Here is a 70,987-nt window from a genome sequence, read left to right as displayed (position 1 = left end):
CTAAATTTTTTGAGATGAATGTTAGATGAATGTTCTTTATGTCTTCGAGGAAGTTGAACTTGGATAGAAGAGGTGGCTCATCACCTCACATAAGCACTAAGCGTACTTTTCTGCCTGACTCTAAAATACATTTACTTTCCACTAAACTGTAATCATCACCAAAATGAAGTCAGGTGGTGCCACCTGGACTTGATCTTGGATGATGATGTGAAGGCCAGATGAGCCATGGGACTAGAATTCAAACCCAGGCCCCCAAAATAAATCCTAGCCAAGAGCATTGGCCATAAAAGCCAGGCAAATAGAAGTTTAAATCTGAGCCATGGAACTCACTAATGGTGTGACTCTTGACTATTCAGAATCTCAGTATTCTAATTGGTAAATGGGCATAATAAATGCCCATCTCAAAAGGTTATTTGAGACAACAACAACAAAAAAAAAAAACCAGTAATTCTGATTTTGGTGGCTATTAGACTGCCAAGCCATTGTTCTGTTTCACCATGGCAGACTTCTCTTGTTCCTCACTAAAATCCATGTTCTGCATAACCCTGACAGATAATGGGCTAAGTCCGAATTTCTCAAAGTTTGCTCCCTGGAAGGAAGTGTCAGTGCAGCTTCCTATCATTACTTATTTGGGGCCCCATGTTAGACCTACTGAACCCAAATACCAAGCCTGCTGATACTTTCATATGGCAATTGCCTCATATGCAAGCCTGTGCCTTTTGGAATGTTGAGAGATCACGGTGCATTGAAACTGTGGACTTTAACCATACTATTTATGCCCGTCTTCTCTCTGTGTTGGCAAAGCAGCCATGTCCTTTTTCCGACAGACTAAATGAACAGGCAAGATGCTAAAAACCCTGGATGAAGGGAAGCTTGGTTGTTTAACAAGTCCAATTACAAATGCAGATCGTGTGAGGCAAGGAGAAGGTGACCGTGCTGTTGGGAGGGTTAACTGGGCTGTGGAGTTTACTTTGGGGGCCAGGGAAGGACTGTCTCAAAGGAGACATTTCAACGGCAACCTGAAGGGTGAGTGGGAGTAGTGAGATCATATGTGGGAAGATAAGGAGGAGGAAAGGTAAGGAATTCTTCTTATAGGAACTGGCATTTGCACTGTCTCAGAAGTCAGCTGGTGTGGCAGAAAATGTCTCTGTATGTGTAAATATAGATGAGCATAAGGCATGGGTCAAAATGTGAACAGGACTTATCTCTGGGTAATGAATTAGCTGTATTTCTAATTTCCTCGTTTGTGTGTGTCTTTTAAAAACAGATTGCTTGTGTAGTTATTTTGCAATAAATAAAATTTACCTTAGAAAAGTGGCCATGGCTAGAGATGTAGCTGAGTGGGTACTGCAGAAATCTGGCATGGTAATGCGAACACACACACACACACACACACACACACACACATACACACACACACACACACACACACACACACACACACACACGAGAGAGAGAGAGAGAGAGAGAGAGAGAGAGAGAGAGAGAGAGAGAGAGAGAGAGAGAGACAGAGAGAGACAGAGAGACAGAGACAGAGAGATTGACTCAAAAAGCCCTTCCTGGCCTAGCCTGTGTTGGAATGTATGCTGTAGGGGAGAGGTGATGTTTCCAGGCAAAGGAAGTGACTTGGACCACGGCTTGTGTGTTTAAATAACTGCTAGCTGCTAATGGCTTGCTATAGCAACTTCGAGGCAGTGGGGGTTGGGTGGGAGAGGAGACAGGAACCTAGGCAAGAGATCAAATCCCAGAGGCCATGTGTCAGCAGGAAGTTTCGTGTTCATTCCGTGGTCAATGTGGAGTAAATTGATCAGATCTGTGTTTTACAGATGTCCTGTGGTGAGAGTGTGAGGTATTTGAGACAGCTGTTCTCACCAAGGTGAGTGACACGGAGCAGGCTGGGGGGAAGCACTCCTTCCTTCCTTCCTTCCTTTCTTCCTTCCTTCTTTCCCTCCCTCCCTCTATCCTTTTTTCCTTTCTTTTCCTTAGAAAACAAAACCAAAAAACAATACATAACTAAAATAAAAAAAATATATATATATACATACATACATACATACATACATATATAATGTTTGAAATGAGAGAGAGAGAGAGAGAGAGAGAGAGAGAGAGAGAGAGAGAGAGAGAAATAGGCCAGAGGGCAGATTTTGGGAGCTGATCCTCTGCTTCCAGCAGGTGGGGCCTGGGGATCTAGCTTGGTGGGTTGTCAGGCTTGGTGGCAAACGTCTTTGTGACAGTCCCTTTGCCTGCCCAACCCTCTCACCAGCCCTTCTGCTTTTTTCTTTTTTGAAAGGCAGCAAATTCAAGAATGACCTGAGGTTTAATCTTAGTTGCTTTCTGATTAAATATGAAATTCAAATAATTAGCATGACCAGTCTGATGCCAAATCATGGGGCGAGAGGCATCTTTTATATTTCAACCTGTTCTAATGACTCACGGGCCTTCCCCTTTTCATCTTTGCTGGAGTCCTATGTGCATCTTCAGACGAAAGGAGCACCTGTCTACTTCCCACCTTAGGGCCAGATCGGAATGAAATAATCCCTGCCGCGTGATTGACAGCCTCAGACACAAACAGCTGAGGCAGAAGCTGTCAGCATTATTTGCCACCAACTTTTTATGCAAGTTTTAATTTTGTCGTTTCAACCAACTCTGAGGTCTCCATGACTACAATAGAGAACAGAAGGATAAGAATGCTTCTGTGTTGAAACACCCTAAATGGTATTGTTTATTATAAAATGTGGATATTTTAAAGGATGCCCACGGCTTTAAAAGGTGTAAATGCTATTCATATGGTGTTCTAAGCCACAGACATTTTTATGTTCAAGCTGTGGGTGATATGGGAACACACTGAGAAGATACATCAATAAGGACCCTCAAAGGAGACAAGATAGACGGAGTTGGCATCAAACACAAATGGAAAAGGATGTGTGTTTTCTTAGTTGCTAGAGCTCTCTGAGACCTGAGTCATGAGGTCAAGTGTGGTCAATGGATTGGTGTAAAAAAGCAACAGAAATCCTAACACCTTTTGGGGCTTTTATGAGAGTATGGCTAACCTTCCCAGCATCATTAGGACATGACACTCCATCCATATCCTTTCCCAAAGGGAGCAGATGTGTTTGAGGCTTTTGGAGTTAGAACTGAATTCCAGCCCTTCTACTTACTATCTGGACTCAGATGTCTTCAGTGGAATACCAAGTCCACTTGAAAGGTGGTATAGGGGGAAACCAGATGTTATTCATCAAGTTGCCAGAATTTAATAACCTCTTAAAAACGGCAGCCCTTACTGTTGTTCATGCTCTGCTGCCATAGAGACCTTGTGTGAGCCTCCACAAGAATTTTGATTTCTGAAGAACACCAAGAAGAAGTATTAGGGTAGGGCTGAGGTTTCTTGTGTTCAGGGAACTGAGATCTCAGCCCCTGGGCAGGGTCTGGATGGTTTGGAATTATGCCCAGTATCTGAGGCCATTGTATTTATACAGATGCCAACTTCTCAGGCTTCCAGCAGACGGGTAAGGAGACAACAGTTTACCACTGAGCTGGGCAGTCCCACAGCACATGGCGGGAGCAAAGCTGGCTGGCGCTGGCCCACGGACTAGGTGTCTCGATGTTTGTCTGTGGCGTGGGTCCCCAGCCATTTTTCAGCCCTCCTTTCCTCCCTCCTGGGTCCTGTCCTAGTCAGGTGCTCCGCTTCCACTCAGGTACCCAGTCTGTGTCCTATTTTGTTCTCTGCTAAGGAGAGCAAACCTCTGCAAGGTGAAGTGCTTGCTGGCAAAGAGCGGCCTGTGCCATTTGGAAGAGGACTCTCGGAATCGGGAAGAGTGACGTTTTAATGACAGAACAATAGACAACAGGTTGATGCTTGGGGTCAGAGGACTCTCCCTGTCACCTGTGATTAGAACACAACAGCTGCCCTGTCTACTAAGAAGGTCATTTCTTTCCAGAAATAGTTTTTAATTTATCTGGAGGCCGTGAGACATCAGAGGAGTGTTTAGTAAAGGGGCTATCCCCCCTTCCCGTTCCTCCTCCTCCCTCTCCTCATCTTCCATCTCTCTCTCTCTCTCTCTCTCTCTCTCTCTCTCTCTCTCTCTCTCTCTCTCTCTCTCGGAGGCAGGATCTCACGTAACCCAATGTAACTCCACTGGAGATGATGTAGAAAGGTTATGAGGAGGACGACAAAACACAATCAATAAAATGAAATTACAGCAATGGCAGCATCTTTCCACAGGCTTAGCTGATTGGTTATGACAGTGTAGAAACAGTAGGACTGCTCTGTAGCACTGAGAAAAAGAATCACTTTTGGATGCGTGTAGTGGCGCAGGCCTATAATCTCAGCACTCTGGAGTTTGTGGCAGGAGGACTGTCAATTTTGAGGTCAGCCTGTGCTGTATAGTGAGACCCTGTCTTAAACAATATAAAACATAAAACAAAGAACAACAACAACAATAATACCCCATGTCTTGAGCATCGTGGAAAGCCTGTGTCAGGATACATGGAAAGGACATGGGATGTTCTGCTAGTCCTTCATTCCTCCAGATCTTCTGATAACAACACTTTGATTTTCCTTTGGGACACATGCATCTTCCCATGTGTGCAATCCTGCGGGACTTTTCATTTCCAACCTTTTGGGGAAGGAGAGATCCCTGATTTAGGACCTGGGGTAGCCGAATCCTGACACCTCATACAGGAGAGATGAGATCATCAGTATTTATTATTCATACATAGTCACAGCCTTGCAGGGGAGGATGCTGCAGGCCACACAGGGCCATGAGGCAGCGTCGGGGATTGCTGTGGGACTAGGGAATTGCATGAGCATGAAGAGAACCTGGGGAAGCAGACTTTGTAGATGAAGAGGGTAAGGTGTGCCCATAACATGAGAGGGTGTGGTTGGATTATGTAAATCATGTCACAGGCCACCAGGGAGGTGCAACCTGTAGTCAGCAACAGGCAGAATTGTCCTAATTCCCTTGACGAGGAGGGCTGTTTGCTTGGAGGTGTGGTGAGAAGTCTAGGTTAGGTTCTTTAAGACCCTTGTTTTGTTCCTTAGTATTAAGCTTTATTTTATTTTGAAAGAGGGTTTCGCTATGTAGCTCTGGCTGTCCTGGAACTCTCTATGTAGACCAGGCTGGCCCCCAAACTCACAGAGATCCACCTGCCTCTGCCTCCCTGAGTGCTGGGATTAAATGTGTGCACCATGATGCATGCCTGGTGTTGGGCTTAGTTTAGTCTTTTTACATGTAAATCATAGTTCTGTGTCTCCCACTGCAAAGAGAACAAGCCAAGTATACTGCCTTTCTTTTCTTGTAAATAGGAAGAGTGGGGTTGAAGGAAACAAGGTGGACAAGGACGGTGGTGTGTTAATCCAGGCAGGGCTTCAGAAATTGTCTGTCCTGACCCCCAGTCTTCCCTTGTCCTTGCTCTTCTGAGCAGCCTGCCTGTCTTTAGAATATGGGAACTGTATCATTGGTGAGGTTGCCAGGAGCTGGTTCTGTTGCTTGTAGCAGAATACTAAGGGCTCTGCGTTTGTTTGATATGCTGGCTCTGAGAGATGGATGATTTTAAAATATTTTTTAAATTTATTCTTTAGGGACTTCATACACATACGCAATGCATTTTGATCATATCTATCCCCCAATTTACCCTCCCCTGTCACCCAGAACTCCTCCCCAACATATCATCTTCCCATCTTCATTATTTCCTCTCCTCCTTCACCTCTTCCTCCCTTCCCCCCTCCTCCTTAATGAGTTCCTTTGTAACTCATTAAGTCCAATTACTGTTACCAGCATGGGTATGGGGCCATTCACTGGAGTATGGATAACCCACTAGAGGCCACACCCCTGAAGACGATGAAATCTTCTTATTATCAACTGCTAATAGTTCCTTGGCTAGGGATTGGGCCTTGTGAGCCTCACCCCCATCCACACCAGAGTGCTGACTGGCTGGGTCTTGTACAGGTCTTCTGTGGGTAACCACAGCTATTTCCATTCTCCAGCTCCTATATTCTTTCTGTGCCCTCGTCCATGACATTCCATGAGTCTTGGTGGTGGTGGGTTAATAGGGATGTCCCATTTAGGGTGAGCACTCAACAGTCTCTTATTCTCGGTTCTTCGACCAGTTATGAGTTTCTGCCTTAACTGCTGCCCAGTACAGAACAGACGCCTGGTCAAAGTTGAGATCAGCACAAATCGATGGGTATAAATATTTAGAAGGCAGTTTGAGCATTTCTAAAAAACAATAGTAGGTTCCCTCTCAGGACATATGGGTACAACAGCCATGGCTTTTTGACCAGGTTTCCAGTACCAGCCATGAGTTTTCTCCTGTGGAGCTGGCCTCAAACCCAAGCATTCGGTCACCCTCATAACACTTCATTCCGCCATTGTATGGATGGGCATGTCTTGCCTGTCAGGTCAGGATTATGGCATACAGGGCTCACTGTTATATATTATAGCATACAGGGCAAGGCTGTTGATGACCTTTCACCCCCAGCAGCCTGCACTATGAAAACTCCTAGTACTATGAAAACCAGCCTACAGGAAGGAAGATTCCCAGTCATTTTCAGCTCGATTCCTCTATGCCCTAAACCACGGGTGCAGTATCTTCAGCAATAGAGTCTTACTGTGCAGCAATGGTGGGCAACCCAGGGCATTGGCAATATTCTGTGTTGTCTGGGAGGGCCTCTGTGGCCTCCCTGATGAATAACTTATATAACATGCTCGGTACTGAGTTTTTTTTTTTTTTTCTTTTATCTAATAACCCATGCATTCTCGGAGCAGCACTGTCCACCCACACACAGAACCTATATTCAGGTGCCTTCGTATATGTATTAACTTACAAGGTAGTGGGTTTTCATAAGGTTTTGCCACACATTCTTAGTTTCTGTTAACCCGGCCCCACCCTTCTCTCGCCCAGTGGTTTTTATTATTCCCACTTTACAGATGAAGGAAATGGAGGCAAAGAGGCACCAAGACTGTTCAAGTTCACAAAACACATAAGCAGAGATGGGGAAAGTTAAACAATTAGAATTAATTTTTTGAAATTTAATTAGCTCTGTCTAGAACTGTAAGCCCCAAATAAACTCTTTCTTCTATATGTTGTTTTGGTCATGGTGTTTTATCAAAGCAATGGAAAAGAAACTAAAACGAATGAATTCTTTTTCTCCGTCATCAGAACTCCTGAGCTAAGTCTGGCATTAAGCTGATATGAAAGCCAAGGCACAGAGAAGTTAGGCATTGTGCGTGGTCACATGGCTTGAACCAGTGCAGCTGGAATTAAGCCCATGTAACATGGGCTCTTAGCCAGCAGGCTAAGCAGCAGCAACCTTTGGAATGATGAGCCAGCCCATCAACAGGAAGCCATCTGCTTCCCTCTGTGGCTTCCTCTCAGCCTCATCATCCCTTACAATATGACCTGACACAAGCATTCCTTCCTACTTCCTCCAAGACAGCAATGGCTAGGACAAGGGTTCGATTGGGTCCGTGAAGCAGATTCTTGAAGGAGAGACAGACCCAGAGCTCAGCCACTGTTAATCCTGGTACAATGAAGTTGCCCTCTTGACAGAGGCAGACTTGAGCCCATCCACTCCTGAGATGAAATAATGGTTCTGACAAGGGGCTTGAGGCCACCGATTGACTGACAGTATAATACCCACGACCTTGGAGCGTGTCTTTCAGCTGCAGCAAGAAGGACAGGATAATTTTAGAACAGCTTCATCTCTCCTACTGCCAGGCTGGCTCCCAGATAGAGACCGATGATGTCCCCTGCACCGAAGCCCTTAGACTCTGCCAAGAGCCACAGATTCAAAGTGCAGAGAATGAGTTTGGGTCTCCTGGAGAGCAGGACTTGGGACAACCTCTAGCCCTAGTCCTTAAGTTCCTGATCTGCTGGGTCTGTAGAAGACACTTCCTCCTTCACCACCAGCATGAGGTGGTGACCTATGGACGTCTAAGGAGACATGCCTGCTGGGGGAGGGGTCTACCCAATGACACACCTTCAAAGGCAGCTCTCAGGAGACAGGGAAAGGAAGAGAAGGAAGTGCCCGTGTGAGGCGCCCGCCTGGGGAAAGGCACTACACGGTGCCTTCTCTACTTCTGCACACCTCCCCTCTTCCATCTTCGGTTCCAGAGGCTCTTCTGCTTCGTGGTTTCCTTCCTATGTCTATAGATGCACTTTTATTTAGGTGTGCAGATCAACATCCTTTTTAGAACGTTATCCATCTTCCTTTCACATTCTCAACTGTCTGGCCCTGACTTGCGAATGGGAAAACCCCAGGTCTCCGCTCGAATCCCCTTTTCTCTGGCTATCTGCCCACCAAAGCCCAGGCCTAAGTGATGACTGGCAGGAAAGGCTGAACCACCTGAGCGATGAAGTGCCCACATGCACACACCCTCCCCTCGTGCCCCCCCCTTCCCACTCAGGCTAGAGCCTCTTTCACAAATCCAGAGTCTACTAAAGATAATGGCCTTTCATTCTCTGATTATATCCTCCGCGTAGATGATGTACCTCACTCACAATAATCTTTAGAACTTAAGGAACGAGATCTCTTAGCTCCGGGTAAATTGTAAGTGACTCCGTAGGGTCATAGATGTCCAAAGGCAACACTTGGTGTTGCCAGTGAAGGACCCCTTATCATACCGATATTCCTCTTCCTAGCTGGCATTCAGCATTCTAAGAGGTTGCCTCTCCATTTACTGATTTAAAAAAAAAAAAAAAAAGATGCAGCCTGGCGGTGGTGGTGCACGCCTTTAATCCCAGCACTTGGGAGGCAGAGGCAGGTGGATAACTGACTTTGAGGGGACTACAAAGCAAGTGCCAGGACAGCCGGAGCTGTGACACAGAGAAACACTGTCTCGCAAAACAAATAAACAAACAAACAAGAAAAGAACAGCATAGAAAAAGGACGCCGGATGCAGAGTTGTTCATGACAGTGGAATGAAAGGAGCTGATGGCAGGTGGCTGGAACAGCAGCTGAGAGCTCACTCTTCAAACCACAAACAGGAAGCAGAGCGAACACTGGACGTGGGTGTGTCTTTTGACATCTGAAAGCCGGTTCCTAGGGACACACTTCCTCCAACAAGGCCACACCTCCTAATCTTCCCCAAATGACCACCACCTGGAGATCAAGTATTCAAATGCCCGAGACTTAGTGGGGGACATTGGAACCAACATAACATGGCATACAGAAAGTACTTAGTGTGTGTTGTTTATTATGATGACTAAATAGTTGTCTTGGGCACCGATGCCCTTGAACTTTTTCCTGATCACACCGTAGAGATCCTCTGGCCCCAGGATGGGCTTATCTGAATGCTTCTCTAGTGGTGAGAAGGCAAGTGGGGTGTCGAGGAGCAGAAGAGGCTAGGATGGCTTGACAGATGTTAATGCAACGTCTCCACTCTTTGGGCACACGCTACCCTGTCTTGCGCATGCGTTATATTCAAAGGCACATTCCCGTGGCCAACGCTCTTAGAAAGCTGGCTCGAGCCATGCTTGGCTCTAACAATTTTAGTGGGCAAGAGGCCACATTCCTCAGCTGGACCGGCTCCAAGCAGAGTGAAGTGAACGGCTGCCTTGGGCTCCCCAGCCCATTTCTGAGGCCTCCTTAAAGTATGGTCTTCTCAGGCACCATCTTTTCTTGTCCCTATCGCTGCCTTGGTTGAGAAAAAAGAGCTGAAATGAATTCATCCTCACGTGCAGTCTGCCTTGAGTGTTATCGCTTCAAGGGAATTTGGATTTTGACACAAATGAATTTTGATGTAAACGGACATTAATTGTAAGGGTCAGCCCATAGGAGAAGGCATTCCTGGGGGCTCTGGACATTCTGGAATACCTTACGTTGGTGGTTAATTACCTTTTGCACCCTGATCTCTTCTCTGCAGCTTCCCTAGCTTGAGTTAAGGGCAGCAGCTGAACGGGAGAGGCTGTTCTCAGGATGCAGGGGAACCGAATCTGGCACTAGGGGAGGCCCCAGCATCTGCCGCTCCACACTCGGCTTGCTGGCAAACCCATCATTTACAGGAGAGGCTGCTGACGCCCCCATGCAGGGTGGTGAGGGGAATTCTGGGCCTCTGAAACCTGCTGGAATAATTAGAAGGGTCTGACTGTTCTCCAATACATAACCTTCTTTCAAAAGGAACTTCACCTTACATATATTGTTTTATTTATGTTGCCATTTGCTTGTATATACTGTAAATATGTACTCTTATCTTAGTATTGATGATTTGATGAATATTATGGGATCACTCCCAAGGCTCTCTGTTGTATACTTACCTAACTCAATGTTAAAGCAGCGTTTGCTTTAAAAATAATTTTTAATGGTTGATTTTTATATGTCAACTTAACTGGGAATGCCCAGTTAGCTTGAGAATCACAATTTCTAGTAAGTCTGTGGATTAGTTACTTCTTGTCTTTGTGACCAAATACTTGACCAAAGGTAATGTGGCAGGGGTGGGGTGGGGGGGGGGGGGAGGGATTTATTTTGACTTATGGCTTGAGGGACAGCCCATGGGGTTGGGAAAGGATGTTAGCAGGAGCTGTGGCAGGGGGTACTTGCTCACATTTGTGTGGATTAGGAAGCAGGGAAAGGGCAGGAAACAAGGGTTCCCCAATGGGCCTCACTTCCTCCAGTTAGGCCCCACCCTTAAAGGACCAAATAGCCAAATGCAGAACTCTGTGGGGGACACTCCACGTTCAAAGCAGAGCATTCTGTCTGGATAGTCTGGATGAGATTAGCACGTGGGTTGATAGTTGATTAAAGAAATTGCCCTTGTTTGTGGAGATGGTATATATCTTCAGTCTCAGCACTCAGGAGGCAGAGGCAGGCAGATCTCTGACTTCTTCAAGGCCAGCCTGGTCTACACAGTGAGATCATGTCACAAACAAACAAGCAAACAAACAAAATGGAGGTAGAGATCCTAAGCTTTTATCCTAGTACCTTGTGGGTCTAAGTGAGTCAATACTTTTGAGCAAGAGCAGTTTCCTCTCCCCTCCCCTCCCCTCCTTCCTTCCCCTCCTCCCCTCCCCTCCCCTCCTCCCCTCCCCTCCTTCCTTCCCTCCTTCCCACCCTTATGCTTTCTTTTTGTTGATTTCTGTTTGTTTGTTTGACTTTGAGACAGGGTCTCATCTAGCCTAGGCCGGCCTTAAACACTGATCCTCTTACCTCTGCCTCCCAAAAGGTGGATTTCAGGTACGTGGCACCACACCCAGCAGCAAAAAAGATGCCACTACAGTTATTGGAAGAATGACTCTGAGTCCTACGTGTGTCCTGTGGACGTTTGGGTTACACAGCTCATAGTTAAAGCTCCAGTGAAATTTCAGTTCTATAAAGGTAACATCTTCGTGTGCTCTCCTCCTACGGTGGTTTGAATAAGAATGGCCCCATAGGCTCATATATTTGAACGCTCAGTCATCTGAGAGTGGCACTACTTGAGAAGGAATAGGGGGTGTGGCCTGGTTAGCATAGGTGTGGCCTTGTTGGAGGAAATGTGTCACTGGGGGTGGACCTTGAGGTTTCAAAACCCCAAGCCAGGCCCAGTGGCTCCCTCTCTTCCTGTCCCACGCCATGATGATAACGGACTAAACCTCTGAAACTGTAAGCCAGCCCCAATTCAATGCTCTCTTTTATAAGTTGCTGTGGTCATGGTGTCTGTTCATTAGCAATAGAATGCCGACTAAGACACCTCCAAAGATGGCAAGCTTTTTCTCAGTAATGATGACCTCACTCCTCTGCACATCTCCTGTGAACACAAGTACCGTGTCTTGCCGTTTGTTGATGTTCAATAAGTATTTGTTAAATAAATGATGCAATCTGTGGCTTAACTCCCACAAAGTTTTATTTCAAAGTGGCTTTTCTCAACACCCAGCCCACTCGATGGCAGTGGCAATGCCGCTCCCTGCCTTCTCCCTCAGTGGATGCTGAGGGAATGCAAACGAGAAGTTAATTAGAGAGGTGAGTGGACTTTGAAATGCAATCACATAAGCAAATGTAGGACAGAGGCAAATTTAAATGACTTGCAGAATCGTCTGAGGTTATTATCCATGACCCTACCCTGGCCCAGTTTTTTTTTCAGATAATCAAGTTATAATTGGTATTGGTTCTGTATTCCTCTTTAGCCCAGAAGAAGAGGGTGTGAGGTTGCTATGAGTGTGAACTAGGAGAAAACACAGCCATACAGACTCAAACATTGGTGTGAGCCCACACAAAATCAAGAGACACCGTTTTTTTCTGAGCTGAAGTCTATGCAAACAGACCCTTAGGCCCCGTGCCACACTAGAGGTAAGTTAGGATGAGACCACACTTGTGTCTGCTGCCTCCTCTCCGGTAGGGGTTGGGGGTGAAGTGTAGGTGGCAGCAGAATTTTAAGGACATTAGCAGTTTGTTATTCTCAGTAGTATAATCTTCTTTCGAGATAACACACGTTTCCCAGCTGTCCCAGGGAAGGTCTTGGTTTGTAGCTTTTGCTATTACACAGGTAACTTTCCCAAAATTTGAGTGGCAGGAGAATGTGTTTCTTTCCTTTCAGAGAGAATTGGAAGAGGCTAGGGGATCTTTGCACAGTTTGGGTTAGAACACAGGCTTGGGACTGAACTGTTACAAGTCGGGACCACTAAGAATGCTTCTGTCTTGGCCGTGTCACAGATACTAAAAGGATCAGAAGGACAGCTAGTGGGATGTTTGAGTGAACGGACAGATGAGCGCACAACCCAGGTTCTCCTGCCTCCTGTTGCTTTCCGACGTATTCCAGTGACCCACTGGCTGTGCTCTCAGTAAGGTGGCTCACTGGGCTATACACTTTAGTCACTGTGGACGGTGATGTAAGGGAAGGAGGTATGAACTCATCTGGTCAAAATCAAAGAGCCAAGCTTTTATCTCTTTCAACATGTTGAATTATCTCTTAGTGACCTATGCATTTGACTTGATTTGAAATGCCCAGCATGGTTATCATTGAGAGGTTAAATAACAAAGTTAAAGAATTGAATTGTGAGCTGGGGAGATGGCTCAGTGGGCAGAGTGCTTGTTTGAATTTGGCTTTCCAGCACCCATGTGAAGTCTGTACCGCGGTAGACATGCCTCTGTAACACCAGTGCTTGGAAGGGATCCTGAAGCTCATAGGCCAGTCAGCAGAGTCAAATCAAGAGCTCTAGGTATGGGAGACTCCCTGTGTCAAAAAATAAGGTGGGAGTGACTGTAGAAAACAAGAGACATTGACATCAGGCTTCTATACCCCCAGACATACATAGGAAGATTGGACATGTATATGGTACAAGGAGCTGATAACTTGAATTTGCATTTTTTTCTGCATCTGGCACCTTGTTGACTAATGGATCGTCTTAAAATGCTTTGCTGCGATGTCACAATTCTGCTCAAAGATAAACAATGCTTGTCTACGGCCCGTTAGTTCCAATGGCCCCCTGCTTTGTACCACCCTTGTGCTACTGGTTTCCCTTATTTGCCTTTGGGGCAGAGCTACAGCTGGGTGAAGAAGGCTTAAATATTGTGTTTCGACAAGGAAGATGACACACTGGACAATTTTTTTTATGATGGATTTGTTATGATGATGTACAGTGTATGTAATTCATTAAAATTGAGAAGCTTAAGCTGAGTCAGAAACTCAAGGTGAGCCTGGGATACATAGTAAGTTCCATGCTAGACAGGGCTATAGTGTGTGACCCTGTCTCAACAGAACAGACAAAAATACCGTGTATATAATGTGGCACATGGTAAATGCACACATAGAAACACATGTAAATGGAGGTGCCTGCCTACAAAGAATACTAGACTAGGATTTGGAAAACTTGACCCCGGATCTCACTATTCAGTATGAAGCCTTAAGTAATTATTTCTGGTGTATCAATTTTCTCCAAAGTCAGTAGTGCTCTGGTTGTTTCCATCAAATTAAACGACTGTGAGTCTTATTAAATGGAAAATCTAGAATTCGAGTAAGTCTCAAATACATTTCGCCAAGTAACAAACAGAGATTCCATCAGCTTGTGCTTGAGTGTTCAGCTCTGTGCACTTACTAAACCGAGAACGCAAAGAAAAGCTCCCGATATCCCCAAGACTCCCAGCATTTCAGCTCTTTCATGAAAGCTCCGAAGATTAGAGGATGGATGAGCCATTCTGCACCTTCGAAGGTGGGATCAGCCCAAGGCTGTACCCTGGGTGTTTCCTGGAACTCCTTCCCGGACCACACTTCCTTTCCTCGAGAGAAAATCCAAGAATGATGCTCTTGCTTGCTTTTAGTTGAAGGAATGCTTAGGCGCCCCGGACTGATGGTCTCATGGAGGCATACAGGAACAAAGTAACGCACGCGGCAGAGGAGGCGGTGCGGACGTTGGGGGGGGGGGTCAGGTTGGGGTGAGTGGTCACACCTGCTTCCTTCCATTTTCCAGGACAAATGGCTTCAGCTGCTTCCCGGCAACAGCAGTTTTCATAAAAGCTTTTGAAAAGGTGTCAGCCAATAGCAGGACGGGACCCGGCCTAACAGCTGGGGGCCCCTCCCCCCCCCCCCCTGGCTGGAGCAGAGAATTGGCAAGCAGCAGATGGAGACCTTTCTCCCCTCGGCGGGCTCCCAGGGCCCTGCTGCAGTGTCCCCAAGACTCAGGAGCTCAGAGCTCAGGCAGAGGCAGACCCTTCACACGTTTTCTCTTGGCCCAGGCTGCAGAAGAGTCTCTCCAACCCCCCCCCCCCCAACATCCCCACAGGCTGGCAGTCTCCTAGGTGGGGCGGGAGGCTCCAGATCTCACCCAGCGCCTAAGGGTTTTGCTCAATGTTAAATTTGCCTCGTCTTCTCATGTGACATTAATCAAACAGCTGAGCTGTGCCTGCCCTGCTGGAGTACAGCATTCATTAGAGTCCCTAAGGGACCCCTCTCTTTAGATCTGGGAACTTTTTGCGGCAGGAATAAAGATATCCGCTCTGCCAGGAAGGCCCCAGGCTTGTGGCACTCCGAGGGCCACTCTTGGGCTTTCCCTGAACGTTTCCCGGGATTCCGAAGCTCCATGGCCATCCCCAGGGCTCTGTGACTTTCTCTGGATTCCTATGAACCCTGCAGCAACCAAGTCTCTAGGGGAGCCGCAGCATTGGGATCTGCATGGAAGTTTCCGAGGACACAGCCATATGGCGCATGTCTAGACTGCTTTGTGAAGTGTTTTCAACTTTCCCTGTGGCAAGTGTCAGTCCCTGGGGGCTGGGAGTGAGGAGAGTCCCGGGCCCCCTGCCAAGGATGCTTGGCACCTCTATCTAATCTCTGCTCCCAGGAAGGAGCTGTTTCCAGAAACCCTTGCTTTCGTCTCTCGGCCCCCACCCGCTTCCCCACACACCAACCAAGCGCCCTTCTCGTCTTCAAATACAGACCGGTGCCAGGAAAAGAAAAGCCCTTTAGCTGTGCTTGTCGGGCCAATGTTTCTGGTCCCAGGTGGGAGGAACCATGTGAAGGAAGGGTCTGCCTAGGTGGCTGGCGCTGGGAAACCTCTGGCCCGGGGATGAAGATCTGAAAGTACAGCCGGAGAGGTGGCTTCTGACACAAAGGTGAATCAACTTTATAACTCCGCTTTCACCTTTTCAGAATTATGAAAAAAGAAACTAAAAGCTAAACTAACCTAATTTCTTCCAGGCAGTTTCATCTTTTCTGCCCCTACTCCCACCCCCTTTCACAGACAAACAGCAAACCTGAGCACTCGGTGATATTTATGTATGCAACTACACGTTCACTACAGAGATTTGTGTATGCATTGGTCTAAATTCATTTACAGTTCCCATTTTGTTCATTCAAAAACTGAGGCACAGCAGGATTGAGTCACTTGCCTAAAGAAACACAGGTTTGTTTTTGTTTTTGTGATACAATATCTCACCTGCAGCTCAGGCTGGCCTAAAACTATATAGCCCAAGGTGACCTTGGACTCACCTTCATCAGGGACCCCAGGAGTCAAGCTGCCATGACTGACCTTCACACCAGCGCTGTCAACCCCTCTGTGGGTTTTGCATGGCGCTAGTTTCCTCCCTTCTCTTCAATTGATTTTACATTTTTCTTCATCCTGCTCACTAATAAACCGTATGACAGAGTATCAGGGAAGAAAAGAGACAGAAACATTCAATCTGTTCACCTCTAACAACCTTCAGCCATTCACAGTGGTCATTTGGGTCATCCTTCCCCCGGGTGACATAGGAGCCTCAAATTGTGGACACCACCATTAAAGCTCAGCTGTGCTCCCTCCATCTCCCCCCCCCTCGTTCAGTTAAATCATTTTAATAAGCACAGAAATGGCTTCTGGCAACAAAGACGTGTAGCCCACTCCAGTTTTGACATTCTAGCAACTGAAGGTTGCAGATGTTTTTACCTCAGCGTTAAATTTTCGGGAGGGGTAGTCATCGACCTTACCTCATTACAGGTCCACACGGATTGCAAGACTTCCTGGCTGTGGGACTCTTAAGATGTGTGTGTGGGGGGGGGGGGGGGGAATGTTTTAGAATTGGGAAGACAGCATTTTATTTCCATCTTTTCACAAGGATGGAAGCGTGTTCCAGAAGCTTTGGAAGGACTCTCATTATGTGGTCTGTCCTCTCTGGGTATCCGAGTTGACTACGGTTGTCAGCAGGAGTTCAACCCTGTTCAGATCTCTATTTTAATAATAGCTGAAGGTTTATGTTTTTTTTTTTGTCCAAGAACGGAGAGAAATTGTTTTGTAAGGAAACTGGTTCCCGGATGGGTGTTCTGCATTTTCTTCTCAAGAGGAGAGGCTGGCTTCTTCGACTGCCCCCTACCAGGCTAGAAATTGCCTGGAGAGTCTTTTATTATTCTTTGAGAATACCATACTTGTGTACGATGGAATACGATCATATTCATGTCCCAGCTCCCCCCTGAAGCTCCCCTCAGATCCCCCTCAGCAGTCCCTTCTCCTAACTTCATATCTTTTTCTTCCTCCTCTGCCTTCTCCTCCTCTTCTTTCCCTTTTTTTCCCCCTCCTCTGGCCCTTCCTTTGTTTTTTGCTAATTCGCTGAATCCAGTTGGTGCTGCCCATAGGTACATGGGTGTGGGGCCAACCATTGGAGCATGGAAAACCTACCAGTGGCCACACCCTTGGAGGAAAACCAAACCAAACCGATTCTCTTTCCCCTCAGTATTCTCAGTAAGTAAGGGACAGAGCCTGGAGATCATCTCTACCATCGATGCGGCGGCTTTCACTGGCTTGATCTTGGGTAGGTTTTGTATGGTGTAAAGAGCTGGTGTGAGCTCATGAGTGTAACAGTCATGCCGTATTCATAAGACGGCATTCCACAGCATTCATCCCCACGCTCTGGCTCTTATATTCTTTCTGCCTCCTCTTCCATGATGTTCCCTGTGCAACAGGGGTGTGGGTGGGCTGGTCAAGGTGGTTGTCTAGGGGGTTGACAAATTGGTTCCCTGACACAAACAAATGCAGAGGATGGGAAAAAAAAAATACCGACTCTATACAAAGACACGTGCTGCAGAGAGGCTAAGGGAGTTATTCTAGGTCACGTAAACCCGTGAGCAATGCAAGCACATGTGTATGTCATGTGCACATGCTCCATGTGGACTTGTGCTCAGAGATGCTCAAGTACTGGCTGGGTTGGACACTCATAGATTTCTGCATCAACAGATCCATCTGAAGAGTTCAGAGGGTTTTGTTGTTGTTGTTATTCTTTTGACTATTAACTATTTCTATCCATTTGTCTACTGATCAAATTATCCTATTTGCTTTCTATCTGGAACTTTCTGGCTCCTTTGAGTCTTGGACTGGACTATTTTTGTTAGATTTCTCCTGTTTACCTTCTTTCTTACCTCCAGCTGGCAGGCTCTGCTTTCTTGTGGTCAGACACACTCTTCTGAAAGGAGAAGGCCTCCTCCATCCTTTCCTCTGCTCCATTCTTGGGCATTAATTGCATTTCCCATCAAAGCTAATACTGTGTGGGAGAGCTGAACCAACATCAGGTGTGGTTGGTTGATCAGAGGTAGACCCATTTTTACTAGATCTGCCTGGGAAGGGAAGAGAAGGAAAAGGAGTCTAACAAGTTATTTAAAGGCGAGCTCAGACACTCACTTTGTGTTGTCTGGAGAAAGATATGTAGACCTTACATTCTACCAAAAAGCAGAGGCCATCTGGTTTCTGATTTTGCTTCTTAGCTGTCTTCTGTATTTCTGCATGGTTAGTATTCATTACCCTTACCCAAATGCAGAAACGCCTGTGCTATAGTCACTGCTGCCCTAACAAGTCACCACACATGTACCAGTTGACTTAGGACAAATTTATTATCACCAGCTCCATTAGCTGGGGGCTTCACAGGAGTCCTGAGGGGCTAACATTAAGGTGCTGGTTGGGTTGGTTCCTTCCTGAGGCTCCAGGAGAGATCTGCTTTCCTGCTCTTCTGGCTCCTTGGTTGCAGTTAGTTCCCTGTGCTGGCAGACCTGACATCTTGGATCTTTGGGTGCTTTTCTGGCTCTAGCTATAACTGTATTCCTTGGTTCTTGGCTTCGTCCTGTATTTCAAAGCCAGAAAACCGGGGTCAGGTCTCTGTTATGGGTTGAATCTCTCCTACCCTTCATCTGTTTCGTCTCTTACCTCCCCTTCTGTCCCGTTCTTCCGCTTAAAAACAGATTTATTTTCGTGTGTGTGTGTGTGTGTGTGTGTGTGTGTGTGTGTGTGTGTGTGTGCCCTTGCTGGCAGGAGCCCGTGGAGACCCCTCTTTAGAAGGTGACAGATTCCCCTAGTGCTGGAGGAAAGGCTGTGATCTGCCTGACACAGGCGTTGGGAATCCAACTCCGGGTCCTCTGCAAGAGCAGGAAGGGATCTTCAGCGCTGAGCTGTCTCGCCAACTTCCTGTTCTTTCACTTTTAAAAACATATGTTCCAGGGCTGGTGAGATGGCTCCGTGGGTAAAGGTGAATGCCATCCAGCCTAAGAACTTGAGTTTGCTGCCAGGAACCCCCATAGTAGACAGAGGAAACTGACTTCTTCCTGCACGTTGTTCTCTGACCTTCCCCTACGCCCTGTGGCACGCGCACCTTCACCCCAAACAAATAAAAGTCTAATAAAAAGAACTATGTTACTGGAATGTGTCAGAATGCCACTGGCTCAGATAATCCAGGACTGGATTTCCATCTCTAGGCCTTTCACAGCTTCATCAAATCTGCTAAGTCCCTTTTGCCATGCTGGACATCACATTCCCAAGTCCCAGAGATTAGCCTGGGATATCACTGGGGCCATCTTTCTCCCCACCACATGCGCCTCAGCTTACCTACCTTCACAAACCCTTTTGTATCTTGCCTTGTTTCCTTTCTCCCCTCCCAATGTCCTCTGTCATTCTCATGCTTATTTCTTTCTTAAAAACAAAGTTTTATTTGGGGGGCACACACTTATGGGACTGGCACAGCAGGGGGCACTATAAAAAATGAGGGTGGAGTTGCTATAGTGTTTGCCCGGCACTCAGGAGGTTCTGGACTCTCTGTAGTGCTGCATAAACCCCATGTGTGGTGATATTTTATTTGTGCTGAAATGTGGTGATATTTTATTTGTATGTTAATAAATAAAGTTTGCCTGGAGATCAGAGGAAATAACAAGCCATTAGCACAAGTCAGGCAGTGGTAGCACACGCCCTCAATGGCAGGGAGGGTCTCTGTGTGTTCAAGGATACACTAGGGAAGAGCCAAGCGTGGTGACACATGCCTTATTTCAGTACCAATCATAGAGACTTGGAGGTCTGTACAGACAGGCAGTGACAAGGAAGTGAGCTAGCTGGGCTAAGAGCCAATGAGAGGGCAGAACAGCAAGGCAATAAAGGCACGGGTAGACAGGAAATAACTCACCTTTTGGCAGCTGCAGAGCTGGAGAGGTAAGGTTGGTGACTATCACTATTTCCCTAATCTCTAAGGCTTTCACCCCAATATTAGACCCAATATGGTTTTTTATTATTTAATAAGACCATTTGGAAATTAGTCTACACCCATGTGGTGGCCTCTAATTCCAGCACTTGGAAGGTGGAGACAGGAGAATTAGAAGTTCCAGGTCATCCTTAGTTATAAAGTGAATTAGAGCCTGGAATATTATGGCACCTGTCCTCAAATAGCTTACAATTGGATGAGAGAACTTAATTAAAGGGAAAAAATGAAGTGTTAGAAGGTGTTTCTCATATATCAAGTATCTGTAATGTCCCCCTTTACATCTCGTCTCTTCTTATACTCAAAATGGAATACATGTGGTAACTGGAAACGGAAAAGGCTACATCTTCAGGCTACCTCACTTAGGAAACACTTGGGAGTCTGTGTGAGTACATCACAGACTGCAGCATGAACTGCTGCTTCTTTCGTTCCCCGTTACCCAGAAAAGGGGAAATTTCTTGACCAGGATATTCATCCGGCCTCAAACTTTGACTCCTTTCCTTTTCTTTTTTAAGACAGAGTGTCTCTGTGTAAAGCTCTGGCTGTCCTGGAACTCACTCTAGCTCAGGCTGGCCTTGAGCTCACAGAGATCCTCCTGCCTCTGCTTCCTGAGTGCTGGGATTAAAGGCGTGCGCCACCACCACCACCACCACTCCCCCCCTCCTTGATTCCTTTCTTTCTTGTTTATTTAGTCTCTGTCAGTGACAGTTTCTTCTCCCTCACTCCAAACACTCCACCTTCATATTGCTTGCCCTTAAAACCAAAACCCTTCTTACTCCTCAGTCTCAGTTCTTGATTCAATTTATTCCAACATTTGTGGAGTTCTTGTCCATTCCAGGTACTTATCTGGTGCTGGGGATACACAGATGAAAGAGTTCTGTTCTTTAAAGCAAAATCCGTTTCTGTGGCTTTGACCAGCTGGTCGTATTCTGCTATTTGTCCCTTTTCCTTTCTTTCTTTCTTTCTTTCTTTCTTTCTTTCTTTCTTTCTTTCTTTCTTTCTTTCTTCCTTTCTTTCTTTCTTTTTAAAGATTGATTTATTTATTATGTATACAGAAGAGGGTGCCAGATCTCTTTACAGATGGTTGTGAGCCACCATATGGGTGCTGGGAATTGAACTCAGGTCCTCTGGAAGAATAGCCAGTGCTCTTAACCTCTGAGCCATCTCTCCTGCCCCCTTCCCTTCATTTCTTTAAGCTGAACCTCCTCAATTGATTCATTGCACAGATCCTACCATGGCTGAGTTGTTTCTTCTCTTAGACTTAGGGCACCTGGCAGAATCCAGTGCCCCTACAGAAATGACATTCCGGCCAGTCACTCCCAGCATCAGGAGGCAGAGGCAGGTGGATCTCTATGAGTTCAGAGGCCAGGGACAACCAAGGCTACGTAATAGAGAGGCTCCATCTCAAAACAACAAACAAACAAACAAACAAACAAACAAACAAACAAGAAAATGACATTCTGCTTGTGTGACAGGGTGAACAACCATAGTGTAATAATACCCATGAGTCTGATGTCCTCATGTGCAGTTCCAGACCTGCATAATTCCCAGCATCCCTGGGAATCTGTTTGAGAATGCACTATTTTTAATGTAAGTAACAAAAAAAAAGTATTAAGAATTTCTGGGATGGTGGTCATTTCCTCCCATCTTGAGGAAAGGAAAAAACACTGCCTGAACCCTGCTAGATCAACAGAGAGAGGAGAAAAGTCATCCCTTCCAAAAAGGGTTTAGTCTCCTCAATCCAAGAAGGTTCAAGAGGGCAGGCACAGGGAGCAGAGAGACCATCCCATAATATTGGGGCCCAGGTGAGAGGTGATGGACCTTCTAGCTGGATCCTCAAAAACACTCTCTGTGGGTGGGGTTCTTAATGATTATGCTCATTTCTTACTCTTAATGAGGCTGTTACTTCCCCTGGGTAGAGGCAGCCCTGGAGATGCAAATTCTCGACTCCATTCCACCCCCACTGAATTGGAAACCTGAGGTGTTGGGTTTCTCAGTTAGTACTTTAGCAAACACTCCAGAGGATTTGTTTCATCTTGAGCTTGAGATCTCTTGCTCTAAGCCAAGGTTCAGGTGCCTACCGACAGCCTCAAGTCGAGGTCAGTCATGTGCGTCTCTCTCCTCACCCACACTGATCTCTTCAGCGTTTGACTCTCGTTCAGTGTTCATCTTTTCTGACTTCTGGACTGCTTCGTTCATCCCACTTTCTATCTATCAGACAGGTTTTCTTCCTTCAATCTTTGTTTGGTTCTTATTCCCTTTAAATGTGGTAACTTCTTCAGGATCTTCCCCGAGTCCCTCTCTCTCTCCTCTCCATCGTTGAGGGATCCATTTATTGCCACCAGCTCTTGGTTTCAAGTAGAAAGCTCCCACCTTTCTGTCTCCTCTTTATCTTCTACCCTGATAGAGCTCAACCAATCTACCCGCAACCAAGCACAGTGCAGGTTTTTACCAGCTTAAGGCTGCACTTCTGTTTGGGTCTCTCAGCATTTGTAACTAGTTCTCAAATGATGGATTATAGTTAGTTATTCTTACCTCCTCCCTATGCTCAGCTATTCTGAATTCAGCACACACACCCCAACTCCGGCCAAATCAAGTCCTGTTAATTCAGCCTTCACAAATCTCCATAGTTGGTCTCTTCCCCTCAAGTCCATTGTCTTGGGTTCTCGTCCCCTCTTACCCTTGAATTTGTGGTAACTTGTGACTGGCTTCATCTTCCTCCAATTCCTTCCACCTCAGTATCTTCACAAAACATAGATCTAAGGATCAAAGTGACTCTCGATTTCTCAGAGAGATGGTTCACGGCTAACAACTCAGACACACCTCCAGGCTCTGTACTTCACCTAGGCCATTCCTTAGTCTTGGGTTCTCCGTCTCAGTCATTCTTACTGGTCAAAGTGTGCCTGCAGCCGTTAGTGTACAGGAAGGAGGTACCTCCTCTCAGAGAGCCTCCTTGACTTCCCAGTTGGGAGTCCTCTTCCCTCCTTCCTCCCTTTTCCTTAGTGATTTGAGTACTCCATTCATTCATGTCCCTTCCTCCAATTATCTGGCATGACAAGGCTATCCATTTCCTCAGCAGCCCCCGGAAGCACACAGTAGGCTCTTAACAGCGGTCATTATATTGACCTGACTGTGTTGAAATGGAGCAACATTTTAGGCTGCAGAAACATGATGATACGAGCATCTGTGGAGACAGGAGCCTGACAGGTTAGCGGGATGGTTCATCTCTAGGGTCAGTGCTGGTCACATCCTTTGGAGAGAGGCTTGACTGAGGAGTATTAGCTTGGGGAAGGAAGGATGGTTCCCTAGACATCCAAATCAGTCACTTTTTGCATCCCGCCCCCTCCTCCTGAGAAAGCCCTTGTTTGAGGTCTCTTTTCCCTGCCTGAGCTGTGTTGTTGGAGTTTTCCCCAACTGCAGCTTCCTTTGGTCTCCTTTCCCTTCGACAGTTTGTTTATTTTTCTGTCACTCTCTCTCTCTGGCTGTGGTTGTCAACAGAGCTAGTGACTGTCAGCCTGGGGCTTGTGCAGTAAACCCATTGCATGAACACTCTAGAATCCTGTGAAGCGCCCTCCCCGCTGCTCAAAAGCAGCTCTGGGCACTGGCCCAAGCTAGCCAGAAGGCTGTGCTCCTGGCCATCAGAATGGACCGTTACAGACGGAAGTATCGTGTGGCACATTGGCTCTACTCTGCTGAACCTCTCTCTTGATCCTGTTCTTGACAGCACAAGCCTCTGGTAACCAACCCATTGTGTGTGTGGCAGGGGGAGCGGTCTGGCTTGCCTCTGCACAGGGTGACAAAGGCCACTGAACATTTCCTGCCTCTTACCCATCCATGTCTAATATTTTCCTCATCTTCAAGAAAGTTGGAGTAGTGCTTGACATAAATTGCCTGCCCGTTCTAAATCCCAAGTCTAAATGGCTTTTCTAGTTTTGGGAGAGGACAGGGACAACCTTGAAGCGAAGTCAGGAATGTGGGGCCTGTGTTTCCCCCTCCCCCATGTCCCGAAGAAGCATACTCCCGTTTGGATGTGATTCTCAGCGGAAGCTGACCACCTTTCTCTCCCACCTCGGTGACCTCAGCCACACCCTTACGCTTTCTGCTCCTGGCTGAACTTCGCCGAGCCACCAGCCCCTCGAGGTAGCTGCCTGTGTTCAAGCCATCCGCAGAGTGCCACAGAGGCATTGCCATCCTGCTGGAGCCTGCGGTCCTCCCCCATCTGCGTGGCTGCGCATCATCTGTCAGAGTGCCCCCTCTCCCCTCCCTCTGCCTCCCCACCCCCTCCCCTGCGCTCGCTCGCTGGCTCGGCTCCGCTTGCTCTTTCCCTTTTCATGAGATGCAAAGCCTGGCGCAGAGCAGAGCGCTCCCCAGCAGCATGTTGCAGGGGCTCTTCTAGGGGCCCGAGGTGAGGCGGCCACGCTCCATCACCCTCACCCATGTACCAGGAGAGGGCTGACTCTGTCACTCAGGGCTTCACCGAGCCATGCCCAGCTGGGGCGGACACCAGCCGCATCTTCCCAGCTGCGCTGCCCACCGCCAGCCAGGTAAGAGTGTGTGGCTGTTTCTCCAGGAGCCTGATGGATCCCTGGACAGGCCAGCTGAGTCTTACTAGGAGAAGCAGGACAGACAACAGAGAGGAGAAAGACATTTCCCGCCTGTCATGGTCTCCACTTACCCTCTTTCAGAGCTCCTCGGAGCAGGGCAAGCCTGCCACTCTGGTCCAGAGCAAGGATGCAGGAATAGCCTCTTCTTCCTAGTTAGTAGAGGATGAGCTCTTTCTTTTTCTTTTCTTTCTTCTTTTGGTTTTCTTACGGTCTCTACCTCAACTCCTTAGGACCCCTGAAGTCTGCTTTCTGGCAGACAGGGATCCTGTTTCTGGCCTCAGATTTTTTTTTTTTTTTTTTTTTTTGTGTGTGTGTGTGGGGTCCCTGGAAATATTGTCAGTTGATGTCTGGACTGTGCCACAGGCTCTTTATTTTTAGATCCATTCATGTCTTGCTCAGCTGCTGTTTGGAACCGGGGTCGCCTGCACAGCAGCCTGGCTGAACATAGATAGCATCTGTCTTGTTTCTAGTCAGCCAAGCAGGTCTGCTCAGCTCTGCTGGTGACTAACACTAGTGACACATTCCAATGCAAAGGGACTCACAATGCCAATGAGTTGGAGGGAGATTAAAATACATCTGAGGGCGCCAATTCCTAAGTGGCAAGTCAAGGCTACATATACCAGCTACAGGAGGTGATAGGTCCCCAGCATGGTGGCTGTTGATTTTTTTTTTGAGGGTGTGTGTGTGTGTGTGTGTGTGTGTGTGTGTGTTGTGTTGTGGGAAAGAGGTTCTTCATATTTTTTTTTTTCTGTATTAGAACTACTTGGTATCCATTCACTGTCTACGGTACGGGGCTTTCAGGGATTGGTGTGCTCTGACCTTAGGAGGCCTCCATCTGCAGCAATGCAGGAATGCTTAACCCAGTCTACAATGTGGCTTACTGTGGGGCCACTTGTTCTTAATAGATTTGGAAACCTTTAGGGTTTCCTCAGAGGATATAGGGATTTCTGGAAGGCAGGAGCATTATAAGTGTTTACGAGGTTGAATTAGTGATTCGGAAAAGTTAAACCTTGACAGACAGGAGCGTGGTATCGTGCTGATGGTGGCTGTCACTATCCTTTGGGAAATCACAGCCCACCAGCCATCCATGTAGCAGTCTGGTCTTTATTAACTATTTGTCTCTCTTCTCACTCTTAGAGAAGGCTTCTTGGATGAAGTTTGTGTCAGGGTTGGGGCTTGGTGGGGGTGGGGAGTGGGGAGTAGATTTTTATCATGGCCTACATCTCAGCAATGCCAGGCCAAGGTGAATGCTCCTGGCTATCAGACCCTTTTAGTTTTGATTTATTCCTATTAATTTTTTTTTTAACGTAGTGCTTGGATTAACTATTTTCCTCTTGCTGGGACAAAATACCATCCCTGAAGGGAGGGTCTGTTTAGGCTCACAGATTGAGGGTGTGATCCATCACGGTAAGGAGCACACCCCAGCAGGAATAAGAAGCAGCTGGTCACATTGTGTCTGCAGTAGAGAGCAGAGAGAGATGAATGTGAGCGGTCAGCTCACTGCCTCCTTTTCATTCCGTCTGGGACACCAGCCCGGAGAATGATGCCGCCCACAGTTAGAGTCAATTCTTCTACCTCAATGAACCCAACCCAGACAAACCCAGTGGTTTTATCTCCTAGACGATTCTAGATCTTGTCAAGTTGACAATTTTATTCATCACAAGTGGAACCTGAAAACGTATGCAGATTCTCTTTACAAAACCTTCTGCTAATGGGGACAAAGTCTTTTTCTCATGGGTCAGTGAACTCTGACCTGGAGATGGGTCCTGAGCCACAATAGCCATCTTAGGACATGGCCGGTACTCAGGGCAGATGCTCAAGAGGATGGCTGGCTGCTTAAGCAGAATGTGCTTTATGGAAATCCTTCTTCCCCAAACTGCAGATCTCAATGATGGGGCAACAGGTGGACGTGCAGAGAATGTGCTGGTAGGGTAGAAAGAACTCTGGTGACCCTGGATTGTAGACTTCCTAGAGCCATTGGCTGAGTTTCCTGGAGCCCTTCACTCAGAGACACTAAGCAGCTTCACCTTGGTAATCTCAAAAATGGGGACAATAACAAGTATCCACTTATTTCTGAAGGTTTTTGCAAAATTCAGCCAAAAGGAATAAAATAAACTAGCCTCGAAGAAGATATACTGAGAAACTTTGCTAAGGATTTTACCTTTGTTATGTGATTTAACCTCCACTTTCTTGGGATAAGCAGAGGCTCAATGAGGTTCAAAACCACATTCAAGTTCAGCTGACAAGGGAAGTCACTTCCCGAGTCTCGACTGTACTGCACAAGTGAAAGATTTGTGAGGTGTAATCACTTTGCAGCTGCGAATATTTTTCCCAATTTTCTTTTTTCCTGCTGTTGGGATTGAACCCAGGACCTCATTCATTCTGGACCAGCACTCTAACTGAGTGAACTCCATCCCTAGAGGAGGTAGAATATTTTCCCCCTGAGTCCTATCACAGACTCTCGGTTTTATAGTTTTTCATACCTTCTTCATCCAAACACCTCCACCCCTGGAGAGGCTGACGAGCCCCAGTGCTCTGCTCTAATACTTGAAGTTAAGATTTCCACTATCTAGAAACACCAGCTCTCTCCTCAGGGCCTTTGACCATGTTCTCTTTTGCAGTTTTCAACAGTTTTCTGGGCTTTTCAGTAAAAAGTTCTAGGGGAAGAGTGTCTTGGAAAAGCTGAGCGGTTTAAGGATGTCTTGCCAAGACCTTGTCTCTCAAGGCAGTGTCAGTGAGAATTAGCTTAGCATCTCTGCTCCTCAAGGTACACCCACACAGTTGAGTCCCTCCTCCAACCCCAGTGCCAACATCACCTGGAAGCGAGGCATCTCAGGGAGAGTGCTCATTTTCCAAAGGGCTCTGAGAAGGGAGAACCATTTCCAGGATCCCAGTCCGCACAGCACTATTTCCTGTGGCAAACCCCAGTCCACCACATTCCAGGCTCAGATGCTTGTGGAAGAGTTTACTTTATATTCAGTGTGTGTGTGTGTGTGTGTGTGTGTGTGTGTGTGTGTGTGTGTGTGTGTGTGTTGAAGCCTTGAAGTCACTTCTGCCCACAGCTGTGGACCCCAATGCCAAAGGAGGAAGCTTTTGTTACTGTCTAAGAAGGAGAAGAAATTAATAATCTGGGACAGACAGACAGGAGGACAGAGCACATTTCAGCTGTGTCAGTGGCTCCTGCCCATCGGACAGGTCTTCCTCCTTCCTCATCCCTGGCCTGACCACCCTTCCCATTACTGCAGCGCCACCTCTGTTCCTACCCGGTGTTGGCCCTCTGCCTTGTCTGACATGATGCTTATCATGGGCTTTCATGTTTCTTGAGGATGAATAATTTACAGCCCATGTCTGCTTTGACATGTCTATGAATTCTTGTACAGCGACATAGGGAGTTGGCCTGAGTAACTTCAATTTCAGAGATTTAAAAGAAAGAGCAAGATCCTCAGGGAAGGTGAGCCTGGTGTGAATAGGTCGAATTAAAGCTTGAACCCTTATCACTGATGTCTGAAAGCCTGGGGTGTTTTCATATCTTCGTGTTGGCCAGCATCCTGCTCCAGACCAAGACATGGTCTCACTTGCCTTACTACTCACAGGCTCAGGCCAATTTGACACTGGAGCATTTTACTGGTGTCGAGTACCATGCTAAGTTGGGGGGATGTAGAGATGGAAATATCTTTTATCTGTGGAATGCCATGCATAGCACATTGCTTGCCATAAAGGAGATTCTGAAATGCCAGTTGAATGAAGGAATATGTAGTAAATACGTTTCTGTGTCCTTGATGAACTTGGGGTCATATAAGAAGAAGAGAGTTGCAGGTAACAAGGTAGACACATATTCCCAGGAACCCCAAGGATATGAAGGGCACTTGCTACCCTGGAGTGGGCAAGGGTAGCTTCCTGAAGTTCAGTTTGAAGGGTGAGTTGGGTGCAGGCAAGTCAATTCTAGGCAGATGGCCTGAAACAAATAAGGGACATAGAGCCCTGTGCTCAAGTGTGAGCACTGGAGGGGGTGGGGGTTGGAGCTGGAAGCTTAAGCCAAGGGAGTGATGGGCAGCTCTCAAGGGAGGCAAGAGCCAAGTCTGAGGGAGCTTGTGTATTAAGTTCTTTATTAAGCTTGAACTTTATGCTTAAGCTTGGAGGAAAAGGGACATAATCATATTTGGGACTTAAACATATGTTTGTGGCTACAAAATGGAGCTGAGTTTAAGGTCACAGATTGGGTTGCAGAGAGCAGATGCTGTGAAGACATCAGCTGGGACCGCGAGGACATGAGCCAGGGCGGTGGGAGTAGGGATACAAGGCAGGAGATGGATTTAAAAACTATGAAAGAAATTTAATCAGCATGATTTGATAATTGGTTAAAGACAGGAGCAGAGAGAAAAGGAGTTACCTCTAATTACTTCTCTATTTTTGGCTTGAATTACTCAGTAGATGGTGGTATCAAAACCCGATCTCACCAATGCCAGAGGGAGCCAAGGGCTATGTGGGTGGCAGAGGGTGGCAGGAGGGGATGACAGATAAAATAGGTCAGGAAAAGGGGATGTGATGTGCTTGGGTTTTAGGTCTATATTTGTATTTGTTGTGCCTGTGGGCTACCAGAGGATGCTGTCTGGTAATCCACAGGTTATAGGAATCTGCATGATTGGGAGAGGGACCAGAGTTGGGGAAATGGTTAGTGCACCCAAAGGCAGTGAGGATGAGACTACCCAGGCAGCATGCAAAAACAACAGGGCAGAAGGTCAGGGTTAGAAAGGAGGCATTTATGGGATGGAACGAGGAGCCAGCCAAAGAGCCAAGGAGAAGGGCTAGCATAAGATCATCAACTATCCCATCAGTGCTTACATCTTCCTCATTCCCATCACATTTCTATCATTTTTGACTGGAGTCAGGACCCCATTCTAGGTCTGTGTATTGCATTAAAAAATAAACATAGGCAACCGTTGTCCAAGAGATAGGATTGTATAACCATCTCCCCAGGTTTTATGTCATTTTCTCAGTTTTCCTAGTTTTAGGAACCCCAAGGAGCGTTTGCAGACTTAGGTACCCAAGCCTCCGTGGTTCCATTTTAAAATTCCTTTCTAGACACAGTTAGAAAGGGGAGTACAAAGACAAGAGACTAGAAGGGTAGAAAGAAGAAAAGCCTGTGGTGAGCAGCTAGGTGACAGATGGAGGCCCAAGAGGGACAAAAAGGAAGAGTAAAGGCAACAGAGGCCAGAGGCTCCCACAACCTCACAAATGTGTTATCTTCTACATGTTGAATCACCGTGGTAAGCGAGTGGGGAAGAAAACCTGAGTCTTTAAATAATAACAATTCTATTTCCATTGCACCTTTCCTCAAACAGCTTAGTAAACAGCTGAACAGACACCATCTAGGTAATTCCCTTGTGTCAAGCAGGGAAGTAGTGGAAATCTAAATCCCGTTTTAGTTGGTGAAATGTTGTTGATAAGGCCAACAATAACACGAGGGTGCTTCATGATCAAGGGCCACTTGCTACCTGTCAAGCATTGTGGAAAACACCCTGTGCTATTACCTCACTTAACCATGGTGACAAGCCTGTGACATTGGTATGGCTGTGGCCTTTATTATATCCCACAATGATGATGACAGTCAGAATGAATCACTTGCCCATGGTCATGTCTAGAAAGTAATACTCCTGTGACTAAAACCCCAGGCTATCACATCCACTGGACCTTCCCTCAGTTCTGTACAGTCCCCACTAAATTAATAAGCTTACCTTTTTGGGGGGTATATACTTTCTCACTGGCAAAATTCTATTTAAAAGGAAGCCACAGTCACCCCCCAAATATAATAACAGAAGACCATATGCTGGAACTCACAAACCCCCCCAGACCTTTTCACTTATTTTTTATAGGCACCCTGGAAAATGGACAGGGTAGGTATGTTCATTTGAGTTTTACAATGAGAATTTTGGGGAGTGTGGGGAGTATTGAGACAAAGATGTCTTTTGGCTCCTGGTCCTCTTGTCTCCCCTTCCCAAGGGCTGTTCTTATGGGTAAATGCCACCCTGCCTGGCTCAGAGAGAAAGAGTTAAAAGTTCACAGGTTCTTGGTCTTGTTGGTCGGTGATCACAGAGCCAGGGCAGGTTGTTAGTGCTGCAGAGCTAGTTAGCAGGAATGATGTCCGGCGGCCCTTTGTTCTGTTCTTCCATACTTTCCTGCAAGCCTCATGGGTTCTGAGCGTTAGCTGCTGACCCTTCTCCCTGACCCCATGATGTCCCTTATGGGAACCCGGGAAGGTTATTACAAATTAAGTATCTGGATGCCTGAACTGATGGACAGGAAAGGGGGCTGATCATGCTCAGAGGAATGAGCATGAGCTGCGTGTTTTTGTTGTTTTAGAGTAGAATTTTGGGTCAGGTGTCCTCTTTCTGTCCTGCTCTTCCCTATGTCCTTCCAGTCTCCATGGAAACCCCCAATCAATGCAGCATATGTTGATTCAGGTTTCTGCTGTTACCGGGAAGCCGAGCAGTGGAAATTGCTTTTAAAAGATTTGTGGAAGAGCTTGAGCATGCTGACCAGAATTCAAATCTGATATCCAAATGACTTTCATTAAGAGCTTTGAATGTGGTGCTATCCTAGGTGGTATGTTGATTAAATAAATACACAGGAGGGCATTTGGCAATAAACCTCTTCTATCATGGCTTTTTAAAATATTATAGTGCAGATTTTAATTCCTTTTATCTTCAATTTAATTCTATTCTCGGGCCTGTGTGGCAATGCCAGGTGCCCCTTTTGTTCCTGATTAATTCTACCCTGCCCAGATCGGGCTGTTGGGACCGTTTATAAAAGCCCTCTGTACCTGTGCTACTGTCCCCAAAAGCTGTTAGCCTTCTCCCGACTTCCATTCTGGCCAGGAGACTGCAGATGTCTTAAGACATTTTGGCCATAAGGAAGGCTTGGTGATTTTTCTTTTTCTTTACCACCTCCCCCCAAAATAAGTAAATAAAACTAAAATATTTAAAAGAACTCATAACTCAGAGTTAGCCAGGGTATTAAACACCTACTCCGCATGAAGCCATGAGAGTTGGGAGCAAAGGGAGTCAATCATAGAGGCTGTCTTTCTGGAGTGGAAATCAATTTGGGAGGATTGGAAACTACAAATGAAACTAGACCGTGGTTCAGGCTGTCAGAAATCACACCGCAAGGTGGTGGGATTGGGATAGAGCAGCTCTTCTAATTGAAGTCTTTCTGAACGAGCTCAGAAGGAGAGCTTTTAGCTCAGAGGTAAAGGGGTTGGCCAAGGAGCTGGAAGTTAAGAGGCAGAAACAGGATAGGGCTGTCTGAACGGAGGGAGCAGGTGCATGGGCGTGAAGGTATGTATTTGAGAGAGCAATAGAACCAGACCGAGAAGCAGGACCAGCTTATTGTCAGGCAAACAGAGGAGCCGCAATGGAGCCCATCAAAGATTATTACACAGTTGATCTGCTTAGGGTGTCTGTTCCGCGGGTAACTGAGGTTTGTGGGTGGTGGTGGGTGGGGGAGGAGTGGGGCAGGGAGACCTGCTTGGGGAGCTGAATAACCTCTGTGTCAATGGATGGGAGGGGAATGGAGCTAAGGAATAATTCAGAAACACAATGATCAGATTGGAACACCAATTTAGCAAGAGAAATGAAGAAGATGCCAGAAATATCTGCACTTGTTACCCCAGGGATGAGGATGCAGTGATGTCATGAGCAAACAGAGGGAGCCCTGCCGGAAGGCAGGAAGGGCTGAGAGCAAGGTTGCTGGGCATACCTGGAGTCTGTGGGCCTTGTGGTGGTGGTGGTGGTGGTGGTGGTGTGTGGAGCTGTCCAGCAGAGCCTCGTTGGTGCAGCTCTAATTTCAGAGTTGCGGGACTGGTCTGCGCCCGGGAAGATGGTTCCCAAGGAGACTGCTTTAAAATGGAAAGAGCAGAGGGGTTGCTGGGTCACCTACACAGCCAAATCCAGGCTGGTCATCACAGCTTTCCTTGAGAAAAACAGAAGCTGGGGCCAGTTTTCAGCTAGGGAGTCAGGAGCAGTAGCCACAAAAGCTTGACCAGCACCCCGGGGGAATCAGAGTTCAAGTGGGTGAATTCTGGCATCCTAGAACTATACAGTTTTTGTCCTTTCCTGCATCATCCATCCAGGAGAGAAACCCATGGTAGAATGCTTGACTTTGGAGCCAGCTTAATGTTGAGCTTGGAAATTTTGCTGTCATTGTCTTCAGACAGGGTCTCCCTCTGTATCCCAGACTGGCCTCAAATGTGGCTCTTCTGTCTCAGTTTCCCTGGTGTTGAAATGACACCCCATTTCCCCCTGGAATTCTTCCCACATCTGTCTCTGGAAGCTTCTGGGGGAGTCCTCCAATAGACAGGACTGTATCAGGTTTGCACCTCTCAGATTGGCATTCTACGGTTCCACACTAGTGCCTAGGAGTGTGTGGGCAGAGACTTCAGGGTCAGGTTTGCCTGTCTTCTTTTCCCAATGCTCTCCATGCCTGCCCATTCTTTCCATTTTCACCTTTCCTTTTAGAACTTTATTAATTATGGCATCTTTCCCAAAACATTTGACTTATTGCCTTCTCGACACTGGGCTAATTGAAGACTCTGATGTATGGTTAGTATTCATCAGCTCCTGCCCCAGACTCAAGCCCATCTGCAGCCTCACACACATTCCCTCGTGCCTTTCCTTCCTGTGGATCAGACAACACAAAACTCTGAGAAAACCTTTGCCCCATATTAGCCCTGGTGGGGAAGGGTCTGCTAATGACATCACATCTGGGTAAGAGGGAGGGGCATAGCAGTACCACATTAGAGGCCAGACACCAGCTCTGCTGTTTGTAAATGACCGGTCTCTGGTTTTGCACCTAAGAAAGGGGCTGATGAAGATGTTGGCTTTGTAAATTTATTGTGGGAATTAAATGAACTCTAGTGAGTGTCTAGCACATACAAAATGATCCCTAAACATTAGCTCTGTGGACCACCTCTCTCAAGGTGTAAACATATCTTGGATGAGAGCAATATTTATCCATGGATTTTTCCCCCTTATGCTACAAAATACCAGGAAAGGATCTAGAAAGGGAAAAATTCTCTTTCAGCTTAACACTGAATTTTAGCTAGCATCGTGTTTCAAGAAGACATCTCACTTGGTAACATGAAGGCACCTTTGCCTAACAGAGCGATGTTATGGACATTACTAGAGAGAGAGTGAGTCGCTGTGGGGGCAGCATCAGGGTTTCTATTTCGTCCTAGCACTAGGCAATGAGTGATTAGAGCACATTAATTTCACTGTCAGAACGTGGGTCATGCACCAATAGCTATGCTCAGAGAGACCGTGTCCCAGCATGACATAGGAGCAAAAGCTCCCCTGTCAGAGTCCTAAGACACCAATGTTGGTTCTTGTGCTGCCATTGTGTATTGTATCATTTAAAAAAAAAAAAAAAAAGAAACTTTATCACATCTAGTCTCAGCGTCCTCATCTGTAGCATGGGGATGGTAAGCTTCCTGACTGTATTATGTGGAATTGTAGAATGACAATTCATGAAAGTGTTTTATACTTGGTTTGTGAAGGTGGAGGAAGCTCAGGCTGTCCTTGAACTCCTGATCCTATGGCCTCAGCCTTGTGAGTGCTGTACCGCCAGCCTAGTTTATTTGTTTGTGTATGTATGTATGTATGTATGTATGTATGTATGTATGTATGTATGTATTTAATTGCATATACAGAAGAGGGCACCAGATCTCGTTACAGATGGCTGTGAGCCACCATGTGGTTGCTGGGAATTGAACTCAGGACCTTTGGAAGAGCAGTCGGTATTCTTAATCACGGAGCCATCTCTGCAGCCGCCCACCAGCCTAGTTCTGCTTTACACATTTAATAATGTTAAATAAGCTGGGCCTGATGGCTGGCTGTTCAGGAGGCTAACCTAGAAGGATGGCAGTCTCAAAGCCTGCCTGGGCTACAGAGTGAGTTTAAAGACAGCCTAGGCAACTTAAGGAGATCCTGTCTGAAATTAAAAAAAAGAGAGGCTGGAAATACAGCTTAGCGGTAGAGCGCTGGCCTAGCATCTGTAAGGCTCTTGGTTCAATCCCCAGTATTGAGCAACACAATCCCCAGTATTGAGTCAAATAAATGGAATTGATTGTCTTTATTACAAAGCCTCTACTTTCCTAAGAAACATCTTCTAACTTCTGGCTTGAGAAATAACTTGCCACAAGGCCAGGTGTATTTGAAGCTGGTTCTTGAACGGACATGGGAATAGCCAAAGAGCCTGAGAATGTGATGGAGAAGAGAAGGCAAGCTTTATCCCAGAGGAGTTGCAAACTTTAGGGTGTATTAGAATCTCCGGGCATGCTGGGTCCCACTCCCAGTTTCTGCCACCAAAGGTCTCTGCAGGGGGCCTGAGCAGTGGCATGCCCATCACATTCCCAGGTGATGCTCAGACTGCCAGTCTGGGTACCACTTTCAGAGAACTAGGACAAACAGGAAGGATCTCCCTTCTGGAACAGAAGCAGACGGTACGAAGAACTATGTGGGTATAGAGGTTTGGAAATAATATTGAGGGGGGGAAAGACAGAAACAGAGAGATGATGAGCAGATCGGGCAGAACAAAGGAAAAAGTCTCACTCCATCACAAATGCAAGTCTGGGGGGGGGGAGTTGCTAGGTGATGGATGAGGAAAGAGAGGTGAGTTGCTACTGTAGGAAAAACCAGGTGAGAGGCAGGAGCATGGGGTTGGGAAATCTGCACGTTCCAGGAGGCAGAGGAGGTGGGAATTTCTCATTAAGGAGTGGGGAGCGGTGGGGTTGATCCTGGTGGGGTGAGGGTATGGAAATGGGCTAGGGGAGAGGTTCCTCTGTTGAGTAAGGGGACAGCTGAGACTTGGCAGAGAGGGGGTAATTTCAGGGCTGTGTGGTTTGGCTTGGGAGCGCTGTGCAATAGAATTGGGAGAAAGGGGGTGGAATTTAGATGTGTGACCTGCCCCGTAGCTTTCTCGCTCTCTGCATTTATCACATCACATCACACCCAGCAAGACAGGCCCCCTCCTCCTGGCTCATTAGGAGATTTGATTCGGCTTGGCTCCTGCTGTCAGCAGCTGTCTGGGGCAAGATCTTTATGCTCCCTGTGCTCCAGTGCAGCCACCAGCCTCCAGCCTCCAGCCTCCCAGCCAGCAGCAGAGCTCATTAAGAGAAGCACCCTTCCCTGGATTTTCAGCTACTTGGTGGCCTGAAGAGTTAATACCTACTCTTGGCTGGGGGGCAGAGCAGCTGCTGTGGGCTGGAGAAAGACTTCTCCTTGAGCTGCAGCCAAAGGAGCTGCAGGTTAGTGAGGCCGAAGGAGGAAGGTACGAGATGCGTGCCAGGTCAGCTCTGCTTGGGGGCATCTCCTGCGTGCTGCCAATGAGGATGGGCGTGCAGACTGTGCCCGGGAGCTGAGCCGCCGCCTGCTGGGTGTAGGCTGCTTCAGTATTTACTGGATGTGACAAGCAGAGAGAAGAGCTTTTGGGGCCGCTTGCTGCCTGGCTCAAGTGGTGGGAGGTGTGTTGTGCATGCATGCTTATGTATATATGTATGCATGCGTGAGCCTATGTGTCCCTGCAAACATGCCTTTCACCTGCCAAGGATTTCACTGCTAAAAGAAAGATCTACTCTTTCCTTAGAGTTCCTTAACCCTCAGCGTCTCTGACCATCCACTTGGCAAAGACCTGCAGGCCATGAGGACCGGTCAACGACAGTAAGTATTGGCTCTGCCTTTCTTCTTCCTTGCTGGGGTGTGGGAAAGCTGGTTGCATTATACATATTTAATTAACCTGCCTCTTCATGCATATTGATTGCTTTCTCCCCGCTGAGCTTAATTTCTCTTCTTTTCCTTATAAATCTTTTCTTTTTTGCTCGTATGCTCCCCCCTCTGCACCTTGAATGTCATCTTTTTCTATCCTGTCTGCTCTAGTTACTTGTGACTTGGTGCCCACTTCCAAGGATACTGTGTATGTGTTGGAGGGGGGGTCGGGTCATATCTTTGAACTTTCCAGGCTCTGGGTAACCCCTTATCTGTCCCTTATAAGTCTGTCTAGAGCCAAATGGGATAGAAGCCCCGAGGGTTCTGAATCCTGGTGTGGACAAGGCAGCTGAGGCAGAGTATCCGGCTGTTTCTCATTTAGGGAATCCGAAGCTAACCTCACTCGGGGGGGGGGGTGATTTTGGAGGTGCTGGATGTCGCACGCGCTGTGGGGGGGAGACCGGAGACAACTGGGTAGCACCAGCAAGCCAGTGTGGGCTGGCAGCAGGAGAGGGAAGGATCAGTGGCAGTCAGGGACAGAGCCCAAGGGTCCCCTGCCCTAAACGTCCTTGCCTGTGGTGTATGTGGGCAGTGATCTCTGCTCTGCTCAGCTGCAGAATAATAAAGGCCCCTACCCTGGGGACAGATTTTTATAAGCAAGAGGAAATGAGGCGTAGGTGCCCAGACATGCTTTCTGGAGACCCTTAGAGTTGCAAAGGGCCTTGTTGGCTGACTTCTGGAAAGCAGGTGCACTCCCACTTAGGGCAGTGGTTAAGGAAATGTCCCCTGTTGTCAGGGAACATGACCCACTAGGATGAGCCTTTACATAAAACCTGGTTTTTTTTTTTTTTCCTTTTCTGTTTTCTTTTCAGTGTTAATAAAGTCATCCTTCTATTTTGTTAATAGAATTATTCTGAAAGTGATTTTAAAAAGTATTTGTGAAATGTTCAAGGTAATAAATACCAAGACAATTTAAATGGCGCAGCCACACAGGATTCTTATCTATCTAAATTAGGTTTCTTTTAAAATGGATTCTACGTTTGGTGGCAGGGTTCCCCAAGGGAACCTTTTATGGAGAGGTAGGCAGCTCTTCCTATCAGCTTTCTTTTTGTGGGAACAATGGTCTGAAACACTGCCAACGGTACCCATGGGAAGGAGAGGCTACAAGCCAGTCAGGCTCAGCCTCCACATCCCCTTCCTCCATCCCCAAGTCTTCCCTGTATCGGGTCAAGAATGGGCCAAACTGAGGAAGGTTCACCTCCTTATGAGCTAGAGAGAGTGACTTGCATGTTTGTTTCTGCAGCCTGTGTTTGGGATCCCCGCCAAGGAGCATGCCCAGTGGTGAGGGTGTCTGGTGGCTTACCTCCAAGGCCCCTCAGCACCCCACCTCCTTGCTCCCTTTTTCTCAAGCACTGGCTCATTTCCACCTGGGGCAGGTGCCCTTGGAGGGAGGTGGGAACCAGAGCAGCATCCAATCAGATGATTTTGGAGCAAGAGCCTCTCCTCCCTGGTCCCTTCTGGACTGGTCACTTGGGCATCAATCAGTCTAGTAAGATAAAGAGAACAGTCATTTTTGGTTTGCCAGGCCCATGCCTCCCCAAGGGTGCATGTCCCAATTTTGATGGCCAGTGGTTGGGGAAGTAGGGACATCTGACTAACAGCCAGCAATGCGAAGCCTCCTGACATTTGTCCCTGTCCATCTTTGATTGGCTACCCTTGCTAAGAACACACTGACATTTGTGGGTGCTGTGGGGGAAGTACTCTGATGGTGGAGAGCCATTGGAATGGTGGTGTATCTTGCAGACAGATGTGAGAGGGTGAACCCTCTTACAGCAGACTCTTTGATTTTAGGTGAGAGGACGTGAGAGGGTAAATCCTTGAACCCCGCAGTCTTATTTCCTGCCCTGACGTCCCTGCAAACCAGCCCAAGGGGTAACCATAAGCGGATGCCTGTATGGCTGCCTTACTGATGCCACGCAGGTAACGGATTGATGGATGACCTGTCTTCTCGTCCCTGCCCCTCTTCTCTGCTCCACCTCTGGTCTCTCACCTGTCCTGCTGTTTGAGCCTGGCCCATCTCTGAAGCTCTAGGTGGCCAGTCCTCCGGCACTGGTTCTGCTGGACCTCGGTGTGCACTGTATTGGTCTAACCTTTGTGCTTCTTGCAAAGTTACAGCCTTGCAAGTAGGAGCTGCCTTAGCCCCGTGCTCTCTTGTTCACTCGGTAGAGTGACTTTTGGGGTAGGATAAGGGGCTGTGCATGAACTTATATGGAACTCTGGGTTACTGGGACAGGGGTTTATAGAGAAAAGGCGGCTGGGGGAAAAGATCCTTCCCCCCTTTCCCCCCTCTTTTCCCTTTCTTTCTTTCTTTCTTTCTTTCTTTCTTTCTTTCTTTCTTTCTTCCTTCCTTCCTTCCTTCCTTCCTTCCTTCCTTCCTTCCTTCCTTCCTTCCTTTCTCTTTCCCTCCTTTTCTTCCTTCCTCTTAGCCTTTCACTCCTGTGTCTGCTCCCATCATTTCCCACTTAGGAGATTATGATTCAAGTCTTGCCTAGAAAGATAAAAACCATTGTGTTCCAAAGTAAACTTGCTTCTGTGAACTATTGGAATGGCCCAGAGTTGTCTTGAGGGCAATCAGTACCCTTTAAACTAGCCTGCCCCAAACCTTGGTGTACAAAAGCATGTGTGGATTTGCCACTTTCTGAGAGTCCTGTTTGTGGCTCTTGATGGCAGTGATCTGACTGTTTTTATGACTGATGATCCCAAGGCACCGAGTGGGCTGCTGGTTGGGTCCTGACCCGTGTTACAGCCTGAGCAGGACCTTTGCCTGAATTCACAGCAGCAATGATTCAAAGGGCTTTTAATCAGTTGCTTGAATGGTTGGGTACCGGGTACCCTGTGATCTGTAAGAGTGAATGGACACGGAAGATGCTCTCTGTTTCAGGAGACAGACTAACTGTAGCAAATGTTTTGAAATGCCATGAAATAAGTGGATGCGCAGTGCAGTCTGCCTGGAAGGAGAGGTAGGGACAAGGAGATTTCCTGTAGGAGAGGATATTTCTGGAAACTTGGATGCTCCAACTCTAAGGGGCTCTGCAGAGATGTGTTGTGGAATACAAATGTCCATCCCTGCCAAGTACAATACCATCTCAGTAGACAGATGTCAGATAAGATTTCTGTGAACAAAGAAAATGAACAGCCTGGGGAGTGGAAATCCATTTGAAATCAATGAGAGTGATTGAATTGGATGACTTCTAGTTTTAGGATTTGTGAAAAAGAGGGAAAGCAAGCCAGGCCAGAGGACTTGCTGTCAGCATGTGAGGATGGCATGTTGTAGGACTATTCCCATGGCAATATCCCGTGATGCATGTGGTAGTTCCTTTTGTAAGCCAGACTGGTCTGGTCTGATTACCACCCCTCCACCCTTGCACACCCACACTTACTTTTGCCCTTAATGTGAGGAATTGCCATGGTTAAAGGTCAAAGGTTAGCAAACTTCTGTTGTCCTGAGCCTGAGAGTAAATATTTTCAGCTTTGCGGGGCTGTATGGTCAGTGTTGCAACTACTTAACTTTCCCCTTGAAGTTGAAGGCATCTTTAGACACTATGTGAACAAACGACGGTGTTGTGTTCCTATAAAACTATGTCCCCAGATACTTCGCAGGACTGGAGTATGCCAGCCCCTGCCTGAAGGTAAACAGGACAAGTTAAACAGGCATCATCTGTCACAGGGGACACTGGCTCTCCACTGTGGGCATCACCCATCGTTCCTCTCACCAGCAGGCATCAATCCCTGTGGTCCAGAGCCAATCCTGTACACATAGCCTGTCTTAGTGAGGTGAGCTGAGAGAGGCCGATTGGGAACTGACCTGCGCTGAAGCCCCACACGGTGTGCCCTGACTCTGTCTGCTGTGCATCCCTGCATTTTGAGGCTCCCCTCTCCTCTGTGTGGGGGCCTTGCTCTCATGGCCTCGTAGTTCGGGGCTGCCGCCGTCGCCAACCCTGCCTCTTTGCCCTTCGCCTGGGAAAGCAGAATGTGGATTGCTAGTGTGTCGCTGCTGTGTTTCTACTCCCTACAGAGGATCCGAATTTAGAAATTCTCCCAAGCTCATGACCTCCATTGACTTACCATCAACTTGCCATGACAGCTTTAAAAAGCCTTCAGCCTCTAAGGGAATTATTATTACTATTATTATTATGCCTATAGTGAGACAAGGCACGGACACAGCCCTTGCCTCTCTTCTGGCTGATGGGCTCTTCTGAGGCCACCTGGGGTGAGGAGGGCATCAGGTCCAGATGTCCTTTACAGAGCTGGCAGTTGTGGTCATGACAGCTCCCTTCCTTCTGCAGGAACAAAGGCATGAGGACTCGACTGGGCTGCCTGTCGCACAAATCGGACTCCTGTAGTGACTTCACAGCCATTCTTCCCGACAAACCCAACCGCGCGCTCAAGTGAGTAGTATGGCCGCCTTGGGTTCCTGGGTACCCACACTGTGGGGTGTCTATGGGACCCTTTTCTTTAGGGAGTTGTTGACTAGATGAACCACAAGATGATACATTCTGGTCTCTCAGCAGCTCCTTTCCCATCCCTGCATGTGAGTGACAGGAAAGCAGAACTCGGTGACGTCAGGCGGGAACTCTCATTCCCCTAAGAAACAGTGTCGCCATCAGTGTCTGAAGCCGTGGGTGGGAAGTACACTTCTTTATTCTCCGGCTTGTCAATCTGAGCTCTCATTTTGGAAATAAACATCCAAAGTTACTCTAGAAATGTGCTGGGATTCAGATCATCCAGATTCAGCACCTATTCTGTGCAGACACTGTATTCAGTGATGACACAAATGTCACCTTGTTCAACCTCACTCACCTCTGAAAGGGGCATCCCTGTCTCCATTCCAAGAGGTGAAGAATCTGGGGTGGCAGTAAAAGGTGAGTTGAGCCTCTTTTGTCTCCAAGACTAGCCCCACTTCTTCACCTCGTCATGTTGACATCTCAAAACCACATAGCTACATATCTTTATTGTTCAGATCAAAAGTAATGTATGGGATTCTCTGAATTCCCATCCAGGGTGATTTCTTCTTTCTGGTACTGGGGGAGAAAACCCAGAACCTCATTCGTGCTAGGTAAGCACTTTGCCACCAAGCTGTAGCCCCACCCCCTACCTAGAGGTCTCCCCAGCTTTCGCTTGAAAAATTTACCAACTGACAGCAGTGGAACTGTAGGGGCCCAGGGATGGTATGTATCTGCTCTCCACCAATCCAAAGAGATCTGGGCAAGTCTGAGTAGTGGCTGGGGGAGACGAGATGTGTCAGAAATCCTCAGAGAGATGCTTTTGCTTCCTAGGAGACTCTCCACAGAAGAAGCGACGAGGTGGGCAGATTCCTTTGATGTGCTCCTCTCTCATAAGTGTAAGTAGAAATCAGGTCGCATCACGTTGGAGCAAATCATCCACGTGGCAAAAGATGTAGGGAACACTTCCTAGGCTCAGGACACTGGGCTGAGACCCCAGCCCTCTATAACCCTGCACGCAGCCGGAGAGAGACAAGAAAACAGGTATTTTAAATGTAGTCAGGGGTTATATCCCCCCCCCCCCCGTTTTCTGTATTCAAACCATAGTCCAAAGAGGCCCAAGGTTCTCAGTCATTACACTGTATTATATTATATTATTAATTTATCAGATCTGTGCTCTTACTGTTGACCCATCTTGGTTACTAGATATTTGGGTAGGCATGGTGGAGTCCCTTGGTTTTTAGCAGATGCCATTGAAAGTGACTTGGTTTTTCTAGGGCTGGGAAGGTAGCTCAGTGGTTATGTACTTGTCTGGCATGTGTGAAGCTCTTGGTTCAACGCTCTTCAACCGTCTTTTTGAAATGGGGTGTTTATAGCTTAGGCTGGCCTCAGACATGCTATATAGTCATGGATGGCCTTGAACTCGGGATTCCCCTGCTTCCACCTTCCAGGCACTGGGATTTCAGGCATGTCTCACTGTGGCTGGCCGCTCAGCAATGTTCACGAGATAGAAGTCAGCTTAGGTCATGGGAGTTATGGACTGCGGGGAATGAGAAGATCTGGGTTCCAGGCTAGATTTCATGACCCCCTTCCTCCAAATCACTGGGCTACTTAGTTAATTGAGAATTGTGTGTGTTTCAGCAATCTCTTGGATTGACAGAATTTCCCTCTTTATCTCGAGGGATGACTGTCTCAGCTGCACTGTGCCCCCACTTCCTGGCTAGAGCAGCACTTTGCCCTCCCCCTCTCCCGGTTTTCTCCCTGTTCAGCTGCTGTGTCCTTTGTTTCCTACAAAGACAGGAAGAGTTGTGCATATTGCGGCGTGCAGAGGGCAGTTTATCATTCATCAAACTTTTCAGTGCTTTTTTGTTTCTCATGGTGAGCAAGTCCAAATCTGCTGGGCTTTGAAATCCCCGTGGCATTAAGCACATGGAAGTGGCAGTGCAGGGGCGGGAAGGAGAGAGGGGGTGTTCTGAGGAGACAGGAAGGTTGCAGACAGACATTCGGTGTTCCTCCCCAATTCGTCACGTCAGTGTGAGATCTGGGAGCAGAAGGGCTGCTTGCATTTTGCTGTGTTGTTCCTATTTAATCGGGGGGGAATGTGTTTTTGGACAATTAAACTGAAGGCTGTGAGTGGGTTTCAGATCTGCGCTCTCGCTGTTGACCGTCTTGGTTACTAGATACTTGGGTAGTCATGGTGGAGTCCCTTGGTTTTTTAGCAGATGCTATGAAAAGTGACTTTACTTGTCCAGGTCTGGGAAGGTAGTTATGTGGTTCAGTATTGGCCTAGCTTGTGTGAGGCTCCAGGTTCCGTCCTCAGCATTGTACCGTCATCATCATCATCATCCAAAAACAAGAAGTGATTTTGCTTTTAATTTGATGAAATTACTTCCTCTGACTTCGCTTCTTGTTCTTAATAAACAATTCAACAAATGCTTTGTGTGTGTGTATGTGTGTGTGTGTGTGTGTGTGTGTGTGTGTGTGTGTTATACAAGTAGGTATTTCATGTGCGTGAACCTGTGTGCCCAGGTGTGTGTGCGCACATTTGTGCATTTGTGAGGTCAGAGGTTGCTGTCAGGTGTTGTCTTCTGTCACTTTCCACTTTATTTGTAACATTTATTTATTTTTTTATTCATTCATTCATTCATTCATTCATTCATTCATTCGTGTGTGTGTGTGTGTGTGTGTGTGTGTGTGTGTGTGTGTGTGTGTGTGGTGTAGGTATATGGGCTCGTGCATGCCTCAGTGCACCTGTTTAGGTCAGTGGATAACTTCCAGAAACTGATTCTCTGCTTTTACCATGAGGGTCCTGAGGACTGAATTTAGGTGTCAGGAGTGGTTGCAAATGCCCTTTCCTGCTGAGCCATCTTGCTGCTATCCACTTTATTTTATTGAGATGGTCTTTCAGTAAACTTGGGGCCTACCAGTTAGGCAAGATTAGCTGGCCAGTGAGATCCAGGAACCTTCCAGTCTCTGCTTTCCCGGCAGCATACTTATCTTTTTATGTGGGTGCTGGGGATCCAAGTCCAGATCCTCTTGGTGGTACCTCAAGTACTTTGCCAACTGAGCCATCTCTCCAGCTGAACAAATACTTTTGAATAGATTTTAAAATAAACTGAAATATCTAAGAATAAGTGCATACTATAAAAAATTGTGACTTTGGTATTCCATGGGATATACTTAGGCAGGAAAATAATTCAGCGTGGGTATATACAGCATATGTAACACACAACCATGTCCCAGTAGCAAGTTCAATAGTGAATTTGCCAAGGTAGTGGCATCTATAGGATATTTAGAGTTAGATGGTAATGCCTTTCTAAAAACCAGGCTATTGATTATTTTCCTGGAGTCATATTCTGCAGGACAAGTGTCGCTCCCACTTTATATCTTCTGGCTGGCTTTGATTCAAGGTCATCCTAAAGTTTGGTTTCTATTTCAGCCTCACACTGATTCACTCAGTTCAAGTCCCTGAGGCCGTTTCCTCATTCTAAAATGGGGTTAGAGATGTCTACTAGCTTGCTACCACCTGCAGAAACACATACACAACTCTGGACTCTACTCAGGATGTGATGTAATGATGCTGTGGGTTCTTTTATATATATATATATTTAAATATATATATATATATAAATGCAAAACAAATACCTTGACAGTGGATTTTGTATTATTAACATTAAGTCTGTGCGAGACCTAGAGATTCAGTTTCATCTTCTTGATTTGGTGACTCTTGGATCTGCAGCTGATTGGTCCTCCTGTCACAGAAGGGGTTCCTGGAATTCCATAACACTGCTCTAAGATAGGACTCCCAATAACGGGTAACAGCTGGCACCAATTTGCTACTTTGTCAAAGTGCTACAAAAAACAGGCTTTTTGAACTATGAAGTTCTTCAATCCTTCTTGGAGTCTGAGGTTCTGTTTTTATTTCTTTTTAGTACAGAAATAAAGAGCCAGTGGTATAAGAACTCTTAGGAAGAAAACAGTATTTAGGGTCAATGGTAGAAGAACTTTAAGCTTCTAGGATTTGGATGTTTATTCCCCTGTGAAGGCTGCAGAGCAATTGGAACCCAGGCCATTTTAAAAGACGCTGACAACATTCTAAAAGTCGAATTAGCCAGGCATCGGTGGTGGTGCATGCCTTTAATCCCAGCACTTGGGAGGCAGAGGCAGGTGATCTCTGTGAGTTCGAGGACAGCCTGGTCTACAGAGCAAGCTCCAGGACAGGTACCAAAACTACACAAAGAAACCCTATCTCAAAAAACAAAAAAAAGTTGAATTAATTTGGGTTTGTATCGTGACTCCATCAGGGCTGGTTAAACTTCTCCAAGGGGATTTCACACGTGCCTGTCCTTGACAGCACCAATGGGACGTGTGCCGAGCTTCTGAGTAAGACTCATGATACCCCAAGGAGTAAATAAAAGAGTACAGGATTCCGGAATGACTGGTACCCAGAACAGTGGGTGTCAGCCTAGAACCCACTCCTCTGTCATCCTTCACTCCGAGGTGTCTGTCCTTCCCAGGTGTTTTTCATTTCGCAGAATCAGGTGACTCTTTATTTTTTTCCCATTCTTGACCTCTGGAGCATCTTGGCCCCCCTGGATCTGCTGTTGTTCTGACACTAATTTAACTATTGCTTAAAGATGTGTTTGTTCATTATGCACAGACCGTGCAGCCGGGATGGTAGCACACGCAGCAGAGGCCGTGGTCTGTCTCTGATGGAGAATGTCGGTCTTTGAGACATCAGGCGCGCTCACAGAGAAGGGGAGGAGAAAACTGGGGTGGCCTTAGGATTGCAATTCTGTCTCATCACTGCCAGAAGTCCCACTGGTCTGGGAGGATGGTTCCCATTGCCAGGGACCAGGCTTTTGGACATGTAAGTGCTGAATGCTAGCTGGTAGTCAGATCTATGGTCCTGATTTTGTCCCCCACTTACTCCTGGATAGTTAGGTGACCTTCATGGAAACCTTGGCTATTTAGGAAATCAGATTTCTTACTTGTCCAACAGAGGAGCTGGAACAGGATGCGTCAGAGGCTGAAGTTGGTTCTATCCTTGTCCCAGGGTATTCTCTGGAGCAGGCGTGAGGCTAGGTGATAGCCAATCACCTGTGGCAGGTGCTTTGATGAAGCATTGCACGCATGGTTATATAAGAGAGCCTTTCAGCTGAAATGGCTCCAGCAACCAGAAGGGGGACCAAAGCACCCGCGTTCATTTGTTCGTTTGTTCGTTCTTTTGAGCACTGCAGGGGCTCAAATCTCAGGCAACAGAAGGCAACTTTACTGTCTTCAAAACCTTCGAATTAAAAAAACAACCTGAAAGGAAAATATTTAGAGTAGCCTTATTTCCCATTGTATTTGTTTCCAGAGGAGTGCAGAGGGAAAGCACTCATGGAGGGCCGAAAGGTAATCACTTGCTAAGTGCTTTTCTTAGAAACTAACTAACGCCACTGAAGTTGACATTGCTGATGGCTTCATTAACTAGGAGGATGTCTAATGTGTGCTAATTTGGAAGCTTTCTCCCGTTCATCCAATTACAATTAGACTCCATATCTGAATTGGGCATGTAGTCTGCCCTGAAGGGGGATGCGGCGCACGTGTGTGTGTGTGTGTGTGTGTGTGTGTGTGTGTGTGTGTGTGTGTGTGTGTGTGTTTTGCTCTGAAGCTTGTGCCCAACAGAACCAAACCAGTTTGTGGGAGATCTCTCCTGTTAGGCAGCTGGAAGACAGAAAAAGACAGTGTGCCTAGCTTTTGTTTTATTTTTCATGAAGTCAGGCATGTGCTTGCCTGGCCTGCTTTTAGAGGGGTATTTAGCCCTGAGCTCTGAAGAAAGACTCTCTTTCTGCTTTTCCTTCCCTTCTTTCTTTCCCTTCCTCCCTCTCGCTCTCCCTCCTCTTCCCCACCCCTTCTCTTTCATTCTATCTACCTCCTCTTGTCTTTACCTTGCTCTTGTATCCCTCCTTCCTATTTTTCGAACATAGAAACTGAGTTTCTTTGTTTGTTTGTTTGTTTTTTCGAGACAGGGTTTCTCTGTGTAGCTTTGCACCTTCCCTGGAACTCACTTTGGAGACAGGCTGGCCTCGAACTCACAGAGCTCACCCCCCACCCCACCCCCCACCCCCGCTACTGAGTTACAGTGTTAAGCATTCCTTCAGGCTGCATGCTTCTCCCCATTCTCTCTCACTTTTCACACTCGATCCCTCCTGGACCACCCAGCACTGCCCTCTGAGCACTGACTTTGGAAGGAATTCTCGTTTGATAGTTTGTTTGGAACCTGCAGAAAGGGTTCTGTTCACCTGGCCCCATGGGACCCAGGAAATGCTAGGTCAGAGGAAACAGGACCACAGAGAGCCCTTTACAGTCATAATATTGCCTCTGTAAACCAAGACCAATGGAGAAGCCTTTAGTGTCTAAAACTTAACCCCCTTCAGATAATGGTTGAGATATCAAAACACACAATGAATTGAACTGGTCACACACCCACTATGCAAAAGATCCCAAACAAACCATCCTGTAGGAACTAAATGACCAGCTCGTGCAACAATTTAGATTATTTATCTAAATGATCTTTAACTCTGGAGCAAATAGTCAGGTTTCCATTCTCCCCATACTGTCTTTAAGCCAGAAGATTCTAGAAAAGTCTTCTTCAGAGTGTGAACCAAAGAAGGCAGCTTAACTGCGAGAGCATGTAAGAAATGGACATTTCTGCATCTTATCTCAGACCCGTGGAATCAGAGTCCCCGGGGCTTAAGACTGGAGTGTGTTTTCCTACAAGTCTTTCAGGAATGGGGAATCCTGTGGAAGCTTGAGAAGCTCTGCTTTCAAGCACAATTATGCAAAAACAGGAAAGAACAGTGTTCTGGTGGGGTGGATGGCCCAGGCTTTTGAAGAAACAGAGTATTTTGTATTGCCTGGAGGGCCTCAAATCCTCAGGCAGCACCTTCCTTTAATGGTACATCGGTATCACGGATCCCAAATGTGTGGTGTGGAGGTTTTCCCAAGGAGGAAAAGAAGAGAGAGAGAGAGAGAGAGAGAGAGAGAGAGAGAGAGAGGAGGAGGAGGAGGAAGGAAGGAAGGAAGGAAGGAAGGAAAGAAAGAAGAGAGAGAAAGAAAGGAGACAAACAAACAAACAAACAAACAAACAAACAAACGCACAGCTTCAGGTGTTCCAAAAGAGCAGAGGCTGAGTTAGAAACAGATACGTGAAGTGGAGATGGGGACGTCTCAGTTTTCTTGTCCTGTCAACATTACTGTAAGTTATTCTCATACCCAGGAACGTAGGTGCTGCATTTATCCTTGCTGGGAGGAGTGCCAGGCTGTGGACAGCTCTTACATGCTTGTAAAAGGTCTGAACAGAAGCAAGCGTGCAAGTTCCCAACACCCATCCTGTCATTTATCAGCGATGTGACCTTATGCCAATCACCTAATCTCAGCGAGCCTCATTTTCCCTCTTCTGTGAAAGGGGAATGATGGCTTGTATAGTGCGAGAATTCAGTACAGTTGCTGTCCCCAAATGCTAAATGGTGTGACTGGTACACGGAGGACTGGATGAAAGGTAGCTGTTTTATTATTTTTGCTATAACACATTAACTGTACTGAGAACATATGCATTTTGTGCAGCCTCTGGGCCTGAGCTAATGTGAGCTTACTGATCCCATAGACAGCTTGAGGCAACAGCTTAGGGGAAGAGTGAGAGAGCCCAGGAGTGTTTCCCCTTACTCAACCTTTTCAGCCCAGGAGCTTTAGGGATCCTCCAGGTCTTCCTACCCACCTCCCCTAATGAATGTAGGAGAACCTGCTGGGAGCGTAGTGTTTAAAAGCCTGGTAGGTAAAATATTGATGTGCTCCGTCCTTTGAGAGTCCCAGCAGTATCCCTCCATCCAATTCATCTGAGAAATATTCTTTTGTGCTGAATTTGGAGATCTTTCAGGCTATGGGCTAGTGTCTGTGAGGCTTTACAGTACTTCTTTATTGGGGTTAGATCACTGGGATAGCCCAGGATCTCCTTCCTTCTGCTCCTGTATCTTAGGAATAAGAAGCCATGTAGCCTCAGAACGTCACTGTCTCTTCATGTCCTGGTGTCCATCCTGGTGTTTCTCAGGTCCTTTTTGACACAGAAACTTACAAAGCTACTGTAATATGTCACTCTGATATACTGTCTCTCTCTGTCTCTGTCTCTGTCTCTGTCTCTCTCTCTCTCACACACACACAAACACACACACACAGAGTTTATATATATGAATAAAGTACAGATCATTGAAGGAAATCAGTAATCACAAATGTGAGACACAATTAGCCTCACATTGCCTGTCAGTAAATAGCATAACTGGCAATACATAGTTTGTTCCCTAAGTAAATTTCCTACATAAATCTTGATTAGACATAGTAATTTGCTTCAAAACCATTATCTCACAGGTGACACAGAGAAAGGTTCTGCCCTCTCTACAAAATTCAAATCTGTGGCTTGGTTCCAAGTCAAACAGGATTTGCCTTCTCCAGTAGCTTGTGCACCTTGGCTTGTATAAACCTTTTTCTATTCCTATCCTCTGCTTGACTTGGGGCCTATTCACTGGGTTATTTCCCCCTATTGATCAGGAATGCAAGAGGGTGCTAGTCCTTGAGAGGGTTCTTTGGTAAAACACAGAGCTTAAAAACATTTTTTTTTCTTGTCCTTTTGTGTTTTCCCAAGCCTGGGAACTGAGCAAGGCTCAAGTCCACCCTTGATGCCAGCTAAATCGGGACTGCTGGACCTTGAACTGTTACCTAATCCACCCTCTGTGCTGCACCAGCCTCGCTGCCGCTCATTCATAGTGACCCAATTTCTCCCCTTATGTAAGCACCCTGCAGGAAAGAACCACAGGGAGAGAGCCGGCAGCCGGCAGCATGTGCGGCCACGGCATGTTCTTGGAGGTTCTGTGGCTGTTCGAAAGGACGCCAATATCCTGCCCACTGTTCCAGGAATCCTGGACACATGCCTGGCCCTTCCTGTTGCTGGCTCGGCACCGATCTCAAAAACTTTATGCTGTTTTCAGAGCCTTGACTCCTGGGAGGGTTACCCAGAGACAACCCAAGCGAAACGCAAATAAAACGATAAGAAGGCAGAGCCCCCACCTTCCACACACTCCCTTTCCTGTTTCCCTGAACTATTCACTGCCTGTCCACCACCTTTAATTGGCCAGGACTGCATTTGGCATTACACATGGAGTTCTGGATCACGACTCCACCAGAACACGAAGGAACAGTCATCAACAGGCATTGAGCACCCCCTGTTTACCAGTCAGGGTCTGCATGTCACTTGTGTGTATGAACTCATCACATGCCCCTTAACCCTGGGGAGGAAGAAGAGCTGATGGGATCTGCATTTTGTAGTTATGAGAACCAAAGAGCAGAGAGGCCACACCTCTCTACACACCAGCTCATACCAATGCTTGCGTGTCGGAGCCCAGACACGATAGTGGGAGACAAGTTGGTGGGGGCTCAGGAGGAGAGTTCTGGAGCGGGATTTTGGATCAGAGCTCCAGTCTTCCACGGCTAGTGTGCAGGGTGCACAGGCCTGTAGTATCAGCAGCATTGCTAACACAAACACAGCCACCCCTAGGGATAACAGCAGGTGCCGCCGAGCTGTTGTGCATGAAATCAGCGCTCTGCATTCGGAACCAACTGCAGTTTGTGGACAAACAGAAGGCAGAGAAGAGGGTCCTGCCGGAGGGAAAGAGAATGATGGAAGGGCAGTGGAGCAAAAGGACAAGGAACCGGAGAGGAGTTGGGGAGAGATGGGGAGAAGCAGATGAAAAGCTTGCTGGGTCACAACAGCAAGAGATGCAGACCAGGCCTGGGGCAAGTGGTCTCGACTGAGGCTGCTGCTCCCTTCTGCCATCTGCCCCTGGCAGGAGGCGGGGCTCCTGAAGCAGCGGTGCCGCCCCCCCCCCCCCCCACCGCCCGGAACTCACTTCTATTGTTCCCGGGTGGGACCTCTCTTCGCTCAGTGCCCCTCCATGGCCTGTCTGTAGAGACACCTGCTCTGGGAATATCAAAAGGGTAGGGGGAGGCTGTGCCTGAGAGGGAGTGGGTAGGACAGTGGGTGAGCTGAGAGGAAGGGCTGAGGGCAGGTGCAGACGCACAGGCCTTTGTGGTGCTTGTTGTAACTGTCTTTGCTGCAGTCTGATTGTGATGCTTTTTCAGGTCCAGACACCAGGAGAGTCCAGGGGAACAGGGCCATTCTTTCTCCTTTCCCGGCCTCTCCAACTCTCTCTTGAAATCTCTGGCAACTTCAAAGTGCCTTGTTCCCTCTGATCTCGCCCCGAACTGCAGGCAGCCAATCAGTTTGAGGCTTGAAAGAGAGAGCAGTGTGTTTCTTGGGACGCGTGTGGTCCCTGGCTAAGGGCTGGGAAGGTCTGATGGCGTATTGAGAAGAAGGAGTTAGCCCTCTCACATTGGGAGACTCACTAGTGGACAGGCTGACAGTCAATGCTGCAGGACAGGAAGAATTTTGGTAGATTCCAGGTTCTTGGTGCTACCTAATAGCCTCAGTTCTCACCATAGAAAAGGTGATGGGAGGTGTCCTCCAGCTGGACAAGCCCCAAGTCTGTGAGCCAAATGGCACCTTTGCAGGGCTGTGGCACACATATGCTTGGTGTGTTTGCCTGACTGGGGTTACTGTTTGTCTCCACTTTGGAGACAGTGATCACTGGATTAGGGAGAGTGGGCTCTGAGGTCACCCAGACGTGTAGGCAAATCTACCTTGCTCCTTTTACCGACTTAGTGACCACAGGCGATTCTTCTCTCAGATCTCACATTCCTTTTGTAAACCAAGCCTCTCTAAGGGTTAGCACTGCTGACTGCTCGTAGTGAGGACTAGGCATTTTTTGAGTGGATTGCTCCATTTGATCTGTTAACAGTCCAATGCTGTGAGTCCTGGCATGGTCTCCACTTCACAGATAAAATTTCCCTCTTGGGCTTCAAGATGGTAGGGTGCTTTTCCAAGGTCACGTGGGATTCAAAACCAGAGCCCATGTCTTTCTCTCTCTCTTTCTCTCTCTCTCTCTCTCTCTCTCTCTCTCTGTACATATGTGTGTAGATGCACATGCATGCACATGCAATTAGGGGTCACATGTCTTTTGCCAGGGACCATCCACCTTGTTTTTTGAAACGGAGTCTCCCACTGACATAGAACTTAGCTATTAGGCTGGGCCAGCCAGCCCAGCCTTTTGTTTTGCTACATACAGTCTGAGGCCCTGAACTCAGGCCCTCCTCATGCTTGTGTGGTACGATGAGTCCACGTGGGTAACAGAATTTATTAAGATATAAATTGAGGAAATACACTCATGAATACAGAACAGAGTAAACAACAGAAGTCGTCCTCTGATCTGACTGGGAGTGAATCTACCTCGCAGGCAGGAGCAGGGGGAAGGGCATGTGACCCTTCTTCAACTCCTTATAAGAGGTCACGGACTACGGCAGGAAGCACCGCCTCCTTTGGGCTCTATAGCCCAAGGTCATGGGCAGCGCAAATATTGCAAATACCGCTACAACAAGCATTTTATTGATGGACCCATCTCTCTAGTCCCGGAGCCTCTTCTTAATTGCACTGATGTAGTGATGCACTGGGTTCATGATGGCCAGACCCAGAGTAAGTCCTCTGTATGCGGCAGTGGTGGTGTTAAGGGATGGGGAGGAGACGGAGTGATGGAATCAGGAGCAAAGGTCAGTGTCTTACGGGTTTTTTTTCTTGCTATGAAGAGACCTCATGACCATGGCAGCTCTTATAAATGAAAACATTTAATTGAGACACTCACTTACACTTTCAGAGGTTCAGTCCATTTTCATCATGGCAGGGAGCATGTTGGCGTGCAGGCAGACGTGGTGCTGGAGCTGAGAATCCGACAGAGGTAACAGGAAATGGAAGTGGCTGTCACACGGAGGGAAGCTGGAGCACAGGAGTCCTCCAAGCCCGCCCCCACAGTGACACACCTCCCAATAGTGCCACTCCCTTTGGGGGGCCATTTTCTTTCAAGCCACTACAGTTGGCTAAGAGCCACATCCGATGAGGACAGGGCTAAGTCGTGGAGAGTCTCGCAGGCTGCCTGTAAAACCGTGGGTCTGCTGAGCCGCCTACGGGTTTACCACACACATCCCTTCAAGTTTCCAACCTGTGCAGCTAACTATTTCAGCCCCCTGCAGTGCAATTCTCCAAATCTGAGGACCACACCCATCTTTGATTCTTTGTGTTGTTCTTTGAATCAGATCCTCCTCTACCTAAGGGACTTTCTCCTTTTTTTCCCCAGCCTACCCTCTGATGTCACTCATAATGTACCATCCACAATGTTCCCATGCCTGGCCTTGCATGAGACTCCTCCCTCTCTCTCCCACCCCTTCAGCAGCTCTTAGGCCCCAGGTCCTGCAGGTCTGGAGACAGCCCACCAACACACATACTAATGTTGGTTTCTTCTTTATTTTAGATTTTTAAATTTTATTTTATGTGTATGAGCACTTTGCCTTCACGAATGTGTATGTGTGTGTGTGTGTATCACATGTGTGTCTGGTGCCCCAAGAAGTCAGAAGAGGAGTTTGATCTCCTAGCATTGGAGTCACACATGGTTGTGAACCACCATGTAGGTGTTGGGAATCAAACCTGGGTCCTCTGCAAGAGCAGTAAGTGCTCTAAACAGCTAAGTCATCTTTCCGGCCCCTCAATGCTTGCTTCTTGGCTTTCTTGACCCTACCTAATCACGTGACCATGGCAAGTTATTTATCTTCTCCAAGCTTTGTTTTTCTTTCCTCTCAAATGGTAAAAACATCAAGATCTATGCTATGGATCTACCACGAGGAAAAACTGCTGTAAGGTTTAGAACGAACGTGGTGTGGCTGAAGGAAGCGCTCAGTAAATGTTTTCAGAGAGGGTTTTAAGATGTGCATTTTGGCCTCAGCAAACTCCTACTGTTCTTCTGCTTTTGTATGTTCGAACTTCCAGCTGACAAACCGTTGCTCTCTAAGGCCAAGGTTTATTCAGCAGCCTGGACTGAACGGTCCTCTCTTTGAAGGATGGCTCCATCCCCAAATTAAAAGTTCTTGCTCCCTTCTTTGTGCATGGAAACTCTCCCCAGGACCCCCAGTCCAAGCCTTCATGATTGTTTTCTGTTTCCTGTTGCACTTACATGCATTTCCCCCAAGGCAGCTGGCTGCCCTCAATCTTTTCCTCTCTCCTAGGTCTATAACACACTTACAATGATGCAATCCGTTGTTTTACATTATTCCCTGACGCTGGTTACATCAGGCTGCCTGGAACACTCCGCGAGGTGGTGATTTTATGTGATTTGTTTGTGCGGCAGCTCAAAGCCTAGTGCTTGAGTGTCGCCCCATTCCCAGCAACCTCACCCCAAGTTCCTCAACAGCAAGACTGTCCAATTTGCTGCATCTCAAATACGTCCCCTTCCTGACTGATTCTGCCTTCATCCACCATTGCTCTTGTTTGTCTGCTCTCGTCCTCAAGGAAGACAAGCTCTCCCATTTCTTCTCAGTCCCTCTCTGAAATCTACCTTCCCCAGTCCCAGCGTTTTCCCTCTGAGTTCCTGAGTAATCTGTTCTTTTCCCTCTTATGTACACCTCTGGAAAGAGCTTGCTTTGGAGTCACGTGGACCTGCTAGGGAACCTTGGGTCTTACCAGCTTCGAAGTGGGTCTGTTTATTCTACTTCTCTAAGCTTTAGCTTCTTTCTGCCTTTTCCTTCCCCTTTCTCCCCATTCTTCTTTCCTTTTCCTCTCTCCCCCTCTTATCCCATTTAGCTCAGGCTGGTCTCGAACTCACCATATAGCTGAGGATGACCTTGTCCTACCTCCACCTCTTTTGTGCTGGGGTTATGGAATTACAGATGCATGCCACCACACCCACTTGTATGCACTGCTGGAGATGGGAACTAACACTCTACCTACCTACCCAGCCAGACCACCAGCCCCTTTAGTCCCTGCCTTTGGAGAATGAAGAAGATATGCTATGAATGAATGAAGAGATGCTACCTACTACTGATCGACATTGTTGTGCGGATAAATTCAGCTGGGCTTTTGCAAAATCTCAAACCAAGAGCCTGAGGTACCATACAGTTCTGTCACCTAACTCCTAAATGAGTAAAAATAAAACCCTTGCCTTTCATAGCGCCAGCAGCTGCTATCAGGTAAGAATCCTGCTTTCCACGCTCGCACGGTCGACCCTCTGTCTCACCGTCGTGATTCTGTGCTCAGGCCACTTTTTCTGCCTTCCTTTCAAGCCTTTCTTTAACTCCCCTTTACTCAACACATCTTTCCTCATCATACCAACATTTTTGTGCACTCTAAACCATCTCGAGAGCAAGCGGAGAAACTCTGGTCTCACGGTTCCTTTTATGCTGTCTGCTCTCCGTTTCCCCTTCCTGAACGGATGCTTCCCACTTCCTCTTCTCCATTCACCACTGTACCTAGCACAGCACAGCCAGGGCTGCAGCACACCTCCGACTCAGTTCATACCGCATCGTTGCTGCATCCACCCCACCTTCTCACTCTCCGTCCAGCTTGACCTCTAGGAGGCATTGCACACAGCGGCCACTTCCTCCTCGGTGCAGAGTTCTTCTCCCTTCTGGCCTTCTGCAGTGCCGTGCCAGCCCTCCACCTCTCTGGCTCTTCCAAGGTCTCTCTGTGTATGCCTGTCTGAAAGGCAGGCCCAGTCAGTTTGATCTCTTACTAACTACCGATCGTTCTAAAGCATTTCACATTGCTCTAACACGCGTTTTACAGTTCTCGTCTTTGTGCGTACGGCTCTCTCTTCCGGAAATCATCTTCTCCATCACCCTTTTCCTTCTTTCACGTTACTTCCTTCTCCTTCACTTCCCCCAGCAGCTGAGGAGTGTCTCCTTGCAGGTCTTTGTTCTCTCCTCAGCCCTGGCCCATTTAGGGTTCTTTCACAGCACCTTGTACTTTCCAACCATATAACTTACCCACCATATCATGATCGTCATAACCATGTTTTCTTCTTGTCTCAATCTACCTTTGGATGGTGTATCGGTGACTTTTCTTATTGCTGTGCGAAGTAGCTGGCGAAAACAACTTAAGGGAAGGTCTGTTTGGACTTACGGTTTGAGGGCATAGCCTAGGGTGGTGAGGAAGTCATGACGTCAGAAGTGTGAGGTGGCTGATCATATTGCATCCTTACTCGGGAAGTAAAAAGAGACAACTGTTCATGCTCAGCCCACGGTGTGTAGAATACCTCATTGTGTCTGCTCTCTGCCCCTGTGGCAGGGTGCATGCATGAATCAATAAAAATGGAATTGTCATTTCAGGGGCCTGGCAGTCAATGACCTTAATCTCTAATGCTGTGTGTTCTCAGGTGGGAGGTCAGGCGAGTTGCTTCTCAGCTTCCACATCCTTCTCTGTAAGCTGGGAGTAGGAGTGCCGCATCAGGGAGCACACTGCAGGTGTAAGCTTTTCTAATCGCCCCAGGACCCACCAACGCTGGGATCTAGGTGAAGAGAGATAGGGTCTGTGCCCCACAGAGCTGGCATTCCTTAACAGAGCTGATGACCAATACCAGGGGGGAAGTGGAATGTAATAATTTTTTATCTGCGACTACATTTACTGGGTCTTAAGCACCTGTTTTCGTTTAGAAGAAAACAAAACAGCAAACTTGAACTCTCCCATTTAAGGACTCTAGCTACCTCTGGCTTCCAAACAGCCACGAGTGCTTCTAAATTGGTGAGTCTCAATCTGTGGTTCATGACCCCTTCAGGGTCAAAGGACTCTTTCACAGGGATTGCCTAAGACCACCAGAAAACACAGACATTTACATTCTGATTCATAACAGTAGCAAATTTGCAATTATGAAGCAGCAACAAAAATAATGCTGTGGTTGGGGGTCACCACAACATAAGGGACTGTATAAAAGGGTCTTCGCAGCATTAGGAAGGCAGAGAACCACTTAGATAAATGCACAGTTGAAGTCATCCATGTTCCGTGTCTCAGCCCTCTCCCTGACTGCAGAGGAGAGTGTGCAAAGATGAGGCAGAGACCGACCACACGCCCATTTGTGATGTCTAAGAGTACATCGCGTTGAGGTTTAGAGTGGTACATGGGGGCTGTGAAGAACTGGGGGGAGGGAGGAAGAAAGGGCCTTGAAAGGGTTGGTCAAAAGGTGTAGTTCCAAAGGAGTGAGAAGTTCCAGGGTGCAAGTGCACAGTAGGGTGACTGTATATTATACAGGCCAGACATGATGCCTCACACCTGTAATCCCAGCACTTTCGAAGCTGAGACAGGAGGATTGCTATGCGTTTGAGGCTGGTTTGGGAACATAGTGGGTTCCAGGTCAGCCTTGGCTAACAGGCAAGACTGTCTCTAAACCAAACCAAAACAAATGTGTTGTACATTTTTAAAAGTTAAAAGTATTCTGAAAATTTTTACCACCCAGAAAAGGTAAGTATGTAAATGCTCAGTTTAAATGTTATACAATGTATAGAACAAATATTATCTCATCATTATGTATAGTTTCTATGTTTTTATGCTCAGTTAAAATTATTTTATTAAGAAAAATAATCCCTTCAGGGAAAAAAGATGGGGGTGTGTGTGGGGAGACTCTGATCCTTGGGTCTTCCTGTGTCCAGTATAGGTGACTGCTCAGAGTCCTCCCTTGCTGACCCAGTCCCTTCTGGGATCTGAGGGTGACTGATGTTGTCTCCCCATCTAACCTCTGCTTGTAGCTCCCACCACAGAGGACCATCTGTAACAGTGTCTCCTGGAGTGCATGCTTGTAACCAAATCTGAGTTTACTCCGGGGCATCTGGAAATGTCCATGTTTCCTCCATGAAGAACTTTGAGGGTATAGAATGTGGGAAGGGGTCAGTAATTTTATGATTTGTTCTCTGATGTATCCTTTTGGAGCCCACTAGGTTTTCTAGTGGCTGTACCCAGCAGGACTGCATAAGAGGTTGATTAGACCATGGGCCTGGGTACCAGGTGACTGTAACTAGCAAAGGGGAGGTCTTTTGCCCCACCCCTTGGCATTGTTATAAATAGACCTTTGGAATAAAGTTCTGGGCCGGTGAATAAGGATCCAGGCCCACCCGAGTCTATCCTGTGTTTTCTTTCTGTTTCTCTTCTCTCTATTTCTAACTAAGTCTCTTATCCCTCATTCCTCAAGAGTCCCTGGGGTAAATAAATGTGGGGGCTGGTCTGCCACAGTATCCCATCCAACTTTAGCCTGTAGTCTGTGCCTCTGGCAGCATCTTGAACAGAACTGTGCAGTCCACCAGTCTGAAACCCGTATCAAACAGTGTAAGTGATTCTCAGGCCTGAATATTGCGACTCTCCATTTCATTTCTTGGATTCCTAGCTTGCTGTGTTTCTATTGTTTTCTTGTAGAGGTTTGGCCTATGTAGGAGTGGGCATGGAAGGTACCCAGAACATCTCTCTCTCTCTGGAACCTAAATCATAGTATTCTCTTCTTCCTCCCCGGGCACAGGAAGATTTTTAGCTTCATCCTGCCCAGGGTGAAGGAGCCTTGTATGATATTCTGCTTTCTCCTCTGGGTATGTCCTGGGCCTTGCCTGTGGTACTGACTCAAGCCAGTCATCCCATGCAGTGAACAATAGCGTCCCTTCAGTGCAGAAACCTCCAGGATGGGATGAAAAAATCACAAACCCACCTTACTTGGCTTAAACACTTTAAGGCAGCCCTCCATGCTTAGATCTGTGATTCAAAGCTTAGCTCTGGGAGCCCCATGAAAATGCTTCTCTTTCTCAAGTCCCTGGCTCTTGCTGTAAAAGGTTGTGTAGCTTTTATGACTGTTGTTCTAGTGTGGACATTGAATAAACATTTTAGGGCCAGTAAGACGGCTCAGTGGGCAAGGATGCTTGTCATGCAGACCTAATGACCTGAGTTCAATCCCCACAACCCACATAAAAGTGGATAAGAAAACGAACTCCACAGAGTTGTCCTCTGACTACCACATGACACACTACACATTACCCCCACACATTATACAAGCACACAGAACAACAACAACAGTAATAATAATAACATTTAAAAATAAATGCTTAAAATCACATGGCACCACCAATCCACTGAGTTGTCTTGGCTAGTGTCCTTTCCTGGCATATGCCAGTGATTATCAGATGCCCATGTCATTGATGACATAGAATTAAGAAGTACTGGGGCCTGGGAGAAAGCTCAGTGGGTAAGACTGCTTTCTTTGCAAGGATAATGACCTGAGTTCAAATCCCCAGCATTCATGTTACAGGCCTGGCCTGACTGGACATACCTGTAGCCTCAGAATTGGTGAGGAAAGATAGTTGATTCCTGAGGGCTTGCTGGCCTTAGGAATCAACTTAGAGAAACTGGCATCAGCCTCAGTGAGAGACCGTCTCTAAAGACACCCACCCTCCTGTTCTGGTCCCAGCATGCCCATTCACAGATGTGTATACCTGCACACTCAGGTGAATGCAACACACACACACACACACACACATGAGAGAGAGAGAGGGGGGGGGGGGGGGCTGTTGAGCTAGGATTAGCTGTGCAAGCCTGTCACCTCAGTCAAGCCTCACCCAGGAGGCTGAGGCAAGAAGTTTACAAGTTTGAGCCCTGCTCGGGCTATGGAGTGAATTAAGGGCCATTGACAAAATAAAAAGGAGGGGAAATGCCATATACATCAGGGGCAGAGCACTTGCATGGTGTACGAGAGGACTGGGTTTAATGCCCAGTACCAAGAATGGTAACATGAACTTTATAACAGAAATAAAAATGGCCATTGAGTCATTTTCTTAACCAGTTTGGCGCCTTGTTCTAGGGTGCTCTTCACTTTGAGGACACTTTCTCGAAAGCTGCCATTATCATTCCGACAGAAGAGAGTGGGTCAAGAGTTGAAACAGTTGATTACAAAACTTTTTCAAATAAAATCGCTACTCCAAGTACAGGCTATAAACAGCTGTCTTATCCCTCCCCCGCTTAGCTGTGTGGATGGAAACATTGCTTGGCAGTACAGATGACATTGATTAGTAAGAGGAAAGGCTGCCTTAGCCATTAGATAAATTGGCAGGAAAATTACAATCAACCTCAATTAAAGCATCTAATCTGGGTCAGCGAGATGGTTTAGCAGGTAAATGCACCCGTTACAAAAGCTTGATGGCCAGAGGATCTTCTCCAGGACCCACATGGGAAAGGAGAACTGTCTCCTGCAAGTTGTCCTTACACACACACACACACACACACACACACACACACACACACACACTAAACGTAATCTTAAAAACTTTTTAAAAATCTAATTTGATAGGCAAATTTCAACGTAAAAATGAATAGACTAGAACACCAAATACATGTCCTCAGGAGTTTCCTAAAAGAGATATCTGTCCACGTAGCAGACTGTATTATGGACTGAATTTCTGTTGGGTGTGTTTCTGATCATGGTAAAGGGTTGGCTCTGAGACATTTATGTCCCTGTCCAATTTGTCTTACAACTGCCCATGTCTTCTCTCTGGTGTGGACTCGGCTTAGGGCAGAGACTGTAAAGTGCCTATGACCTTAGCCTGATGAGCAATCCAGGCTCATCGGCTGACCTGCGGCATCGATGGACAGGCAGGGTCAATCAGAAGTGACCAAGCTTGCCCACTGCTGTCATTACTACGAGATTTTAAACAACTCTCTCTGATACTTCACACTGGTCCTTGGATGAGAAGCCTGGCTTGCTCTGAGGGTAGCTGTGTGTCATTGAGGGGTGGGGTTGTGTATGGAAGAGCCGCAGGCTGTACAATGAGGACACCATCATAATAGTACCATTGTTCCTTCATCTGCAGTCTTCAGACTTAAGCTTCTTCTCTCCTGTCTTTTCCCACCTCTTTCCACACCCGTAGATGGAGTGGCGGCCTTCCGTGCCTTCCTGAAAACGGAGTTCAGCGAGGAGAACCTGGAGTTCTGGCTGGCCTGTGAGGAGTTCAAGAAGACCAGGTCGACTGCAAAGCTGGTCTCCAAGGCCCACAGGATCTTTGAGGAGTTTGTGGATGTGCAGGCTCCGCGGGAGGTGCGTTGGTCATGGCAACCGTCTCCTGAGGTCTTGGAGGGCATTTGAGCCAAGCCCACGGGATTTCCTCCTGACCCCAAGGGACCTCCCAACTCAGGTGGATTCTGATGAGAAAGTGGTAGCTTTTGAGGAGTGGAAGGTCAAGGTTTTCATGAAAGGAGTCACCTTAGGAGTGTTTTTGCTGTTTGCCCGACACGTTAGGCAGGCTGTGTTCCCCCGTGATTTCACAAGAGTGAATTCCCGGGAGCCCATGTCTGTTTTCCTATTAAAAGTGGCACAGGGGTGGCTGGAGTGACTCATCGAGTAAAGGCACCTGCTGCCAAGCCTGGTGACCCGAGTGTGACATCTAGAACCCACATGGTAGAAGGAGAGACATGACTCCTGCAAACTGTCCTGGGACCAGTGAGCGCGCGCGCGCGCACACACACACACACACACACACACACACAATAAAAAGCTCTCAAGGGCAGCATAACTTAATGGAATAAGTACCCTCTTTTAAAGGACTTTGTCTACCATCTCAGTTCTACCACTGTGTGTGACCGTCTTTAATTTATTCAACCTCTCTGATCCTCAGTTTCCCCAATGTAAGAGAGGATAATGCCACCCACCTCTCAAGGTTACTCTACGGGTTAGAGGTAAAGCCCCTACTGAGTGTTTGCCGTTGCTCATAAATGAATGTTTATAGTCACTTTCCTTGCTGTATTATAACTGTGTCTAGCTGTTCTGAGTTTTAATCCAGCATGTCTCTTCAGAGGGTTTAGCTGATGGACAGTTTGCTATCTGTATTGAGGTGCAACTTTGACTCGGGGTGTGAGATCTTTACAAGCTGGGCAGAATGCTACTGGCCCCTAATGGTGACATACAGAGAGATGTGTGTTTACCAGGGTCTGTCTATACTGGGCATCTGTTGGCCTTGGTGGTTAAGGAAGAATGAGAGAGAGAGTTTAGAGGAACCTTCATTAACAACTGGCTTGAGACTCACCTTAGTGTGGTATGAAGATTCTTGATTGGGATTTGTTGCCTTGAGAATTCTTGGCACGGTTCTGGTACTAAATCCACATATTTTAGACAAGCTGTGTAGTCTCTCTTTTCTACCCTTACCATCATCATCATCATCATCATCATCATCATCATCATCTCATCAAGACATGGCCTCTTTACATGATGCTGGCTGTCCTGGAACTCACTATGTAGCCCAGGCTGGCCTTGAACCCACAGAGATCCACCTGCCTCTGCCTCCCTAGTGCTGGGATTAAAGGCGTGCGCCACCAAACCCAGCTGGTCTCTCTTTTCTTCACTCACCTTATTGACAACTTAAGACTATCTGGACTTCAGACTCCCCAGCCTTCCTGCTGGAATCCCAAGGAATGAACCCCATAAAAAGCAGTTTGAGAAGCATCCCTGACTCTGAAGATGTGAGATACCGCCATTGATGGTTGTTCTGTAGCTTGGGCCCACTGTCCAGTAGGTGCCTTGGCCTCTGAGGGCCGGTGACCTTGCTCTCTGTTTGTCTCTCCAGGTGAATATCGATTTCCAGACCCGAGAAGCTACGAGGAAGAATGTGCAGGAGCCATCCCTGACTTGTTTTGACCAAGCTCAGGGAAAAGTGCACAGCCTCATGGAGAAAGACTCTTACCCCAGGTTCCTGAGGTCCAAAATGTACTTAGATCTGCTGTCCCAAAGCCAGAGGAGGCTCAGTTAGACCTCGGATGGAGACTCTCAGAAGTCACCGGCTTTCCCTGCTCCTTGCTGCCAAGACCATATTCTAACGTGAAATGCCATAGGTGTTGAAAGGCGCTGGGGTTTGGGGTGGGGTTGGGGGTGACGAGGGAATGAAGGGCTGTTCCAAAGTCGGATCCAGCTGCTGGAGCTGGGACTCTTCCATTCCCCCAGATTTATGTTTTGGTTAGAGGTAACTCTGCTGCTGACATCCTTCTCTGGGTGGGCCAGTAACTGGCCCTTCATATGCCTTCCATCATCTCCGCTGAGGAGGCAGATTCACTGTGCCGGGCTATTTGTAAATAATGCAAGTGCAGTTCCCATCACCTCCACACCACGCCCTCTTCAGTAGGATTCCTGATCTTCACCTTGCCCTTTACCCAAGGGAGGAGTAGCAAGAAGACTCAGGTTCTCACTTAAAGGATTCCCTGTCACAAACCAGTGGCCCAACCTGAGTACCCGGACCTCACAGTTTAGAAGAGAGGTCTCTCTGGAATTTCAGATTCCTAGGTGGGCAGGCAACCTCTGACGAAGGACATATTCCCCAGAGTTGGCTGTGTCTTCTGTTTCCACAGGAGCAATATGAGAGTCTGGGGTCCCTTCTTAGCCGAAGGAATTCAATGAACTTCCTTACACTTGCAACTCCAGAAAAAGGGTCTTGGGAGAGTTCTCTCATGACTTCTAAGTGGAGCTGTCCTTTTGAAAAGATAGAGACTGTGGATCTTCTTCAATTGATCAAGAACTTCTCTAGAAGCTGGGGTGACCTGGGAAGGTAGCATCAGTGGACTGGTGTTCAATGAGGCTCCATGTAACCTGTCCATCACCTGCTGTGTTCTGTGCCCCGTGGCATCACACATCCCTGGGCTCTTAGGATGAAAGACAGTTTGGCAAAGGGAGGTAAATCCCATAGCATGACAGCTTTCCTAGTGCCTGACGCTTTCCTGTCCCCACTTCCACGCAGGCCCTGTGACTATGGTGGGGGAGAATGGGACCTCAGGCTCAAACTGTCACTGCAGCTTGCTTCCTGGGTGTACTTTCTTAGAAAGGGACCACTCTTGGCTATTGAGAGATAGCCGCCTTCTTGGTCTCTGGGCTTTGACACTGAACATGAACTGAGAGGATCACTGTGAACACCAGGCTGTGGAAACTTTCCTACAATGCTTGTGTGGTACCCTGGGGTATCTTGGAAATCTCTTGGAGGAGGTGTGAGCAGCTTGGAATCTCTGCAGTTATCCAGAAGACATCTGACCCTGCCATCTCCTACAGTGACAGGGAGATGAATCTTCAGCAGAGAGACCAGAATGTGGAAGATGAGCCTGGGAGCTGCTGGTCTCTGGGTGACCTGAGTCACAGAGGCTGTGGTGGAGGCACGGCTGGGAAAATTCACCACTTGTCAACTTGGGCTCATTGAAGAGCCACAGACTTTTCAGCTCCAGGGAATGAAATAGTCTGTGGCCAGGCTGCCCTGGAAAGTAGGTGTTGGAAGGCTGGGATGACACTTTCTTTTGTGGGATCCTAGCCCTTCTGAGATATTCCTGGGTTTGAATTCTGGTCTCAGAGAATCAGTTCCTTCCTTGGTTGCACTCAGACAAGGCTAAGAAGGCCCTTGAGTCCTATCACGTTAGTGCCAACTGTTCTCCTACTGGTATAGCGTCCTCTGTGAGTGGCTGTTGGTGTCTGTGTGTGAACCTCCAGGAGAGGAAGAAACAAAACAAAACAAACACAAAACCCATTTCCTAGACCTCACACCGAAGAGATCCATGGCAGTCACAGTTAGTAAGAACTCTGAAGGTTCAAATGGCATTCTTAGTTAGATCAGATAGCTTGCCCCACCCCGAGACAAAAATATTCTTAGCTAAAGCTGCCAGAATTAATGTACTGATTAAATTCTCTAACAGGGTATTTTAAATATTGTTTACATATGAAATGTGCATCTGATGCAGATGCTACTATCCAATATGAGGTGCGTATAAGTTGGACCTGCAGTGATGGGGATGCCCTGGGAGGGGCTTTCTCACCAATTCCGCTATCCCAACGCAAGAAGACTCCATACTCATTGGGTGGCACCCTCATTCGGGGGCCTAGAGTTCTTGCCAACTGTTGGTAGAAGGAAGGCTGCAGACAGTGATGTCGGGACACCCTGGTGACACATGGGAAGTACAAAGGACCAAGTTTGAGTACCCTGAATTTTGGAGCTAGATAGACAAGGGCACGTGAGTTTGTCTGTGGAGAGAAGCAGATAGTTCTATTTATGGTACTCCCATGGAGCATCTCGTTCGTGTGTGTGTGTGTGTGTGTGTGTGTGTGTGTGTGTGTGTGTGTGTGTGTATTGTGAGTCTTGGGTAGTACACTGCAGACATGATCTTCCCATGTGGCTGGCTTTCCACACACCCTGTCTCCCCTGCTTCTCCCAGAAGGCAGAGTATCTTGCTCTGATACCTCCACTTAGGCACTTTTTGTCATGTTCACCCAGATTTTGGTCTGTGATAAGACAGAGAAATGTTTACAACATCTAGAGCAATATCCAAGCATACCTCATTTCTGAGCTTCTGTGTCTCCTGGTCCCCTCCCCTCATTTCTTCCTCTGCCAGCCTCACCCACATCCCCAGCTTGTCATCTCAGATACCACTTCCATCTCATGTCTTCCTTTGCTCCAGTCACACGGAGTGTGCTGATGACTGGCCCCGAACTCAGGCAAGCCCCGCCAGCAGGACACAGTGCTGTGGCTTTCCATCCCTGAGTGGCGTCCAGGTGGGTCCCATTGAGTTCACTTAGTTTGGTTCTGGTTTGTGGTTTGTGTTGTTCTTCCGGACTAAGGAGATCCCAGTCACTGACAACGGGAGCACTCTGGATGGATGGGGAGTAATTCTCGGAGGCAGTATTTATTATTAAACATGAGCGTGAATGATAGGGATCACCTTGGAAGCCCCTTACAAGTGCTAATCCCCAGGTTCCACACTCAGAGATGCTGATCCTATAGAGTTAGAGAAAGGACCCATAAATCAACATAAAAGGAAAAAAAAAAAAAAAAACCAAACCAAAGCTCCTGGGTATGTAATGGCCTGTGGGCATTGGATGAAGATGGCCCAAGCCAGAGGTTTTCAATCTCACCGCTCACTAGGCTTAGAGCAGTTTAATCTGAGGGGTCTGGTGGGATCCAGGTAGCGGTAGTTTTTATCATTCCACTAGTGGTTCCAGTGTGCAGATGTGGTCAGGAAGCAGCAGCCTAAGGAAGAGGAGCAGAAGGGAGGGTAAAGCAGCAGTGAGGAGAAGGTCCAACAACCTGCCTGAATTCAAAAAGCACAATAATCAAGACACCTTGCCCGCTCTGCGGCTGACCCTTGGGGTGGGGTGGGGCTGCTTTGTGCCTCTCGGTCTAACTTGCTCCTTTGAGGTCCTGTTTGGGTTCATGCTCCATGCACTAGTTGGTAGCATGTATGCCAAGGGGGATGGCATAAAGGGGCACTTGATTGGGAGCCGTCTTGCCATGCTTCCCTTGCTGTTTCCACCGCGCTTCCTCCAGGCTTGCCTCGTGAGTTCTAACCCTGTTTATTTTCATAGACTCTTGCGTTTGGTCATTTTGTGTCAGGCTGTGCCTCTGAACCCAAGGCCATGCTATAGGGTAGCTGGAATATAGGTAGTGAGTGAAGAGTGTCTTGGTAGTAATGATTGTCACACAATGGCTTCCAAATTTCTCGGTGGAGAGTGTCCCTTCCTGGGGAGGATCAAATCTGGGGGGCTTTTCCAAGACCACAGTGAGGTGTGTTTTCCATGCTTCAAGCTCTCACCATTTTCTCTTTGGTCAGGCAGCTGGGAAGCTGCTGGTTGGCTCTGTTTCTGGTGCTTTCCCCAGGACTCGCCACTTGGAGAAACCAAAGCTGGGAAAAATCGAAACGCTCTGCCCAGGTGCTTGTCCTGGACTGGGCCACAAGCCCTGGACAATAGAGCAACTCTCTCTGCTGCGAGGGGAAATGCCTGAGAGCTGGGGGAGGGTGGCCAGGTGGAACCTGAGGAGGGAGGGGCAGGGCAGGAGAACCCCCCACCCCCTTCTACCAGCGTGGTAGTTACATCTCCGTGTCCCAGAGGGAAGGGTGAAGAGGAACACATCCATGGGCAGGATGGTCTTCTAGCAAGAACAACCCCAGAACGCTGCTGACCCTTGCCTTCGACCGACCAACTGTCTGCTCTCCTTAAATTCCTACCCTCCAGTTCAAACAAGAGGGATGGTACTGTCTTCACGCCTGGCACTGGAAGCCTGTGCCACCATATCACTTGGCATGAGACTGAGGAGGGAGAAGCCAAAAAGAGAGATGGCTTTCTGTCCCTGTGGCTTCTCAAGGAGTCTACAAGATGCTGTGGGCCACAATGGGGGACACCAGGATGGGACTACGGGCCTCACTAAGGTTTCGGGTTTCGGGTCCTGCCAATAAACTATCCATTTCTTGAACTTAAGCCCTCCACTCCCTCCCCTCTGCCATGTGCACTGGCCACAGTAGCCTTAGCTGGTCACTCAACGGAGCACAACAGATTTATAGCAGCTCACCTGCCATATAAACCGCTTGGCTGACGGAGTCCTCACTGAGTTGTTTCATTACTGTGTAGAGTGGAATACGTTCACCTATACACAGGCTGTGAGAACATAATAAACAAATCCTGAACAAGCTGCCCTTCGCTCTCTGCCCACATTTCTGGCCGTCTGACTCTTTATTATGAGGAAACTCTTCACACAACACGTGGACTCCCCAGGGGGAGCATGTGGCCCTGTCCTGCGGTGGCTGGCACGGGGCTGGCCACCAGGAAGAGTAGGGGGTGTGGGTAGACACGGGTTGGTTGAGAATGGTCTGGGGCTGCGTAGGGGTGGTTATGAGAGCGGCTGTGAAACTGTGAAGTGCTATACAAATGCCAGGTGGTATTTTTATTTGTGCTTCTTACGGCTTGAAAACGCAGGGAGAGAAAAGGCTGGGATGATTTGGAAGTTGGTTCAGCCGGGGCTGTCTGAAAAGCGCAGTGGGTTCATACTGCTTATAGCTGTAACTTGCTTTGTGCAGTGGCGTGTTCCTCAAAGGTGTTGTATTAGTCATCCAACCTTTGTGCCTGGTGTTCAGGCCCTGCTGAGGGGACAGGGGGGAGCGTGAGACAGACTCTGCCGGCAAAGGCTCATTCTTCAGGTGGGGTGAAGAGATGGAGATACATGAAACTTTAATAATCCAAATACACTGAAATCAAATTAAAACCAGACCAGAGAAGGTCCGGCTTTAGTGGAAAGTGGGTTTTTCTTCAAAAGTAAAACCTTGGAGCTGAATGAAAAAGGGGTTATTGTGCAAATGATGCCCTCCAACCCCGAGTTTACAGATCGGGAATAATGAATGGCAGACAGGGCTGCTGCAGGCTAGAACCCTCCCCGGGAATACATGTGATGGCTTCCTCTCTTTCCAGTTTTGCTATTTCTTCTCCTATCGCCAACTGAGATCTCCATCTCCTGTCACTGGGAGAGAGTGGAGGGGGGCAGAAGACGAGGTAAACGGAGGTAAAGGATAAAGTGACTGTGCCTGGTACGGCTGCCATCTAGCCCAGGCTGTGAGCGCTAAGCCTGAATGGACTCTGGTACATCCTGCTCATTCACTGGTAACCCTGGGTCCTCAATGAGAGTGACTTCCGCTCTGGCTGTGCCTGCTTCTTCCTGGACCATGTCCTGTGGTTGGGTGGCCCTGCAGTCTGCCTTCTTCCACAGGTCATAGGTTGACCCTGTATTGGCCTTGGAGAAGGATTCTTACAGCTCATCCACTCGGAATACTTAAGCCTGACAAAGCAGAAAGTGGGCTTTGTTTGGCACCCAGGCTCCTTAATCAGCGTAACACATCACTGACTTTCTAGACTGAAATCAGACCCCATCTCTGGGCCTCAGGCATTGGGGGGCACATGCCAGGCTCTTCAAGGGACCATGGAACCTGCTCCCTACTAGGGGTGAGGTTAGAGCTAGGTCCTCTCTCCTCTTCCTCCTCTTCACAGTTCTCAACAGCTTCCTCTATAAAGCTTCATGAAGTCTCTCCTACCTGTGGTCTTCTGCTCTTTGGACAGGGTCTAAGGACGCTCTCATGAGCTTTCTGCTCCCTCCCTTAATGGTGACTTGGTTTGGAACTGGCTTTTGCAGCTGAGTGCTTTTCCAAACTCTGACAGACAGTTCCTGCATGCGTAAGAGACTTGGGGGCGACACCTGGAGTTTCCTAACACATGGGATCCATGGGAAAAGTAAGTTCCACATCCACTAAGTGAGTGCTGTTGCCAGAGGCAAAGCAGGTCATCAGAGGAAGTGGCTTCTGTGGGAGTGTGCTTATCTGGGCAAGCATGCTTTAGCTGGTAAACATGGAGCTGCTATAACAAAACACCACAGGACAATAGAACTGTATGTTTGCTGTACCACCTCCTGTTTGGCCAAGTTCTAGGCCCTACTTCTGAGTTGCAATAGTAGAATAAAATTGTTTTATAAAAAGATATAAATCCCACCTGTCCATGCCTCACCCCATGGCACAGGAGACATCTGAGCCCACAGCCCAGGTCACGGTAGCTAAATGGGAAAGGCTACAGTCTAAGAGCTGCCTTTGATAGGGTCACAGCCACAAGCTCTTCCTAGAAGTTTGGATTCTGATGCTAAAAATACCTGGATTGGAATCCCAGTTTTTAACTTTCGAAAGGCGTATGAGCCTGGGGAAATTCTCACTTGTAAAACGGAAATGATAGCAGAGTCTTGGTTCTGCTATGATCAGTAAGTAGTTAGCACGAGAACAGCGTGGCATGCAGCAAACACAGTGTGCAATAAATGGGGTGTGCTCTCAGGCGGGAATCATTAGAAATCATGAGGCAACCCTTTTCTCCTTTTGTAACTCATTTGCTTCTGGTTTGAGTATGAAAGAGAACCATGACCAGTGTGGCAGCTTAGGAGGTAAAGGACAGATCCACAAAGTTGACTGTGAATTCTCTCTCTCTCTCTCTCTGTTTTTTTTTTTTTTTTTCCAGAGCTGAGGACCGAACCCAGGGCCTTGCGCTTGCTAGGCAAGCGTTCTACCACTGAGCTAAATCCCCAACCCGACTGTGAATTCTCACACATATAACAGCAATAAATAATAATAAAAGAAAACCAGGAAAGCCAATGCTACTACAAAACCAACGCCTCATCCCTTCTTTGCTACGTTAGACTCCCCAAGGGCAGAAACTGTCTTCCCCATTCTTTGCTCTAGTCCCTAAATATTTACTGAAAGAGGCTTGAATCCACAAGTGCTTGAGGGAGGCACTCCTTACAGCTTAGATGCTAGTATAGTTTAGGGGTGGAGGCGAGAACTCTAAATCCTGGAACTCCTTGTCTCTTACAAGGCTTATCCTTCCATTTTACAAGCGTTGGCACCTGCCAACGTTAAGCACCTGCCAGATGAATGTAGGTGGCTGCCTATTTACAAGCCAGAAAAACAAAAGGAGACCATTGGGAGTCAAGAGCTTGGCTGAGTGATTTGGGTGCTTTGTTAGCTGGATCCCTGCGCGACTGGCCTATGAGACAGTGCATTGGTTTGCTAGGACTGTCGAAACAAAATACCATGGACGGCATGGCCGAGACAGCAGAACTTTATTGTCTCATAATGCAGGAGCTAAAAGTTCAAGATCAAGGTACTTCGAGGCTGGTTTCCATGAGGTAACTCTCCTGGACTTGCTGATGGCCATTTGCTTGATGCTGGGAGGAGGTTCATCCCTGAGCTGCAGGCTTGAGTCAGTCATGTCCCTGTACCCTCCTTCAGGCACTAATGCCAGCCTTGTAGGAACCAGAGGTGCTGACTTTCTCCAGAGGTAGCTGATGGGAGAACACAGGGGATTTGGAGCTAGACAGGCCAGAGACTCAACACTAATCCTGTACCAGACACCGTGGAAGGCTCTTGACTTCAGAGCATTTGATTTTATTTATCTTGCTTAAATTATGGAGCTACTTACATTCATTTGGTATCAATGCTTATAAAGCGGAAAGTCCTCAAGAGCCAAGGAGCTCCTGGAGTCCCCTCCTCTTCTCATGAGGACAGTTGCCATAATGGATTATAGATGTGTCCTTATTGTGTCACTTTGATTTCATTGCCCCCTTAAAAGTCCTGTTTCCAAATTCTGAGCTCCTAGGTGTTGGGTGTCATCATTGTATATTTAGGAGAAAGCAATTCAGCCCATGATCAGGTAGATGCTGTGATTAGCCCTGAGAATAAAATGGAAGCACAGATAGGTTGTATGATGTCCCCAAGATGACACAGGGTGGAGCTGGCAGAAGTGGGCTTTAGAATCCTGGCACTCTAAATCCAGAGTCAACATCCCAATGTCTACAGTGCTGTGGACAGGAAGTTCCTCAGGGGAAGAGGTGGGTGGAGGCAGTACAAGTGGGTATGTTCTGGGGGAGCTTGGGATGCTAGAGCTAAGCTGCTCATGGGAAGGGGACAGATGAGTGTACATCAGTGTGGGCTCACTAGAGCAG

The 70,987-nt window shown here is 47.4% G+C and overlaps 1 protein-coding gene across 5 annotated transcripts; it reads left to right on the top strand.

Annotated features, from left to right (window-relative positions):
• Window positions 1-24,153: 24,153 nt before the first annotated feature.
• Rgs8 (regulator of G protein signaling 8) lies at window positions 24,154-67,152 on the top strand. Of its 5 annotated transcripts, none has more exons than XM_036202171.1 (6): window positions 24,154-24,429; window positions 36,127-36,200; window positions 40,592-40,693; window positions 41,582-41,646; window positions 60,602-60,768; window positions 62,291-67,152. In XM_036202171.1, exons 1-6 carry the CDS (start codon window positions 24,322-24,324, stop codon window positions 62,471-62,473), a joined length of 699 nt encoding a protein of 232 aa, XP_036058064.1. In that variant the 5' UTR covers window positions 24,154-24,321; the 3' UTR covers window positions 62,474-67,152. The 5 variants fall into 5 exon arrangements, with proteins under 5 accessions (XP_036058064.1, XP_036058068.1, XP_036058067.1 ...); XM_036202175.1 differs by lacking the exon at window positions 24,154-24,429 and adding an exon at window positions 35,561-35,788; XM_036202174.1 differs by lacking the exon at window positions 24,154-24,429 and adding an exon at window positions 35,745-35,811.
• The last annotated feature ends 3,835 nt before the right edge of the window (window positions 67,153-70,987 follow it).

This window comes from Onychomys torridus, chromosome 11 (assembly GCF_903995425.1).
Source record: "Onychomys torridus chromosome 11, mOncTor1.1, whole genome shotgun sequence".
Classification (NCBI taxonomy): Eukaryota; Metazoa; Chordata; class Mammalia; order Rodentia; family Cricetidae; genus Onychomys; species Onychomys torridus.
The sequence above is the reverse complement of the archived record's forward strand: the minus strand, read 5'-3'. Positions and strand labels throughout refer to the sequence as shown.

What these genes read in the sequence shown, in the direction of transcription:
- Rgs8 (XM_036202171.1), top strand. Translation starts at nt 24,322, where the DNA reads ATGTACCAGGAGAGGGCTGACTCTGTCACTCAGGGCTTCACCGAGCCA. An exon ending in CGCTGCCCACCGCCAGCCAG is followed by an intron (nt 24,430 to 36,126) that starts GTAAGAGTGTGT and finishes CTCTTTCCTTAG; the next exon opens with AGTTCCTTAACCCTCAGCGT. An exon ending in TGTGCTCCTCTCTCATAAGT is followed by an intron (nt 41,647 to 60,601) that starts GTAAGTAGAAAT and finishes CCACACCCGTAG; the next exon opens with ATGGAGTGGCGGCCTTCCGT.